General features: G+C 32.0%; 7 protein-coding genes across 8 annotated transcripts; 6 read left to right on the forward strand and 1 right to left on the reverse strand.

Moving 5' to 3' along the window:
- Positions 1-1478: 1478 nt before the first annotated feature.
- LOC133178236 (uncharacterized) lies at positions 1479-8211 on the forward strand. The gene is made up of 2 exons (XM_061312981.1): positions 1479-3168; positions 7958-8211. Exons 1-2 carry the CDS (start codon positions 1479-1481, stop codon positions 8209-8211), a joined length of 1944 nt encoding a protein of 647 aa, XP_061168965.1.
- A 3726-nt stretch (positions 8212-11937) lies between these two features.
- LOC133202476 (uncharacterized) lies at positions 11938-14353 on the forward strand. 2 transcript variants are annotated; one of them, XM_061338321.1, is made up of 3 exons: positions 11938-12037; positions 13790-13874; positions 14031-14353. In XM_061338321.1, exons 1-3 carry the CDS (start codon positions 11944-11946, stop codon positions 14311-14313), a joined length of 462 nt encoding a protein of 153 aa, XP_061194305.1. In that variant the 5' UTR covers positions 11938-11943; the 3' UTR covers positions 14314-14353. The 2 variants fall into 2 exon arrangements, with proteins under 2 accessions (XP_061194305.1, XP_061194313.1); XM_061338329.1 differs by lacking the exon at positions 11938-12037 and adding an exon at positions 13380-13479.
- A 5579-nt stretch (positions 14354-19932) lies between these two features.
- On the forward strand, positions 19933-23065 carry LOC133178237 (uncharacterized). The gene is made up of 3 exons (XM_061312982.1): positions 19933-20766; positions 21591-21813; positions 23043-23065. The coding sequence occupies exons 1-3, from the start codon at positions 20695-20697 to the stop codon at positions 23063-23065; spliced, it is 318 nt and encodes a 105-aa protein (XP_061168966.1). The 5' UTR covers positions 19933-20694.
- An 11609-nt stretch (positions 23066-34674) lies between these two features.
- LOC133178238 (E3 ubiquitin-protein ligase TRIM45-like) lies at positions 34675-35389 on the forward strand. The gene is made up of 2 exons (XM_061312983.1): positions 34675-35267; positions 35380-35389. Exons 1-2 carry the CDS (start codon positions 34675-34677, stop codon positions 35387-35389), a joined length of 603 nt encoding a protein of 200 aa, XP_061168967.1.
- Positions 35390-35409: 20 nt separating this feature from the next.
- Positions 35410-36526, forward strand: LOC133176763 (uncharacterized). Its single transcript, XM_061311837.1, has one exon. It carries the CDS (start codon positions 35440-35442, stop codon positions 36454-36456), a length of 1017 nt encoding a protein of 338 aa, XP_061167821.1. The 5' UTR covers positions 35410-35439; the 3' UTR covers positions 36457-36526.
- A 16056-nt stretch (positions 36527-52582) lies between these two features.
- On the forward strand, positions 52583-54265 carry LOC133178239 (E3 ubiquitin-protein ligase TRIM71-like). The gene has a single exon (XM_061312984.1). The coding sequence runs from the start codon at positions 52583-52585 to the stop codon at positions 54263-54265; it is 1683 nt and encodes a 560-aa protein (XP_061168968.1).
- Positions 54266-61515: 7250 nt separating this feature from the next.
- On the reverse strand, positions 61516-66334 carry LOC133178241 (uncharacterized). Its single transcript, XM_061312985.1, has 5 exons — positions 66329-66334; positions 65956-66134; positions 62270-62350; positions 62036-62176; positions 61516-61864 (listed from the first exon to the last, which is right to left on the reverse strand). Exons 1-5 carry the CDS (start codon positions 66332-66334, stop codon positions 61696-61698), a joined length of 576 nt encoding a protein of 191 aa, XP_061168969.1. The 3' UTR covers positions 61516-61695.
- Between the last annotated feature and the right edge of the window lie 5755 nt (positions 66335-72089).

A 72089-nucleotide genomic window follows, 5' to 3' on the forward strand; every position in this document is an offset into this window, starting at 1 on the left:
ATTACTAATAACGTCATGTATAAGTTATTTGTTCATAGTAAAACCATGTTATTCTATTAAAAAAAAAGCAGAAAACGAACAATCGACTGCTTTTCTAGCATCTTTTATGTAATTTATAAATCTTTATAGTGATATGAATTTAATATTAACGACTGATTAACAAAATTAGTGATTATTTGAAGCGTCAAAATTTAAATATGAAATCAAATTTCATATTGTCCACACGCACTAACAACAACGATAATAAGCATTAAGATTTGTATGGGCAATATATCTTTGCGTAAGGTAAGTATGAAAGTTGACCTTAATCTTTGCCACATCTAATTTTTGGGAAATCTGTTGAAAAAACACACGTGCCAAAAGGTAGATTGTTTAACAAAATAAGTAACATAAAGAAAAGAAGTATGCTGTCCTCTAACATTTAAAATATAGTATCCGTCTTGGATCAAAAATTTATTTCTTGTGTAAAAATTAGGATTTGTGGAGAACAAATTAGAAATATTTGCAGACGACACTAAATAAACGCTAGACAAACAAATATTGACAAATGCTGGACACACCTTTTGATTGGTAGAGGGTTCGTTGGTTTACTTTTGATCATTTCAAAAACTATGTTGTTTTTTACCCAATAAATGTACTTGTATTATCATGACATGGATATGTTTAAAAAATAATCCATATTTCAAAGGTAGCAATTATGTTAGGTATTTAAATCTTCTAATCAACTATAGGAATAGCTGTGTCACGTTCAGGGTGCACAGAGACAGACTTGGACGGTCGCCATTATTGAAGAAGTTAGGCCATAAATAAATAAAGAAGATTCCTGTAAAATTATCTTTAATCTGTATCTGCAAAACAATTTATTGAACTTTTCTATTGTGTAAATATATATATCGATCAAAACTACTAAACCCCCGGTCTAATTACACATACATTCTTTAGTGTAGTCTTGCATTCAAAAAATGTTTCAAACTTGAATCAATTCATACTGCACGAGCATTTATTACGCTGTTTATCAATATTATCGGCTGGTGATTTAGAATAGAACATTTTCATAATGAGTTAAGTAACATGTAATAATCTATAAATCATGAGTGCCTCATTGCATTCAGAAATTTAAAAATCTGACTGTTGTTAAGAGAGCTAAGTGCATCGCGTGATCACAGTGCTTAAAGATAGACTGCGCTTGGAGATAAATCGACAAGAGAGAAACAATTACTGAAGGTAGGCAATCAATATAATAGAAGTAATTTAAGCATTTCTACAAATTTGAGAACAGTTAAACAATTCTCAGTAGGCAAAAGTTAACAAAAGTAAGACATTCCTTAAATTTCTTTGATACAGAGATCCAGTGAATTCACGTATCTGACGTGTCTCTTAAATATACTAAACAATTAATTTATAAACTAAGTCTTTTCGTAAATATGCATGAGAAGAAATGTTAATGTTTTTACGCTTTAGAGTCGCACAACCAAACAATGGACCCACGTACCAGTGCCCAGGATGTGATTAGATGTGACCTGTGTAAGACTGTTGTGGTACAGATGCACTGTGATGCATGCCTTGTCAACCTGTGTATGGCTTGTGTAGGGATTCATATCTCAACAGATGAATCAAAAGACCACAAAGTTGTTAAATTTCAAGCCAGGAAATCAATTCTCCTTTATCCTACATGTAGGACTCATGACAAAGAACGATGTGAAATGTACTGTAAAAAATGTGACATTCCTATCTGCATCAGCTGCCTTGGATCTAATCAACATTTAGGTCATAGATTAATCAAAGTTTTGCAAGTTGTGGGTGAAAAAAAAGACAAGATTGCAATAGAAAGAAAAGAATTTAAAGATACAATATATCCGACCTTCCAGGAAATTGCCTCTGATGTACAAAACAGAATGAGTCAGTTAGAAATGGAATATGGAGATCTCTCAACAGCTATAACAAAACATGGAGAGGACTGGCACAGAGAAATTGATAAACTTGTCAAGAAACTTAAAGATGAAATTGATGAAACGAAAAACACACAGTTACAAACTCTACAGAAGCAGCTGGATGAAATAAACAAGAAAATGTCTGACATCAAGGATGAAATCATTTCATTTGAAATGGCTTTAGACACTAATGACTTGTCAAAACTGTTTAGTGTCAGATCCAATATGAAAATATACAAAACTCTTCCACAAACAATTCTGACATATGTCCCAACATTCTTACCCCAAGAACTCCCAGGAGAACTTAGTAAACTATTTGGATCGTTATCAGCAAGTTCTTTAACATATGAACATGGCTACAACATAAAGAAACCACAGAAATCACTAGAAGCTAGATCCTCTCCTCCAGTCAAACAGCTGCTTGATAAACCAGAGACTGTCACCACCATAGACACTGGATTTGAATACCTTTACAATGTGGCCTGTCTGAGTGATGAAGAAATCTGGACAAAGGGAGATAATGCCACCATGAAACTCTTCACCATTAGTCAGGGATCACTGCTCTCACCCAAGAAACTCTTTAATTTTAATATCATTCGGGGATCACGACTTAAATCAATCACAACGAAATCCGGGTACAAACCAACAGACATAGCAGTTACGAAAAGTGGAGATCTAGTTTATACGGATTACATTGATAGAACTGTAAGCATTGTAAAGAAAGAGAAGATAGAGGAGGTGATCAAACTACAGAACTGGAGACCTTACAGTGTCTGTAGTACCTACTCAACTGAGCTTCTTGTTCTCGTAGACAGTGATGATGACAAAGAAACAAAAGTTGTCCGTTACTCTGGCTCCACAGAGAAACAGACCATTCAGTTCGATGATAAAGGTAAACCTCTTTATTCATCTGGTGGTTATTACAGATACATTACTGAGAACAGGAACTTGGATGTCTGTGTGTCTGACAGTGTCGCCAGAGCAGTATTGGTGGTCAATCAGGCCGGGAAACTGAGATTCAGGTATACTGGACATCCTCTTATTCCAAAGAACAAACCATTCAGTCCACGAGGAATCACCACAGACAGTCAGAGTAACCTCCTTATAGCTGATTATAACAATAACTGTGTCCATGTCATAGACGAGGATGGACAGTTCCTCTTTTACATAGACTGTGAACTGAATGGACCCTGGGGATTATGCACAGATACGAATGACAATCTGTTTGTTGCCCAGTGTATGTACAGACAAGTAAAGGAAATAAAATATCTGCAGTAAAGCATATAAGTGTGGTAAATTATATATAATTAAACAGTACACTCTGCAATATTCCTGATAGATGAGTATGCTGTAGTATGGAAATTTGCAATATTTTAATTGTGTTATCTTTAAATTCATTGTTCCGTATATCTGAAAAGAATTGTAAACTCTCTATAGATATATGTTCAGGGTAAAATGCTGCATGTAGATTGATTGAAGGATTGTATGTTGTTTTACGTCCCGTTCGAGAATTTTTCACTCATATAAAACGTCACCATGTACTGGTGAAGGGCTTCAAATTTAGACCTTTACTCGGCGCTGAGGGCCATTGAGCAGTGAGGGATCTTGTTTTAATTATTAAGGCTTTTCGCTTCCAGGTTTTGTACTTATGGTTACGTCACTTTGAGGTTTTATAAGCAAAAGACTGAAATGTATACAGGAGCTGGATTCTTTTTTTTACTTGCAAATTAAACCAAACATAAAAGAAGGGGGATGAAATAATCAAAATAATGAAAAAGAAATAGGAGCGTAATTATGAAGAATATATAAGGTCTACACTGATTAGCAGAAAAAGGTACTAAAAGTTTCATATCAATCTGAACAGTACTTCCGGTTTTATGAATCTGAGAAAATTCGCCTATGGGAGTTTCTTTGTTAAATTGAAATCCCAATGTCACGTTTTCTCTAGAAGTAGACAAGATATTGTTGTAACCCGTCGGTAGAAATTCATACAAACAGATCTTGGGTTTTTGTAAATTATATTATGGATTAAACCTACAATATTCATACAACATACTTTACATTTATACTATACTTTACACGCAGGTCAATTACTTTAAATATCCGTTAATATAACAATATCAACTTTACGTATAAATAAATTGCTTAAATCAAATGTATAACTGAAAACTATGAAATTATCAATATAATGATAAATAGATAAAAAGCTTACCAGCCTACATGACCCTATATCATATACGATAGATGCGTCTACCTAGACGGCGTGCATGGATGGGTATGGCAGGTAATTTAAAAAAACAGGTTTTGGTTAGTATTATGAACACCACTCACTCTCTCTCTCTCATACACCCCTTTCTCTCTATTACCCTAAATCACGTGACGAACAAACAATGAAGAGACCAACGACAAGTAGGTGGATCCAATATCTAACACCTGGTTACATTGTCATGAAATTTAAAGTATAAAATGACTGTGACTTGTTCCGATTTCATAAGATTTTGAAAGTAAAATTTAGAAAAATAAGGATTTTCGAAGGGGCCAAAGCTGAAAACAGACTTTGACTGTAACTATTTCTATTTCTTAATGAATTTTTTAATAGTTTTCGATTCTGAATTCAATTTAAAGAGTACAATTTAAAAATCACTTTTTGACCCCTTAAAGAAGTTAACGAGGAATGAAATGTACTACTTTTCAATTTTGTCAGGAAAAATCACGCAAGAGTTGTCTCTCTTTGCACAGCTGTTCATAAGCATATATACGCTTGATGTATCAATCATTATATTTTTCTGAAAAGTACTTCCGGTTTTATGAGTTTTTGAATATTGTCTATGGAAGTTACCATGTTAAATCAAAATCACTTCTGTCGTGTTTCCTCTGAAAGTTAACAATATTCATGTAAAAAATTTTAGGTATGGAATGACTGTTATAATGTCCTAGCATGATGGGTTCTGAAAATGAAATTCTGAAAATTAAGAGATTTCAAGGGATCAGAGTTGAAAACAGACCTTTCCTTTTTTTTTTATTTCTCAACCAATATTTAAACGGTTTTCGGCTTTGAGTTAATCATGAAGAGTACAGTTTAGAAATTAAAGTCCTTTTGGTCACACTTTGACCCCTGATAGGAGTTTTTGAGGACTGAAGTACAATACATTTTATTTGTTTTTAAATTAATCCTGAAAGAGTTAATTACCCCTCCTTGGATTGTAGTTGACGGGCATTCATATTCCTTAGGTTTACATTTCAGTCGTGGTATCAAAAGATCTTGTGGTATCATAAGGGCACTGCAGTATAGAAGGTTTTCGATGTTCTTCCCGACAAAAGTATTATCGCATGAACTAGCACTTATACTGTAAGATCTGCCACTAGTATGACTATGTCAACATCATACATAAGTACGTAGGCACTTGGAGTGATATTTGTCAAATTCAAAATAATTGACAAAAAATATGTAGAACTTCTCATCAAATCGATTCAATCTATATAGTGCTATTTATTTATAGGTACCTTTTCGTCTTTAATTTTGCGCGCATTAAATTTACATGAAACAGTTGCCAATCAGAAGTGAACAAATTTCTACCTGTAGCAGAGAAAAATGAATATTCAGAAAACATGATACAGCTGTCAACGAAATAACTCTACAGTAGCCTTCCCTATAGGTAAATAATCAGCTATGTCTCCTAAGTTTGTTCCATTTTGCTTTTTTTTTGCATATAAAATTTTGTATGTCGCAGTTATACTCTATACTTGATACACTTATCGCACGGCACTGTAGAATGAGAAGATACCTGAAATTTGTGATATTTCATGTTTACATAGTCCATTCTTGTTATTTATAAAGTTTTAACTGTGTTTTGTTTAAACGAAAAGGGGAGGTCAGGTATTGAAACAGATAATGTCTGTACAGAAAATCAGGGATGCAATATATTTGTGAAATATTTTTAGCACACAGGTTAATTTATCCTTTCAAATACCTATGCAAAATTTTTTATCAAGTCAGTATAGAATTCCAATATGGCAAACGTTTCTTTTCAAAAGTGACTTATCTTTCTTTTACCTCAGCTTATCAGTTTTGCATGATGCAAGATATGCTGTAAAGAAACAAAAGTAATTATTCCTACATTTTCACACGAAATGACCAGCAGTTCTCTTATTTGATGTTAATATATATTTTCATTTGGAAAAAAGTCCTATGATTTCCTGCTAGAAAATTATTTGTAATAAACCGAAAATACAATCTTGTGTTTTGTCAGACCGGAAAAATTATCCCTTCAGTTTAACACTATTTTGAAATTTTCAAAAATATTTCATTATGGAACAAACTTTCTAAAAAAAACCCTTAGATATTGTGAATCAGGGGCCCGTTTTACAAAAGAACTTACGAGTAAGACCAAAAACTGCAATTTATTGTAAAATTTTACAAAATTAATTATTCCGTTTAAAATTGTTTTCGAAAAAGTATCTTTCTACATATCTTTAAAAAATATCAAAACCATCTTCTGTTTAATGTAAATTAGAAAGTTATTAGCAGATTTAAATTTTGGTCTTAGTCGTAAGTTCTTTTGTAAAATAGGGCCCAGAAATTCAAGCATCTTTTAAACATCATCTTTGGAGTACTTGTGTGTAAATTATATTATGTAGAGCAATTTATGAATTCTCAAATAAACTTTCAGGGAACGTGAACAAACGTACCAATTATGCATTTTTCAAATTGAAAATTGATCAACAAATGTTTTAGGTTGAAAATAAATGATATCCAGGCATATTGAAAAAGAATTGCATGTTTAATAACACCTATGAGGTATTTATGTTCTTCAAGCAACTTTCATTGGTTAATGCGAAGTATAAAAATAATTTGATATTATTGCAAGATATCATAATTCACTTCAATTTTAATTTCATGCTCATAAAATATCTAATGCAAGATTAATGGATATTTCATTTCTTTAAAAGAAATTTTTCTTGACACTTTTATGGGATGAAAATGTCTACTTTTTACAGGACTGTTCTAAGACTTTAAAGAACCTTGAATTGTATTAAGATTCATGAAACAAAAATTGTTGCTCGAGTAAGTTCTATTTCAAGCTTATTATTATCTTTTGATTTTTTTCATTTAGTTAAATAATATCTTAAAGAGTAATTGTTCCAGGATGAGGACCGGACTTTCTTTAAATGGATATTTCATATTCACTAATATTCTGTTGTTGCAATATACACTGGTATATAGGCCAATACAGTCCACTATATGCATAAAATCCCTTTTACATATAGTATATCTTCAATACATTCAAGTTTGACTTAAAACATTGAAACCAGTTTGACCTTTGGTTGGGTGGGTGTACTTTAAACTAATATCAAATTGATTATTTTCCCCTATAAGAGTATAAATAGGATCTAACATATGAATTAATTATTTGTACATGGAAACAGTGCTAGATATAATAAATTAAAAAAATCTTATTGATAGAAAACATGTTCATCAGGAATTTATTTTATCTGTCTGTAGTTGCTACATACTTTATAAGTAAGTATTAAACGACATTTATATTTTCGTTTGATTTCTCAAACTTTATTCTGTGATAATATTTTAATAAATTGAATAATAAAGTTAGTTTGCAATTTTAAAAAAAGCAAAAAAAAAAAAAAAAAAAAAAAAGAAAAAAAAAAAAGAAATTAAGTAAAAAACAAAAACGAAAAAACTATAACAGTAAGTTACCATTTCTCAAAATTCATTCTGTGATCATATTCTAATAATTAAAATATCAATGTTAGTTCGCAATTTTAAAAAAAAAAACAAACAAAACAACAACTATTACTTCGATGGTAAAAATGATCGAGCATTACTTTTTTATTGACGATGGGCCCAATATACGGTATATTTAAAAATAAAATTCAAATATTTTTTTTTAATTTTATATGTGCAGCTGCTTATAGATTATAATTATGTAAGAATTTTAAACTCTAGAAAATTTCTTGGGTTTTTGTCGGACAACATAACACGATTTATACTTTGATCTTATTTGTTTTAGTCACTTGTTGCGGATTTCAAACTCTATCAAGGAAAAGACGTCTAAGATATATAAATATATCAGATAGCAAAATATCTGAGGAGATAACGATAAATTCACCAGGATATCCATGGGCAAACTACGAGAGTGATACAACATACATATGGATAGTTACAGCACCTGACCTAGCAGAGGAGATAGATATCAGGATAGAACTAGATATTCACTATACTCCAGGATTCGACTGTACAGATTACTTAGAGGTTCAGTATTGAATGAAATATTTTAGAAGATATGTAATACAAACTATAAAACGAATATCTAGATATAAAATGTAAGTATACTTTACAGTGGCTTTTTCTCGATCGATTCTTCAACATATAAAAAATCCTAAATAATATAAAGAAATTGAAACAATCAATATTTAAGATCCCAAAAAGATCCTAAATGATATTTTAAAAATTGAATCAATCAATTTTAAAGATGTGGTAAACCATTACGAATTGAAATCAGATATATGTAGTAAATATTTTAAAAGGTCTGGTAATAAGGATACATAACAATCAAAAGTTTGATGCATGGATTATATATACATGTATATATTTTGACAGAATTTGAATAGATATGACATTAATAATAAATCCCTAAAGTATAAAGAAATCGTAAATCGTCTTTGGTGCTTAGATGTTCTAATTTGCTGTATACAAAATGTTGCACACATTTTCTTAACTTTGTGACAAAATCTTACAAAATTCTCCCGCTTTGCCTGGTAAACATTATTCAGACTACCTATTTAAGTATAAATCTATGAAAAACAATGTTAATTTCTGAAAAAAGTATGTATTATTTATCAAGATTAATTATTAGCTTTAAAGCAAAAAAAAAAAATATGTTTGTTGATTTGTTTTGTTTTGTTTTTTTTTTCTTTATTGGTGTATATTTTAAATAACATCTATAAACGAATTTTACTAGATACAGGAAATCACAAACAATAACTTCACGCTCTTTAAACGATGTGACAAAGTAACAACAAATAGAATAGCAAGAGGAAACAAACTTCTCATCACTCTCTATTCGAATTATGACGTACTTACCGCTAAAGGTTTTCGACTAATTCTTAAAGGTAAGTATTTTAATCACTGATGTCAATTTATATTTAATAAGAATGTGTCTAAATCTATAATCCTGTAGAAATTATTGCAATATGACTTTTTTAGCATCAAAATCACCAACAATCTATACCGCATTAAACATATGACCCCATGTCCTATTAAAAATTAAACTGAAGCCTTTGAAAGAGACGTATTATTCAATTAAAATTAGAAAAATTAATTTAGAAAACAAAATGAAGTGATATAATGACACTGATCTTCTTTTGAAAAATGAAATTTTCATTTCATACAAAAAAGTTAAAGGAATCAGTTAGACAATTTTTTTTAAAAAAATCTTATACAAATTATTTTTTGGGATCCTGAACATTTGGATGCCGAGACATATTGCACTATTTTTACAAATAATCAATTTTTTCGAGCAACAGAAATCCGTTTAACATGGAAGAACGGAGTAGTATTATACCTCATTATAAATATTCTGCACAATGTGTTATCTCATGGGTTCTAGATAGTCACGTGACCAGGAAATAAACTCCATATTTCCCTCTCATGAAATTTGTCTTTGTCATATTTACCGCCCTTTGGAAGCTTAATTTTTTTTCCGCATTATACAATTTATTGCATGAATCCCCGGGAAATATGAAAGTTTGTTTAGCCAAGAAAAACATATATGATTTTTACTGGCTGAATAAATCTTCACATTTCCTTGGCTGAATAAATCTGCATATTTCCCTCACGATCAACTTAATGAGATCTTCTTTCGCTACTCAAAGCTTGCTTTCAACACATTTTAATAATTTTATATTCCAAAGAAGCCGATAAATATAACAATGACTTATTTATCCTAAAAGACAGGATATTTGCAATAAGATTGAAATACAGGGATCACTGGTTCTTCTGCCAAGACAATTTGTGAGTTGTTCATTAAACAGACTATTCAGCGAATACAATCCTAGCAATGTTAAAATTATGATAGACTTACATCCTAAGAATGGGTGATTTAAATTTTAGACAAACGTGCTTTTAATCTACATTTTATCACTATATGACGCCTTTACAATTCTGCATTATTTTATGTACCCATTGCTTTCATTTATCCGGTATATATCACGGAGAAAAATGTCCTGAATTTTTATTTAATTACAGTATCGAAGATTTCAACAAGATCAACAATAATGACAACTTTAGCAACAAAATCCTTACCATTATCAAAGATATCTTTGAAACCGACGACAAAATCGACAACGACAACATCAACAAAAAAATCTTTTCCTCAGAAATCCAAAACTAAAATTAAAACAACAATTCCAGAAATAATTTCAACGAAAACACCTTCAACAACAGAAGTTACATCAACAAAAAGAATAAAAACAACTCTCCCCAATAGGACAGCTACTCAACCAACAACATCAAAGGAGATTATGAGTGAAATTTTGAGTTCTGCGCCAGCAACTTTGTACAATTCCTCGCCAACACTGCCCACAACAGCAGAGATTGTCGAAACCTCGAAAACGATACATGTTGTTATAACTACTGGTAAGAAAGAGACAGAAAGGGCACAAAATTAAAAAAAAACAAAAAAACTAATTTCATTATCTGAGTCTGATCAAATCCATTAAATAATATGTACATGTACTGTGTATCTTTTTAAAATATTAAAATTTACTTAATTTACGAAAATTGCCGAGGTATAGAGTAATAGAGATTGAAAATGAAATAGAAATACATATTCATGGAATAAATTTCTGATAAAACGACATTCTAAGAGGTATGTTAGCAAAAAAGATAAAGAATGTAAAATTTATCGACATTAAACATATGTTTAACAAAATACCAAAATTATTGAACGTGTTATGTTTAAGCTTATTAAAATTTATTTAAATATGTTTATATTATGATATTTAAGGATAAAACATAAACAATGACTTTTTAATTGGAAGAACAAAGATATGAGCTGCTTATTTTTATAAAATTCAATTTATAAATGTAAAAGTTAAAGACAAAAATTAAAAAAACGAACAGTCATCATGCTCAAAAGCCCATTTAAAGAATACAAATCAAGAGCAGAGTTTACAGGGGCCTCTCAAAGCGTCAGATAACGAAAAGCGAAAGATCAATTTCATAAATCCAGTGATAAACAAGTTGTAAACAGGTCAAAAAAATGGATCGCTAGAGACACCAGAGATGAGATCAGGTGCCCAAAAGGACTAAGCATCGGCTGTTGACTAATCATACCCGCTGTGAGCTTTATGTGTTAATCAGGTAGACAGACTACTCTGTAGTCAAAAGTATAAAAGGTGTGAAAGCAATGACTTAACAAATGGTATGAAAAACGTCAGACAAAATACAGCCTAAAAATAGGGTGTATTTACAAACAAGGCCATAATAACTACCGTAGAATTTGCAAAAAAAAATTGACTTTAAACGAGATTGTTGACAGCCATTTAACATCAATTGTATGTCAGTAGCTAACAGTTCAACGGGATATATATAAATAAATAAGTTCGAGTAAAATAATTAATAAACAACTGGCATAAGTAAAAAATACACTGAGTTCCTTAATGCTATCATTACCTCATACCTCAAGTACCACAGATGGATAAACGTCTACTTAACCTCTGTGGTTATCCTCGTGGAAAGTTGAAAAAACAAGAGCGATGAATTGACCTGAGAGCGATAAATTGACTAGATATTTTTAGGTATTGCTTAATACTACATTATTTTATGAACTTCTTATTGAAAAACATTATTTTATTTTTAGAGAAGCAGAATACTCGATATTTCTATTTGGAAGTTTTGAAACATTTTATAGCTAGTTATAGTTAAAATATCGGAAAGATTTAGATAAACAAGGGATATCAACAGTTCTTGGCTTTGCTTGTAGACTTACAACATATGATAAATTCAGAAATACCAAATTCATCAAGCACAACGCTGGATGCTGAAACGTCAACGGAAACCACACCGTTTGTTCTCAGTCGAGAAATGGGTTTGAAAATTAAAATCCCTAACTATAAACCATATCTTTAGAATGCTAAAATGCCTACCCTAATCCTTTTTCTTCTGCTTTGTATTTCATTTATAAATATGAAGTTTGCGATGTTTAATTTTATGTCAATTAGTTAGAAAAATTCTTATAATAACCCTGATTACTTAATGAAAAAAAACAAACAAACAATTTCATTATTTATTATTGGTAGCCTTTTAAAATTATTCAAATACATTATTTTGTTTGATTTTGTTGTAAATCTTTGTAAGAATCATTATATTTCTCGGATTTTTGAAGTATTTCATAGTATAAATATCGGAAAGATTCCTTATCAAGATAAACAAAGACTTTCAACCGTTTTGGCTTTGCTTGCAGACTTACAACATTTGACAAATTCAGAAATACCAAATTCATCAAGCACAACGCTGGATGCTGAAACGTCAACGGAAATCACACCGTTTGTTCTCAGTCAAGAAATGGGTTTGAAAATTAAAATCCCTAACTATAAACCATATCTTTAGAATGCTAAAATGCCTACCCTAATCCTTTTTCTTCTGCTTTGTATTTCATTTATAAATATGAAGTTTGCGATGTTTAATTTTATGTCAATTAGTTAGAAAAATTCTTATAATAACCCTGATTACTTAATGAAAAAAAAACAAACAAACAATTTCATTATTTATTATTGGTACCCTTTTAAAATTATTCAAATACATTATTTTGTTTGATTTTGTTGTAAATCTTTGTAAGAATCATTATATTTCTCGGATTTTTGAAGTATTTCATAGTATAAATATCGGAAAGATTCCTTATCAAGATAAACAAAGACTTTCAACCGTTTTGGCTTTGCTTGCAGATTTACAACATTTGACAAATTCAGAAATACCAAATTCATCAAGCACAACGCTGGATGCTGAAACGTCAACGGAAATCACACCGTTTGTTCTCAGTCAAGAAATGGGTTTGAAAATTAAAATCCCTAACTATAAACCATATCTTTAGAATGCTAAAATGCCTACCCTAATCCTTTTTCTTCTGCTTTGTATTTCATTTATAAATATGAAGTTTGCGATGTTTAATTTTATGTCAATTAGTTAGAAAAATTCTTATAATAACCCTGATTACTTAATGAAAAAAAAACAAACAAACAATTTCATTATTTATTATTGGTACCCTTTTAAAATTATTCAAATACATTATTTTGTTTGATTTTGTTGTAAATCTTTGTAAGAATCATTATATTTCTCGGATTTTTGAAGTATTTCATAGTATAAATATCGGAAAGATTCCTTATCAAGATAAACAAAGACTTTCAACCGTTTTGGCTTTGCTTGCAGATTTACAACATTTGACAAATTCAGAAATACCAAATTCATCAAGCACAACGCTGGATGCTGAAACGTCAACGGAAATCACACCGTTTGTTCTCAGTCAAGAAATGGGTTTGAACATAAAAATCCTTGGCTATGAACCATGTTTTTAGAATGCTAAAAGGCCTACCCTTACACTTTTTCTTCTGCTTTGTGTTTCATTTATAAAAATAAAGTTTTGCTTTTTTTCTTTATTTTATGTCAATAAATTGATTTTATTAGATATCTAGTAATAACCCGAATCACACAATGGAAAAGGCCAATTCATTATTTATTATTAGAAGCCTTTTCAAATTATTCAAATACAGGATTTTGTTTACAATGTAAAATGTTTAAATAAATCTATGTCAGAATCGTTTTATTTCTTGCATTGTTCATTCAGTGATTCTGATGGTGGGAATCGGAGTGGTAGAAATGACGATAATAATTATGGGTATTCTAGCAGTCAAGCGATATAGACAGCAAAGGTAAGAAAACCCTTAAAATCAATCCTATTTCTTTCGTATTGTTGATTATTTGTTGTCAATGTAGGAATGAAAGAAATACCGGTATATAGAGTTCGAAAATAGAACTGGTGAATGTTAATTTCTATTTCTGCAAAAAAATTCTGCTGCGTTCTATAGAAACAACACAACAAGACAAATCAAAGCAAATGACGGTCGACCTGTCTCTAGAAAAACAGTCTGCAGTGTTGATAACATATATGCCACAATTCCAGAGGAGGATTACGATGAAAATCCATATAAAGATCTCTCTGACGGGTTTTATGATACAACTTCAAAACGACGATCTCATGTCTATTGTAGCAGGAATGAATATTCCAGAGGAAGTTTTTATTCTCGTTTGTTTCGTAGTTCAAAAATAAACGGAAGAGGGCCAATAGAAGAAGCACACCCGATGTCTTGAACATTCAGAGATTCGAAAAAGAAAATAAGAAACTTAGTTTCATCGTGGACAACTTTGTTTTGGGAGGACATAATAAAAAGATAAGGGTTTATTAAAATAAAGCGAGAATTTCAATCACCAACATAGATATAGTTTTTAAATTTGAACTATTTTAAATTACGAGGGGTTATCAAAAAGTTCATGGACTGATGCGATAAAATTAATACTATGTAGTGTGTGCTTACAAAATTTACAAGGAACATTAAACAACAAAAGTTCAAGAAATGTTGAAAATTTTAGTTTGATACGTTGATAAAAGACATTTTATGATCACCCGGCGCTGTCGCCGTTTAGTTCCATGACGTCCGACGTCATTGCTTCTCATTGTCCGTTTCCTCTACCTCATACACTTATTTTGATAAGATTCCTTGGAGTTAACTTACGATTTAAACCCGTCTTGTTAATCTGACTTTACAATGTCATGAACAGCTGCTTTCAATGTATATAATATTGTAAATGGATCTATACATAGGGAAAGATTTTCACGTTAGTATGACAGTATATTGTGTTTGTCGGAGTTCAATTTCTAGAACACATGATCAACGTCACTTTTCGACGTGATTGACTTTTGACACCCTGTCTACAAATGGACATTAACTGTTCATCTCTCATCTCTCTAAATTTTTTTCGGCATTTAAAAACAAGTACTCTTGATGCATTTTATTTCTCTGTAGCCCATTTAAACATTTCTTAGGTCTAAACCAGATTTTCTAGGGGCTAAACTTTGTAGAATATTGGAAAGAGAAACCCCTACCCCCATTTTGACGACATCATTTTCAAGCCCCTTATTGTTTGAACACTCCATCTAAAATTTACGATAAAATTTCATTGAACTTACAGAATGAGGTAAAAATTGCAAATTTTACGGAACAATTATGTAATACCACTTGCCTGAATTAACGGGATTTTTGGATGACAAATACTCATGTCAAAAGAAATTTTCTGAGTTACACTCATGATCAGGTAGATAAAAATTGCCATGTTCAAGGTTGCGCCGCGTGTACATACCATTGCTTACAAACCCTTACCATTGCTAACTAAATGTTTTAAAATTCATTGATGTACCTAAAGCGGTTTTAAATTTATGTCGCTAGTCCACGAACTTTATGATAACCCCTCGTATGTTAAAAAGATTTCAAGACAAAATCTGTTGTTTTATTTGTCAAATACAACTAAATTGTAAACAAACCTAATAATGATATGTATTTCTTAATATCATTATATTTGTTTTCGAAGAATTAATTCTAACAAACTATTTTAAATGAATACAGTGTATACGATGAATTCTAATTGTTATTTTTTCAAATCTCTTTTAACCAGAATCAATATCCTTCACATTTTGTTCGTACAGCCCAGCAATGATTCAGTGAGAAATATATTCAAAAGATTGAACTAATTGACTTTTTTATTCTTTTAATCTTATTTTTTATCCTGGTAGGCAGGTACGCTGAATTATGCACATTAATATAAATAAACATACCTGTAATAAGATATTGCTAGGTATATCACTGATGTATGCTGTTTTTCGGAAGAGGGATTTGAAGGAAGGAAATATTTCATAATAATGAGAATTTTTCCTCAGTTAAATCTGAATAAATGTACAATATTTGTATACACTGTCATATGAGGTAAATTATAACTTATAACTAATCAATATTTTTTTTCAATTTTTTATTACTTGAATATTTTTTTTTTTTTTTTGCAATTTTATAAATATTTTATCTAAATGTAAAATTGATGTTTAGTATATATATTGTACACTGTATGTAATAATTTAGATAAGAAACTTAAGGTAGTTCGTTCAACAGGTCCGAAATCAGTAGTTTAAAAAAGTGGTCTGAAAATTGTCAATGATTTCACAAAATACTTCATATGTATACACTAATGTTATTTCTTAAAAGTTCCTCATTATAATGAATCATATTATATAGGGAAATAATCCGATCTGAAATATATATTTACAGGAAACAAAAATAAAAGCAGATATTCTGCATTTTCTAATTCAAAATTGTTTGAGAATATTTTACTATAAAAAAAAGTTACTATATAAGTATCCAGGATTTTGAAAATAAATGTATCTTTTTAAATGATAAACTTTATGAATGTGGTATTTTAGTTCTTTTATTAACTCCAATCATTATTATTATGAAAAATAATACATAGGGTAAAAATCATGGGATTTAAACAATACATCACAGATAACTTCCATTTCTTTTCATGCTGAGACGCATTGGTTTCTATGTCAAGATTTTAGATATTTGTATTGTTATGGGGTGAAAACATTTCAGAGTATCTTGAATCATATGAAGATGCATGAAATGAAAGTTGCTGCACCAAAAAATCAATTTTAACCTTTTTTAAGGATATTCACTTGAATAATAATTCTATGAATAATTCTTCCTAGCTAAGGAGTGAACATACTTAAAGCAAAAACATGTTCAACTTTTTTTCTAGAGGAAATGTTTAAGGTTTGATTTAATTTCTGACGTGTTTGTTAAAGAAGTTTGTCTAATTGCACGGTGAGTTTTGGCGGATACAAATGAACCTTTGAAGGCTTTTCACTATACATGTAAACGTTCTAAGTTTGTTTTCGTATTTTTAAAGTTCCACTTCCTTAAATAAATCAGCCGCCAGCGAAACATATTCGTCTAAGATTCCAGATATGACAGATATTCCTAGCCTCTCGAACTGAATAACATCTCTACTCAACTGCTACAAGACTGGAAACTTGGCTTAAAGCCTATATATACAAGTTTCAAAGTTATTCAAGCAGAAGATGAAAAAAGAGAAAACAAAAACTATTGTATGAAAGGATCCTTTAGTTTAAGCGTAAACATTATAAAATGAATGATTCACTTTTTGTAAGTGTGATAGAGTTCAGCCATTAACATAATTAATGGTGAGCATTTACTTTTTGAAATGATAGAAAAGGTGAAATATCTTTATTTAACACAGAAAAGGGAAATAAAAGATTGGGATGATCTTATTTCTATTGGAAAGAGTTTGAAACTATATGCAAACAATAACTTCTGTTCTTTAAGCTTTAATCAGCTTTATCTTAATGTAAAGTACACTTAGATAATGTTAATATAATAAGAATTATCATTATTCGGATTCAAATCTATTAAGGATATACGCAACATAGTTTGAACTTTATTGTCTTTTTCTCTAGAGTTGAAGAGTTCCTATACTTAAAGGAACTAAGTGCTGCATTTTAATGTCTATATATGCTGTTGTACACATCTTCTAAAACAAGTTTGGATACACAAAACATCTAGAATATATGTTTAGTATTTTTTGTATATTTTTCTTTGAATTATACAAGAATTTTCATCAATTGATATCTTTTCAAAACCCCTGGTAATGCATGCTGATCTTTTGTCTACGAACATCTCATGGCACTATTATCTTAAATTAAGAATGTCTTGAAAAATTATCAGTAGGTAAGGTACGTTGCGTATGTCCTTAAAAAAGTAAATAACTGCATTGATTTTACAACCCAGCAAAATCACAAAAGTCATGTAAATTGAGAGGAAAATTCTTAACCAACACCTGCTGAATTATAGCACATGTATGGAACATTTCAATTATAGGAAACTAACACGTTCACGTGTTAGGTGTAGCATCTGATCCCTTTATATGCAAGGAAGTATATACCATATACACGTGGTGTTACTAATAAAGATATACCATATACACGTGGTGTTACTAATAAAAATGTCCTTCGTGGAAGGGGGAAATGCAAGTGCATGTTCCAAATGCATACATCTATTTAATTAAAAAAATGTTTTGCTTCATTTGAATCTTGAAACAGTTATATAAATAATAAAATAAATGTAGGATCATTATGAGTGAAAATGTTATAAAAATAAAGTCTTTAGAAAATCTCAATTGAAATAGTGACACCAAATACTGCAAAAACTAGAATAGGTTCTGCCCTTGTATGGTTCTGTCTTCAAAATGTTGTCTATTTGTATTTCTTTATATGTTTATAATAATTCTGATTGCAACACGACAATTGATTAGAAAGAAAAATTAATTTATATTGTTTAGCCTGCGTTGCCAACGTCACAATGACTTATGTCTAAACGTATCAATCCGGTTAACGTTAATTTTAAAGTAAGATTTATTAAAAGGTATTTTTGAAGGAAAAATTATCTTATTTTCTACACTCATTGATGGAAAATAAATTATAAGGAATAAATTTGATAGCTGTTATATTCGTATAACCTGGGTTGGAACAATTTACGCTTTGATATAAATCGCTTCGCGGTAAATTGTCTCATCCAAAGTTATACAGTATAACTTGGGTAGCTATGAAATTCATTTCTTAAATAATTCAAAATGCTAGCTTATCCTCCGCAAATCTAGTTTTTTTGCATCATTTTTAATTAGTTTGAAAAAATAGTGTTGTTCTTGTAATAAAATAAAAAATAATTTTTTTTAAAATACTTTTCTACATACAGTTTCAGTCCGATTTTATTAAAACTTTTATGAACAATTTGACCCTAAAACTTTGTTAGATTGGCTAGTAATTTAAATGAACGGTATGTAATGCACACTAAAAAGGCCATTTCTCATATTCTATTCAAATTAGAAAGAATTGAAATGCTGTTATACTAAATCATTTTTACTTTAAAGTTTCGATAAAAAAAAAAATTTGCAGTGATTGATAAAAATCGAATAATTAGTGAAAATCTTAAAATGTTTACATATTCTTAATCTTTTTTTATGCCAATAAAACCCGAGGCAAAAGCATGTTCAAATAAGACGCATTAACATTGGTAAAATAACTGGGAAGAAAACAGCATGATACATTTGTTTAAAACTAAAAATTGCTTCATCAGAAGAAGACCTTCAAATACTTATGCATGACATGAAAAAAAAAAAACAAACACTTTCTGTGGTCTTCAACTCGACATAAAGATATATCAATGACTTATTATCAATTAACAATAGTTATTTCCATTCATACGTCTACTCGATATATCCCAGTGAGCTTGAAATAAGATACTCAAAAGTCTGACGCATCTGTTTCATATTTTGATATTTTACTTGAAAGTAAAATAACAATAAAGCTTTCTGATAAACGTGATAGCTTCAACATTTAAATTGTCAAATTCCTTACTTACATGTATGTAGCAATATGGCCTTATCACCTGCATATGGGGTTCAGACCTCACAGGTGATTCGATATGAAAGTGCATAATCTACGTACGTTCAATTTCTTTCACTACGCAACCTATTGACAAACAAGTTGAAACAGGTATATAAAAAGTCTCGTTGATAGTCATCGTTTTGTAAGTTCGATATTTGCATATTTGATATTTGATGTTTGATATGTGCAGTTTGATATTTGAACTTTGACATTTGAACTTTGAACTTTGTTTGATGTGTGCTGACCCTCCGCGGTAAACCCATGATGGTTAGTGTGTACACATGTTGCTATGATTTGATGGGATTGCCCTATTGAAATGGCATCCCATATTGTTTGTGATTTATTATGCCACGACCAATACTCGCCATAACACTAAATATAAAAAATTAACAGTTGGTGTTGTATTCTTATCTCTGTATAAATAAAATTTTATGTTTCATAAAATGTTTTATATGCAAGCTTTTTACATTGTTAATGTCAAGTCAATTAAATTTTGTAGTTATCATTAGTATGCTGTATTAAGGTCGGGTTCAATTTTAATCGGGATCGAGTTCCCAATATTTAAATCCGGTGGAAACATGAGGTTATGGTAATTTTAATCTGAGCTACAATGTGAAGAATTGTTTCATATAATTATCAAAGAATTGGTTGTATTGACATATCAGTGATATCATTTAACTGCGTAAACAAAATTAGACATTTTGATAGTGAGTCGGGTGGAGAAGTGACCCTAAGACCCGCGATCTGGCAAACTCCAGTTTCGTGATATTCACAATGAGGATGGCTTCTGTCTTCTGCTTGTAATGATTTATCAGACTCACAGGCAACTCGAAGCGACGAATCATGGGACTGACACAGTTTTTAAGTTTAAATAATAACCTTTCTAATGTAATAACTGGACATTTGTTACGGAGACATCCCTCCGAGAATACCAAAGTGATTGATACCAATAAACTGCTCCATGACCAGTGTCACCACCGGGAATTCTGTGGCTCAGATAGGAAGTATTTGGTCTGTGTTGGAGTTTGCTTTAAAGATAGCAATCATATGCATGACCACCGGTTCTTGGGCAAATGTCTACAAACATGTCCATGCCTCTCAATTTGACAGGACAGGCAAAGAATCGGGACTAGATAAGTATCAATACTAGTGCATTACACACACAGTGTTTAGTAAGTCTCAGTATGGAGATTTACCCATATTTAATGGATTGTTATGCTATTGGTAATGCTGGTTTTGTGCTGATATTAATTCATGTAAGACAGTGCTGGTGATTATATTTAATCATATTTATTACTAGGTGCTCTGCACATTATGTCAGCTGTCTTCATAGTAAGCTGTCGGGTCATTTTGTATTGATTTCTATAGATGTATTCCAAGGCAACAAGTTTGTTTTTTTTTTTTATTCTTCCTGACAACTGCAGGAGTTGGAAAGATTTGTTTATTCATTTAAAATATGTGGTTGCCTATAATGATGAGCAATAGCTGTGCACAGCTAAGTTTGTTTTTTTTTAAGTTCATTTCTAAGTTAAACAGAAATGAGAATTTTTTCAACTTTTATTTATTATGAGCTGCAACTAATATGAATGTGGACCATGATGACTGGCCTGTCAGTGTCAGTTTTGGTCAATTTGTGTGGGATCACCTATGGATCCCTATGATTTATGTGAAGGCAACAAGTATGTTATTTTGTACTCTTACTGACAACTGCAGAAGTTGGGAGGATCTTTTCATTTATTTATAAAATTGGTTGCCCATAATTGTCATGACAAAGTTGCAGCTAAGTTTGTTTATTTTAGCTCATTTCTAAGTTAAACTGAAATGAGAATATGCTTTTTCAACTTTTATCTATTATGAGCTGCAGCTAATATTAATTATACCTGACCTGTTCATGCTAATTCTTAAAATGATACTGATATCTAGACAACTTTCATTGTACCAAGAGTTAACCCCACCTTTAACATGATGAAGATGTGAGCATGTTGTCTCATTATTCTGTGCATATAAATGGGTGGGGTACAACTAGTATCATATTACATTCTCATGTGTGAAAATTACAACATGCTTGGACTCATTGTAGAATATGATGCCACCAAAGATTAAGGAAAGGAAACCTGTTGCAGATCCACAACCACCAGGAAGTACAAGTTACACACTCAAAATGCTCAAGCTCCTCCTGTGGATTTTACTGCACATATCTGTGTTGGATGACAAATTATCATTGTCTCCAGTAAGCTGCTCTGACACCAGTGGTGACTTAGATAACTCTAATTTTGTCAACACACTTCAACATTTGTTTTATGGTGAGTCAGTGGCAGATACAGTCAATTTATTGACCTTAAATGCTTATAACCTAATTCCAAAATAAATATTTCAACTCAAAAAAAAAAAAAACAACAACAAAAAAAAAAAACAACAAAAAAACAATGCAATCTAGTAAATCTCACAGTCAACAAAACAATCATATCATGGTACCAGTGGACATCAGCCTCTCTGATATTTGTGTCCATATACACAGAAAATTATCCCCAAGAGTATGCCAATCTTCTTAAAAATTGCTGTACTGTTAGGGAAATTGGGAGTTCCAATGGGGATTGCCCATAGAGATATTATGATGAGAATGCTAGTAGCTCGTCAGTTAATTGAGAGGTCCCTTGGCACCCTCCGATTACCAAATACATGGTCAAAACTTGCATCCTCACTCGTTCTTTTAGCTTCTTACAATACACCGCAAACTGCTCAAATATAACTGCCAAATATATCAAGTATATACAGTAAACAACAACCCAAAATAAAAATGGAGCAAATCGACTGAAGCAAATCTAACAGCAAATAAAACACTTTCAACAACAATAGAGCATTTAAGTGCTTCTTCAAGAGTTACAGGGTTATGACAAGGTCTTACTTGACTTTCAAGTTTACAGTTTTAAATATGGTTTTAAACTTGGTTACATTGAGTTTCTTTGGACCTCTGTTAGGAACAATCATCCATCTGTTAAAAAAAAAAAAAAAAAAAAAAAAAAAAAAAGAGTCTGATGATAGCCCACAAAATGTTGGATAAGGAACTTGGACTCAATCATATTTCAGGTCTACATACATTTAAACCTTTTGATAATCTTATTTGTTCACCATCAGGGCTTGTGCCTAAGAAGCTACTTGTAGATTTCAGAATTATTCGTTACCTATTCTTTCCAGATGGTAATTTAGTAATTTAACACATTTCGTGATAAATACTGCTGTGCATCATCATTTTATAGAAAATGTATATAGCTAATCAAGACGTTTGGGACGGGACACATTTGGTCAAGTTAGACATAATGGAAAGGTTTCAAAATGTCCCATTCCACCCTTCAGACTGTCATTTTTAGGCTTTATGTAGGATGATCAAAATTTTTACGATAAATGTTTACATTTGGGGCCAGGTCATCAGGTCAGTTGTTTGAGAGGTTAAGCACAGTCTTACAGTGGATTATGTTAAATAAATATCGGGCCACTGGTTTCTCTCATCTCGTTGATGATTTTTTCTTCTTAGGACCAGAATTACCACAAAAATGACTCTCTGATGTTCAGAATTTGGAACACCTGTGTCAGAGATTAAAATGTCAAACTGTCTTGCCAACAACTTGTTTGGCTGTGGAATAGAGGTAGATTCGTGTTTTGGGGATGTCAGTACCTGTGAACAAACTTATCAATATGATACAATTGCTGGCAAAGACAGCACATAGAAAGAAAAGACAGTTGAAAGAACTGCAGTCTTTGTTAGGTTTGCTTAATTTTGCTTGTAAAGTGGTAGCACCTGCTCATGAATTTTGATAGTTACTCTTAATAGATTAAAGTTGTCATGTTCCTAAAAAAAAAAAAAAAAAAAAAAAAAAAAAAAAAAAATCAGTACTTAAAATTAGTGTGCTGACATTTAAGCATGGCATCTCTTTATTGATCATTTTGATGGCAAATATATTTTTTATCGGGATGAATGGATTTCTCACAGAACTTTTGTATGTATGTATACCTATGCATCTGGTAGTTGGGCTTTGCATCTGTATATGGGTCATTATGGTTTGTGCAATCTTGGCTAGGCATTCAAACAGTCTATCACATTTTTATAAAGAGCTTTTCCATATTGTCTGCCGGATGGAAATTTGGCTTCCTTATTTGAGTAATCAAAAATTTTGGCTGATATTATAGCTGTTGTTGGAGTTGTCAATAAATTGTCAAGCAGGGACAAAACATGAATTAGTTGTTGCTGCATTTGACTTCAATCATATCTAAAGGAAAGTTATCAAAGGTCCCCAAACAGTTAGTGACAACTGCTGACACTAAATTTTCAATCACAACATTATTCTTATCATATTTTTATCTGCTTTATATCACAGGGTTCAAAAAGCAGACATGATTTTTTTTTTTTTTTGTTGGCACTCTACCTCCTTGCCTTTCATGCTTTCATGCACTTAGGTGAACAATGTAAATTGAGCACAGATCACACTCAGGTACTCCAAAATCAAATGATAGGCACTCGATAACAATTACCTTAACAGACAATAACCTGAATTGTCAGTTTGTCCATTCAAGTTTTGAAACTGCATATTGCTCAATATCACCTCACATCTGGCCCTTTATTCACCTTCAAATCTGGTGAACAGTTCCTCAGAGTTTTATGGCATATCCCTTGTAACATGTTATAAATTTTAAAGGCTTGATTCCTCCTTTAATTCAGATATTGTTTTGCATTTGTGATGCCACAGAGGTGGCACAGAACGAATTGTCTGAAAATGTCATTCACCAACTTGATTGTTGGCACTATAATGCAAGTATGCATTACATTAGGATAAATACTTTCAAATTCAAATTTCCCAAACTTGGTCTGAAGGATTGCAAAGTTAATTATTTCCTCTTATACATGTACTGCCACCGAACATCATAAATAGAGAAGTCAGCATCTGGCATCTCTATGTTGGTAAGTAAGATTAGGCAATGTATTAGCTTCTGATGTAACATAATTCATTGCTCTATCATTAATTTTGTAAATTTGGTCATGAGACCAGCATATGGCTGCTCAAATAGTTGTACATCCTCTTTAGTCATCAACTCTGTATAATTCAGTTTAAATTGATAAGAGGTCAGCACATGGCTGCGTATATAATCTGTATTTTAGAAAGTGAGCTCAGCATTGATGTACTTACAATGTTTTACATAGACTGCTTATTAATGTCAATGAGTTCAGCATATGGCGGCTCATATAAACTGTAATCTAGTCAGTGAGGTCAGCATAGCTTTGCTCAAAATGTGTTACTTAAAGTATGTACCATGTTCGTAAGGTCAGCATATGGCTGCTCATGTAAATTGTATGTTAATCATGAGCTCCACATATTGTGATCTTAAATTTTATCTGTAAAGACTGTGAGCTAAGGCACAAGAGTTTAGCATATGGCTGCCCATATAATCTGTATTCTGTCAGTTAGGTCTGCATGTACCAATGTTCATGAGGTCAGCATATGGTTGCTCATGTAAACTGTACATTAAAATTTGCCTGCATAGAATGTGAGCTAAGATACATGAGGTCAGCATATGGCTGCTCATGTAAAATGTTTGTTAAAATCTGCCTGCATTGACTTGACCTAAGATACATGAGGTCAGCATATGGCTGCTCATGTAAATTGTATTTAAAAATGTGCCTGCATTGACTGTGATTTATGATACATGAGGTCAGCATATGGTTGCTCATGTAAATTTTATGTTAAAATCTGCCTGCTTAGACAGTGAGTCATGGTACACGAGATCAGCATATGGCTGCTCATGTAAATTGTTTGTTAAAATCTGCCTGCATTGACTTGACCTAAAATACATGAGGTCAGCATATTGCAGCTCATGTAAATTGTATTTAGAAATGTGCCTGCATTGACTGTGATCTATAATACATGAGGTCAGCATATGGCTGTTCATGTAAACTGTATGTTAAAATCTGCCTGCATAGACACTGAGTTAAGCTACACAAGGTCAGCATATGGCTGCTCATGTAAAATGTTTGTTAAAATCTGCCTGCATTGACTTGAGTTAAGATACATGAGGTCAGCATATGGCTGCTCATGTAAATTGTATGTTAAAATCTGCCTGCATAGACAGTGAGTAAAGGTACTTGAGGTCAGCATATGGCTGCTCATATAATCTGTACTCTAGTCATGAGCTCAACATAAATTTGTTTATAAATAGTGTGCATGAGGTCAGAATATAACTGCTCATATAAACTGTATTTAGTCCATGCATGTTTATGTTTAGCCATTGAGGTATACATACATGTTTGGTTCAGGTTTATGCACCAATTTGTATACATTATATTAATAAAACATTGTTTTTATACACTCTGAAATTTTATACAGTTAATTGTAAAATTGATTATTTTGGTGTTACCATAGTCAATTAAATACTTTTCACAAAAACTCCTTTTTGGCAACTTTTAGTTCAATGTAATTCAAATGAAAATGCCTTTTCCTTGGGTGGCGCTGCATGCGTCATGCAAGCATTTAGCATGCTTTGTGGCCTCTTTTTGTACGCCACCTTCTTGTTGCACAAACTTTGTAATCAGTTTATATAACAATAGCTGGGATAAGCACTAAGTTGCAATGTAACATATCTAAATTGAAATTATTCATCATTTGACCTTATCCCAGCTTTTAATGTACATTATTGTAATTGTATATTATACATGCTTTTGTTTCACTTCTCGTCATTTATCTTGGCAATAAATGACATATTCACTCAGCTTAAGTTTTTCTGTTTTCCTTAAGTGGTTTAAGCAACAAGAACAAGCTTCAGAAAAGGCATTGAACTTTGCTAAAGTGTGTTATTTGTTTAATGAAAAAGTTGTGAATATAAATAAAATTTTATGTTTCATAAAATGTTTTATATGCAAGCTTTTTACATTGTTAATGTCAAGTCAATTAAATTTTGTAGTTATCATTAGTATGCTGTATTAAGGTCGGGTTCAATTTTAATCGGGATCGAGTTCCCAATATTTAAATCCGGTGGAAACATGAGGTTATGGTAATTTTAACCACCACCTCCCTTCCTCCTCCCATGTATAATTATGTTAGTGGGAAATGTTTGTAATTGAGAAACTTTTGTTTTAACTATCCTTACCATATAGGTTTAATGCACTTATTCTTCATGTAAACTGTGTTTTCTCTCTGGGATTTACAATATATTTGAACTTGTTTTTGAATTATTCCTGTTAGTAACATACAAGTGGCGCCTCTTTTTGTACGCCACCTTCTTGTTGCACAAACTTTGTAATCAGTTTATATAACAATAGCTGGGATAAGCACTAAGTTGCAATGTAACATATCTAAATTGAAATTATTCATCATTTGACCTTATCCCAGCTTTTAATGTACATTATTGTAATTGTATATTATACATGCTTTTGTTTCACTTCTCGTCATTTATCTTGGCAATAAATGACATATTCACTCAGCTTAAGTTTTTCTGTTTTCCTTAAGTGGTTTAAGCAACAAGAACAAGCTTCAGAAAAGGCATTGAACTTTGCTAAAGTGTGTTATTTGTTTAATGAAAAAGTTGTGAATATAAATAATATGTTGTACACAGTCAAAAGGTTTTGAGAAATCTATAAAAAGGCAATACATTCTACCCTTGCTTTTACAAATATATTTATATTTACTTGCTTTAAGAGCAAAGCAATTATCAATAGTAGAACTAGTCTGTCTAAAACCAATGTTGTTCAGACAACACTTCTCCATATTCTGCACAAAATGTCAATCTACTATTCAAAATTTTGGTAAAAATTTTGCTAATAACATTCAGTAAAGATATTCCTCTATAATGTTCTGTTATATTCCTATCTTTACTCATATACATAGGGCATATAATAACCTTACCCCATTCGCTTGGAAAAACACCTGTTTCTAAAATAATGTTAAATAATTTTACAAGGTATTGATTTAAAGAATTTTTATAAATTTCTATCACTAAACCATCAATTCCTGGAGCTTTATTATTCTTCATTTTACTAAGTGCATCATTTGCTTCCCACAGTTCAATAGGTTTATCCAATTTAATTACTTCAATTTTTACTTTACCCTCTTAAAGTTCTGTTAAAATACTGTTCGCCTCTGATTCAAAGACACTATCTATGTCAAACTTAGCAGAGTCTAATAGGCTTTTAAAATAATCTATCCATTTGAAATATTAGTTTCGAAGGTACCTCTAGTCAATTTCTTTATAGCTTGCCACATGTTTCCTGTATCATGTTCACTTAAACACCCTTCAATCTGTAACTGGTTAAACTGAGATTCTTTAAAATTATATAAATCTTTAAATCTTTGTCATTGTAATTTATAAATGTTCAGATCCTCTTCTGAATTTGTTTTCCTATATGTATTTAATGCACGACTCTTTTTTCTCTTAGCTTTTTCACAGTCTTTATCCCACCATTTAGGCTGCTCTAGTTGCATAGGTTTCTTTTCCCATTTCATTTCTAAAGCACAATATTGGAATATATCTGTCATTTACTGTACAGCATTGTTCACATTACTATTTCTTAAGTTTGTATCTACGGAGGATAAGCATGCTTTTACATAATCTGAGTAAAATTTTTCAATAAAATCTTATCTCTTTTCTTCTTTCCATCGAAACCTTACAAGACCCCCTCCACTTGGTTCCTTATTTGTGTTCACTTGGTTTGGCACTTTAAAATTGCAAATTACTGGAAAAAATCCAAGATGATGATTAGAACAACATCCTGATTGAATAAAAAAGTAATATTTGAAAAATGATTTTCTTTGTTTTGTTTTATTTTATCGACCAATATCTTATTTCTGACCTATCTAATATTTTACTCAATTTTTAAAGTTGAATGTTAACTTGTCAAATTCTTTAAATAATATGTACATTTTTAATGTACATTGTTGAGCTGATATTTTCAATTTTTATGTGACAATTATTTCTAAATAATTAACAAAATGAAAGTTTATATACAGAGAAGAATAATTAAAGGAAAAAGAATTTTACACCAAATAATTATATTAAGTATATTAATTTGATTGGAAATTTTATTATTTAAATGTGTTTTATTGATATAAGCCCATAGCTTTTTTCGGCGAAATAATGCATTTCTTGCATGTATCTGTTTTTCCTCAAACGTACCTAAAAATAAGTAGAAATAATACATAATTTTATATATTTTTTAACCATCTTTATTTTTGAATGAATAATTTATTTATCTTAGTTATTAATCTGTTTAGCACATTCTCCCATAATCCTGCCTTTAAAAAATGATAGACTGTGAGCACTCTGCCTATACGGATATTAGAAGTATGCTGATTGACGTTCTTCATACTAATTATTAGTTAGGATTTTATTTACACACTGAATTATCTACGGACTTTTCCATTTTTCCCAATCAAGACAAGGAGCACACAGAGGGTGTGACCGGTTGGCAGGGAATCCTAAATCCACTATGGCACCTGATCCCAATCCGAACACAAAATCAAATATTTGCAGTTCTTGAGTATCTGTATAATTCGTCCGCAGAAGAAAACGGACGCAGCAATGACGGTTTATTTTTCGCCTTATTCCTGTTTTGCGCACATTTGAAATTCAGTACAGAAATATGTGCAGAACGGGAATTTGTCCAGGTTAGTAAATTACGTAGGGACAGATGATACAAACTTTTATCAAAATTTTTGAAATTAACAACTTAAGTCATGTTCAGTGGAGTACAATGGATAACTAACCGCATAGAATTTCATTTTTCATTCAAAGTTTCACAATAATGGAATTTAAAGTGACGAAAAGGTAGAATTTGAACATCACAGGAAGTTTTTTTTGTATCATCTGTCCTTAATTGCCTTGTCATAGTTGGTAAATAAAGAAAGGTGAACCTAGGAAATAAAAGTGCAACTAATATCCAGACATTTTACATTTTATTTGTCTTCGATTTATTTATTTTAAAAAAAGTAATAATAATAATTTGTTATGTTTTCTATCTATTATACGAAAAACAGGCTAAATTGAGACATAAATATTAATTTTTTTTCCATTTTTTTTTTTAAAAATTACATAGTAATATAATCGTAAATCCAAGTAAAATGCAGACTACGATTGTTTAAAAAAACCCACAATTTTGCCTTATATTGTTCTGTTTCTAATTATCAAATAAATGCACAACAGAAATGCGTCTATGTTTCAAGTAGTACGCCAGTGTGATGATATAGCTTTAATATCCAGGAATTTAAAAAAATATCATAGGCATAGTATCTTTAAGAGGATTAAATGTTCATAACCTTACAAATATACTGACGGTGATATATTTTATATCTATAATTTTAGATATTTGGAAAAAACGGCCAAAAAGTTACACTTGATGCACGCGATGCAAACAAATCTCCAACGGAAGCTTATCTTTGCTTTTGGATTATTACATTTTGCGTTATTATATTCTGCGTTGATCTCGACACAAGATATAATAATGCAAAATATAATAATACCGATTTATTACATTCTGCCTTGGTATTATATTTCGCGTGAATACCTTTCGTAGTGTTGAAAAGAAGTATCATATCCATATTTTTTTTATAACAATTTTGTTTCAAAATAAATAGTTGCAAAATAACGTTCTAATAATGTACAACATGAAGAAAAATAAGTGATTTATATTTTTGAAGTATTTATGATGCAAATGGGAGACAAGTGGGCTGAATATATATTTCTATACTTTTTAAATTGATATAATTTTTTTTTTTTTTTTGCATAAATGAATTGAAAAAAACTAAAATAGTTTTCCCCTTTTTTCACACCGCCTACCTCTATCAGTCTGGGACAAACCTAGATTAAAATTCTAATATTACATATCAAGTTTTTTTTTTTTTTTTTTTTTTTTTTTTTTTTTGTTTTTTTTTTTTTGTTTGTTTGTTTGTTTGTTTTTGTAATATGTCTTAATCAGCATGAAGTATTAAAGCAATGCCCACTTCACTTCTTAAATGAACAAAACATAGGTAAATTTTTATGAAGTTTTTTTTTTTCAAAAATGAGTAGATATATATTTCTGAACACTTGTTCATTGTTTCAATCAGTGGATATAGATGGACCGCTGGTAATATTTTTTTTATAGTAATAAGGTATATAAATGTTTCAAACATCATACGTTAAAAGTAAAACAAGCTGTGTACTCTATCTGTTTCAATAACTGTTAGAATAATTTTTGGTCGGTTTTTCTTCGATTAAAAGGCAATCATTTAACAATTCCATAAACAAAGTTATAGGTATTTAAATAGGGAGGTTTTTTTTTTTATTTTGAAGAAATGCTATACTTGATTTATACTTATACCCTAAGATTACTTGCGCTGAACACATATGATAAATGGAGACTATATTGATTTTTTTCATTTTTATTTCAGAAGATTTCCTATTGGGTGGCCAAAACTTGAATGGAATGGCCTTCTCAACTAAAGACAAAGATAACGACAAGTTCATCAAGCGACATTGTGCAAAAGTGGAATATGGTGCTTGGTTGTCACAATCAATGTTCCTACTCCGATCTGAATGGAAGATACACTCCTAAACAACTAAATTAAAAAGCAGCTAAATATTTGTTCTGGGGAACGTCGAGAAAGAACATGAAAACATCCAAGATGATTAGAACGAAATCTTAAAAAAAATAATTAAAAACGCAGTGGTTATTAGGAAAATTTTTTTTTTGGTTTATCTTCATCTTCCAATATACTTTTGTAATATTCTTCATTTATTACTCAATGTATGGGAGTTGACGGTTAACTTTTTTAAATTTCCAAAGTCTGTTACGGAGCTTAAATTTATATATCCATTATTTCTGGAGGGGAGTATGAATCTTGGATTACTACTTATTACAATACTCCAGTCGAGGGTGCAAAACTTTCCCGAGATCAAATGTGACAAGGTTATATCGAAAAATTCATTTTTTATCTATTTTTTCAACATTCACTGCCCTCCACATTTTTTGCAGAAATTTGACGAAATTTTAATTAACACTTTTAAAACATGGTACATGGGAAAAATGTTATTGAGTGTTAATTAATTTTACTAAATTTTAAAGAAAGTCCACTTCAGAGCAACAAATACTAATAAATTACTTTAATTATCCCTTTATTGTTTCCAACTTAAAAGAACACTAAGATGCGTGTTTCGAAATGCATATGGTTATCCATCTTATGGAAAAACTAAGATATCATTACGATAAACAAATAGACAGATTGCACAATTGTCTGATTGACAGCTCATTCATGGCATTTTTGGAGTCGGATTATACATGCTTATTGTGATAAAGCCCGATGTTTGGATACTCCAACAAAAAATGGACGAAAACAGATAGCAATAGTGTAACCGCAGGTGACCTTATACACATGTATTATAAAACCGTCGCATGTTCGAGCCTTTATAAGTTGATAAGTGCTTACCAGTTGGTCGTAAAGGAAGAGTTAGAACTATGTTGTCTTTTAACATTTAAAATATAGTGTCCGTCTTAGATCAAAAATTCATTTTTGTGAAAAAAACATAGGGCAAAGTATTATGATCTGTGGCGTAAACATTCCCCTCGCACAAGGATGATAAGCAGAAATTGTTGTGCACAGGTTCTGGAGAATAAATTGAAAATATTTGCAGATGACACTAAATAAACTAGAGGTACTATGAGCACTGAGCTCACTAAATGATACCCCCGCCTCCAATATTATTATAATGGCAAAGTCCATGTTTTGCTCTGGGAGACCCGAAATAAGTGTCAGATCAAAAAGTAAAATAGAAGGTTACAATGGCATTAGGCAATAAAGAAATTTTGAAAGTATCATTTAATTTTATTCAGTGGTATAGAAGGAGATGCGGATAAGGGATGGATACCCTTCAATATTATAGAAAGGATGGCAGTGTCTATGTTTTGCTATGGGAAACCCAAAATATGTGTTGGATCAAAAAGTAAAATAGGAGGTGCACAATGGCATTCTGTGAAATTCTCATTAAATTTCACTCAGTGGTATAAGAGGAGTTGTGGATAAGAGATGGGTACCCCAAAGCGTAACAGACGGACGGACGGACAGACGGATACCCCGATCACTACATACACTCCCACTTTTCAAGCCGGGGGTATAACAAGTGCTAGAAAAAAATTGTGATTGTAAGTTTAGCCTTGATATTTTGTCGGTAAAAATCGTAGCTTTTTCAGCCAAGAAATGTACTTGTATTACCATGACATGGATATATTTAAACTGTTAAAGAATAGTTTATAATTTAACAGATAACAATTACGTTGGATATTTAAATACCCTATTCAACTAATGGAACAGATGTGTCATTATCTGATTGCACAGAGACAGACTTGTGGATCGATAAGACGGTCCCCATTATTTAAGAAGTCAGGTTATGAATAAATGAAGAACATTTCTGTAAATTTATTTTTAATCTATACCTGCAAAACAATCCATTGAAATTTTTTTATTGTGTAAATATATCAATCAAAACCTCTAAACCAACAGTCTTATGGACACATATATGTACTAGTGTAGTCTTGCATTCTGCGATGTTATTCAAGAAATGTTTCAAAACTACTCTTAATATATTTTCATTTTATTATATCATGGTTTCTTTTATCATTAACATGATTTATTGTTATTTGTTGAAATGCTGATTAGAGTCTTATAACATATGACCACAAATAAGAGTTTGGTAGATTTTTGTTTTAGCGAAATCAAAATTCTTTGTGTTAAAAAATTATTTCAACTAATAGAGACCTTGAATGTAAACTTTGGTATGGTACTGCCGAATTTGACAGATGCTCTTGAAAAAAATTGAGTGGTGGATTAGAAGTTTTGATAAGTACTTCTATTCATAACACTTCGCGGTTTATAAAGCGTAAGCTGCCTCAACCCAGGATATGCACTATAACTTATGGGTAGCTATTAAATTCCTTCTTTACATGAAAATGCTGAATACTGTCCAACTAATGGGAAGACGACTCATGGGAAGAGAAAAAACGTCAATTGAGTGACTCGACTAACCTAATAAGCCTAAAAGAGACGAAAAATTCTAAATAAAGTGAAAAAATGTTTTGTTTTTATCTTATTTTTTAATTGGTAAAAATAAAGCTTTTTTGTATTCTTATCATTTTTATTGCACGTATGTGGGACGTACATGGAACAGTTTCATTTTCTTATTTTAACTGTTAAAATCACAAGCAAATAGACCGTAAATTTAGGGGTCAAGATTAAAGATTTGTGATGTTTCACAACATACAAGGTTATTAAATTCGCTCTTTTCTTTTTATGAAATATGCATTACATAAAATCAAAATTAACGTGTAACCAGTCCCTGCAGATGATGGGGATGATTATCATTGCACTTATGAGGAATTCCGGATTTTAAAAAAGTGTCCAAACTCCAAGAAATTTAAATATATAGTTTTTTTTGGTCCGAACTAGATAATGATAACAAAAAAGTAATGTATACATATTTAATGTACAAAAATATAACTATTATTAAAAAAAAGCTAAACCAAATCGCTCTAAATATACAACCTTTCTTTATGCCTAACACTAAACCTGCAGACTGGGTTGTCTAACTAAAACATTAAAACACAGTCTATAGTCTAATCAAACTTGAATCAATCCATAGTGCACTAGCATTTCTTACGCTACATATCAATATTATCATCTGGTGCTTTACAATAAAAGATTTTATAATGAGTAAAGTCACATGCAGTTATTTATAAAAATGCTTCATTGCAATTAGACATTTAAAAATCTGACGGTTAGTTAAGACAGTTATGTGTGTCGTCTGATTAGAGCGCTCAAAGATAGACTGCGCTTGGAGATTGATCGACAAGACGGAAACAATTACTGAAGTGAGGTAAAGAATAAAATAGATGTAATTTAAGCATTTCTGCAAATCTAACAACGGTTTAAAAATTGTTGAATACTCAGTAGGAATAACCATAGTTAACAAAAGTAATACATTCTTTAAATTTCTTTGATACAAAGATCCAGTGAATTTAACACAAAAGTGGTGTGTCTTTTAAATCTACTTAGCAATTCATCAACTAAGTATTTTCGTAAATATGCACGAGAAATGTTAATGGGTTTTGTTTGTTTTTTTTTTTTTTTTTTGCTTCAGAGTCACAAAATCTATCAATGGACCCCCGTACCAGTGCCCAGGACGTGATGCGCTGTGACCTGTGTGAGACCGCTGTGGTTCAGATGCACTGTGATACATGTCTTGTCAACCTGTGTATGGCTTGTGTAGGGATACATATCTCAAACGATGAAACCAAAAACCACAAAGTTGTTAAATTTCAAGCCAGGAAATCAACTCTCCTTTATCCTACATGTAGGACTCATGACAAAGAACGATGTGAAATGTTCTGTAAAAATTGTGATATTCCTGTCTGCATCAGCTGCCTTGGATCTAATCAACATTTAGGTCATGAATTAATCAAAGTTTTGCAAGTTGTGGGTGAAAAGAAAGATAAGATTGTAAAAGAAAGTAATGAATTCAAAGATACAATATATCCGACCTTCCAGGAAATTGCCTTTGATGTACAAAACAAAATGAGTCAATTAAAAAAGGATTATGGAGATCTCTCAACAGCCATAACAAAACATGGAGAGGACTGGCACAGAGAAATTGACAAACTTCTCAAGAAACTTAAAGCTGAAGTTGATGAGACGAAAAACACACAATTACAAACTCTACAGAAGCAGCTTGACGAAATAAACAAGAAAATGTCTGATATCAAGGATGAAATCAATTCAATTGAAATGGCTTTAGACACTAATGACTTATCAAAACTGTTTAGTGTCACATCCAATATAAAAATATACAATACTCTTCCAAAGAAAATTCTAACATATTTACCTACATTCATTCCGCACAAACTCCCAGGAGAACTTACTAAAATGTTTGGAGTCTTATCTGCAAGTTCCGTAACATATGAACATGGTTACTGCATGAAGACATCACAGAAATCACCAGAAGCGGGATCCTCTCTTCCAGTCAAACAGCTGCTTGATCAACCAGAGACTGTCACCACCATAGACACTGGGTATACGTACCTTTACAATGTAGCCTGTCTGAGTGATGAAGAAATTTGGACAAAGGGAGATAACAACACCATGAAACTCTACAACATCAATCAAGGATCACTACTCTCACTCAGGAATCTCTTTAATTTTAATATTATTCGGGGATCACGACTTAAATCCATCACAACGAAATCCGGGTACAAACCAACAGATATAGCAGTGACAAAAAGTGGAGATCTAGTTTATACGGATTACACTGATAGAACTGTAAGCATTTTAAGGAAAGAGAAGATAGAGGAGGTGATCAGACTACAGAACTGGAGACCTTACAGTGTCTGTAGTACCTACTCAACTGAGTTACTGGTTCTCATAGACAGTGATGATTACAGCGAATCAAAAGTTGTCCGTTATTCTGGCTCCACAGAGAAACAAACCATTCAGTTCGATGATCAGGGTAAAACTCTCTATTCATCTGGCGGTTATTACAGATACATTACTGAGAACAAGAACCTGGATATCTGTGTGACTGACTATAGAGCTGAAGCAGTAGTGGTGGTCAACCAGACCGGGAAACTGAGATTCAGGTACACTGGACATACTCCTGCTCCAAAGAACAAACCATTCAGTCCACGAGGAATCACCACAGACAGTCAGAGTCACATCCTTACAGCTGATTATAACAATGAATGTGTCCACATCATAGACCAGGATGGACAGTTCCTCCGTTACATAGACTGTGAACTGAATGGACCCTGGGGAATATGCACAGATACAAATGACAATCTGTTTGTTGCCCAGTGTATGTACAGACAAGTAAAGAAAATAAAATATCTGCATGAAATATATGAGTGTGTTAAATTAAATATAAGTAAACAGTACACTGTGCAATAATACTGATATATTAGTATGCTGTAGTATGGACATTTGCAATATTTCAATTGTGTTATCTTTAAATTCATTGTTCTCGAAGGGAATTGTAAACTCTCTATAGATATATATTCAGAGTAAAATGCTGCTTATAGAGTGATTGATGGATTGTATGTTGTTTTACGTCCCGTTCGAGAATTTTTCACTCATATAAAGAGGTCACCATATACTGGTGAAGGGCTTCAAATTAAGACCTTTACTCGGCGCTTAGGGCCATTGAGCAGTGAGGAAACTTTTTTTTATTATTATTAAGGCATTTCGCTTCCAGGTTTTGTAATTTAGGTAACGTCACTTTCGGTTTTTATAAGCAAAAAAACTGAAATTTATACAGGAGCAAGATTCTTTCTTTTTTTACTTGCAAATAAAACCAAACATGAAATAATCAAAATAACGGAAAAGAAATAGGAGCGTAATTCTGAAGAATATATAAGGTCTACACTGATTAGCAGAAAAGGTATTGAAAGTTTCATATCAATCTGAACAGTACTTCCGGTTTGAGGAGTCCTTGAAAATTCGACTATGGGAGTTTTGTTAAAATGAAATCCCACATGTCACCTTTTCTCTAGAAGTAAAGAAGATATTTCCAAGACATTCAAAGTATAAAATGACTGTGACGTTGTTCCGATTTCATAAGGTTTTGAAAGTAAAATTTAGAAAAGAAGGAATTTCGAAGGGCCAAAGCTAAAAACAGACTTTGACGGTAACTTTTTAATTTCTTAATAAATTTTTGAATGGTTTTCGATTCTTAGTTTAACTTAAAGAGTACAATCAAAAATTTATGGTCCGTGGGGTCACTTTTCGACCTCTTAAAGAAGTTAACGAGGATTGAAATCGACTACTTTTCAATTTTGTCAGGAATAATCACGCAAGTGTTGTCTCTCTTTGCACAAATGTTCATAAGCTTGGTGTATCAATTAATAAATTTTTCTGAAAAGTACCTCCGGTTTTATGTGTTTTTCAATATTGTCTATGGAAGTTACCATGTTTAATTAAAATCATTCCTATCATGTTTTTTCTAAAAGTTAACAATATTCATGTAAAATTTTAGGTATAGAATGTCTGTTATATTGTCCCAGCATGAAGGGTTCTGAAAATGAAATTCTGAAAATTAAGAGATTTTAAGGGGCCATAGTTGATAACAGATTTTTCCTTTTTTATTTTCTCAACCAATATTAAAATGGTTTTCGGCTTTGAGTTAATCATGAAGAGTACAGGTTACAAATTAAAGTCCTTGTGGTCACTTTTTGACCTCTAATAGGAGTTTTTGAGGCCTGAAGTACAGTACACTTTATTTGCTTTTAAAATAATCCTTAAAGAGTTATCCTTCTTTGAATTGCAGTTGACAGACGTTCATATTCCTTAGGTTTACATTTCATTAGTGATCTTAAAAGACCTTGTGGTATCATAAGGGCACTGCAGTATAGAAGGTTTTCGATGTTCTTCCCTACAAAAGTAAATTCGCATGCACGAGTACTTATACTGTAAGATCTGCCACTAGTATGACTATGTGCGCTTAATCTGATAAACATCATACATAAATACGTATGTAGGCGATTGAAGTGATATTTGTCAAATTCAAAATAATTGACCAAAAATGTATAGAACTTCTCATTAAATCGATTCAATCTATATAGTGCTATTTATTTATTGATGCTTTTTCGTCCTTGATTTTGCGTGCATTAGATTTATATAAAACAGGTTCAAGTCAGAAGTGAACAAATTTCTACTAGTAGCAGAGACAAATGAGTATTTTCCCATGAAACAGCTGTCAACAATATATCTCTACAGTAGCCTTCACTAGAAGTTTATAATCAGCTGTCTCTTAAGTTTGTACCAATTTGCTTTTTTCCTACTGTTTTCATCTAGTCGCCCGCGTGGCGCAGTGGTTAGAGCGTCTGCTCTAGAGTCGCTAAGTAAGGAGTTGATCCTTACGTCGGGGGTTCGAATCCCACTGTGGGACGTGGAGACCGGTCCTTCGGATGAGACCCTATAAACCGAGGTCCAGTGTCGCAGTAGGTGCTGGCACGAAAAAGATCCCTCACTGCTCAATGGCCGTAAGTGCCGAGTATAGGACAAAATTTGCAGCTCTCCACCGGCAAATGGTGGCGTCTCCATATGAGTGAAAAATTCTCGAGAGGGACGTTAAACAACATACAATCAATCAATCAACTGTTTCCATCTATCACCATTATCTGTTGCCAAACTGGTGTACAGAATCTCTAAAACTTTCTTCTTTTTTTTTCTTTCAGCTTTTGGAATTAAACATTTGCTGTCTGATAGCTGGCACTGATCTGTGATTGTCCAAGACGGGTGAGGTCAGTAAGGTTCTCAGCATTTCATATGGGATGTTTGGTCCTACTGACTATTCCATTCTTGTGGCATCTTGGACATCATTGTTCTTAGGTGGCATATCAGAGAAAATCATTTTTTTTTTTTTTTTTTTTTTTTTTTTTTTTTTTTTTTGACAAGAAAAAGTGTTTCCAAGAACTTAAATGTACATTGTGCAAAAATAGTGTTCCACCTGGCAGGAAGAATTTATGTGCATTTAAATATATATTCAACTTTTTCTTAACCCCCCTCCCCCCCCAACACACACACACACACAAACACCTTTTTTGTTCTTAGTAGTCAACTTCAAATTAACTCCAGGAGTTATTATATATGGGAGACAGACATGCTATGTATTTCATTGAACGTGTATGAAATGCTTTTTAATTATATCTTGTTATTTTCTACATGTCTATTGCCGAGCTGCCTCCCCTTGTTCCACAGCAAATAGAAGAATGTATGTAGGTAAAACGCATGTTTAAATTCCTTTCTTGTAAATTCAGAGTTAAAGGAACCAAAATTCTCTCAAATTTATGGTAGCTAAACACAGTTTCGTATAAAGTCAAGGGGGTTTTCCTCAGAGAAAAGCATGATGGGTAGGGATTTCCCTGCTATTTTTATGCAGTGTACATGAAAATTGCAGCTTTTTTATTTTTATTTGCATAAAGTAGAGTCTTATCATAAGATTAAATGAAAAAAGTATACAAATATTTTTTTTAGAATTATTTTTTAGTAGGAGATAACTCTAAAATCACCCATTTTTCACATGTGCAGAATTGCATGATTTGAGTAGCAGGTAAAGTAGCTCTTTAAAAAGCTGGAAAATGTACCCTAAAAGTACAACAAAAAGAAACCTAAGGACTTGCTCTGTTAAATGCACAGCACGTCCCTCATTTAGTAACGTCATGATAACGTCATACATAAAACTGTGTTTTGCACTCTATGGTATTTATTTTCTAATCATGCTTAATATTACATGAAATACCCAGAGCCCATACCCGAGGTCTAAATTCGATCAGGGATAATCCAATTTGAGCAGTAAGTACCACATGTTAACAGATTGATTGATTGTCTATTGTTTAACTCCTAGTCGGTTATATTTCAGTCATATATCGACTGCTGATAGAGGCTGAATCGACCAGGTTGGATTGATTGATTGATAAATTGTTTATTGTTTAATGCCGAATCGGCATTATTTCAGCCATATATCGGCAGTACCGGGTTGGATAATCTGCTAATAACATAGAGATTAATTTCTTTTCAGACACTTTTTTGATAATTTATTATAGTTTATATATTGCAGAATTTTTTAATATTATTTTTACAGAAATTAGAATTTGCTAAATATTTTTATTTTAAAAATTTTCAAGAAATTTTTGCTTTTTTGAAGTATTTTCTTTAAAAAAAAATGTTTGAAATATTTATTTATATAATAGGTAAAATTTGTAAACTCTTATTTATCTGGTATAACAAAATATGTTAAGGAAAGAGAATAAGTGTATCATATGTGAGTTCTGAGCATTTCAAATCTGTAAAGTGTGTGTCTGATGCTTTTTTTCGTCCTCTGATTTCCGGTGTTCCAGCACATCATTTTAAAGGGCCATAACTATGCTTTGGAATCATCAGTTTCAATTAAACTTTATCAGGGACTTTGTATAAAGAGAAGGTACCGGCATATAAAATTTCAGCAAAATCAGACAAGATTTGTGCCCTTATTACATCAGGTCAAAGGTCAAAATTCAAGTTAATCAAGGTATTGGCAAATTTTGGATGATTAAGAACTAATTATGAAAATTGATGACATATTTAATCGAAAAAAAAATATATTTTGGGGTAGTAAAATTGATTTTAAAAATTGAAAAGAGGAAGAGGCACCTGCTCGTGTAGTCAAAGTGTATGACGTAATGTGTGTAATTAATGTGTGTCAAGTATTTATGCATTATGAATTTTGATTCTATATTTAATGTTGTAGCTGACATAGAACCCATTCCTCACCTATCCTCTGTTAAACAGAAGATAGAAAATCTAGAAAAGAGACTAAAGCTATATACGTATATATTGTAAAAAATATTTTGGAATTTTAGCAGGGGATACGTTCCTCTATGGCATCTGATCCTACCTTTGATATTTTTAAGTATCTTTTGTATCTTAAGTACCACCAATGTGAATTGCTTCAATTGACTTTATAGCTTGATTTCTGTTTGTTATCTTCATGTTACATTATATTGAAAAGAGTTAAAATTATAGACATACATTCAATAACTTTTAATATTTTTAAAAGCTTTATCAAGCTTTATGCTGATGTTAATTGCACATAGAAAATGGTGGTATAGTCAGGATATTTTGGAATTGAAGTAGTTAAATTAGAAAATAAAAAACAGGAATTCATTATCAATTCTCTATATATCAAATAACACATTTACAGGATTATATTGCAATAAGTCCACGAGTAACAATAAGAATTAGAAGTGGTAAAACTAAGTTGATAAACACTTGGCTTGCAGCAATTGATCTAAGAAAATCGACTTACAACATTTTTTTTTAAAATATTTATAATGACCGATTTTTTTAATCATATTTCATTTTCACTTTTTTTATCTCTGTATAAAAATAGAAAGATTTTAAAAGCAGCACAAAAACGATAAAGCTGGAATGATATCAGTGTAATCTTCTCCTATTAAGTGAAAATCTCAATAATGAAAACTAACAAATGACTAAAAATACAATTACATATTTCATATTTTTTTTTACACAACAATTAATTTGCCGGGCTGAAAAAAATACATGTAATAGTTAAACGACACAGTGACTGATTTAATGAAACATACAATTAAAGAAACGCTGACTTGTCACATGACATAAATATGACTAATTATATAACAAAAGTAGCCCAAAACACTTTAGTCTCATAGAAAGTCTACCCCTTTTTATATTTTCGTACTCTTTTAAGCGTTTTAAAAACCAAGAACGTCTATCAAAGGGATTCATTCTCCTTTAATGTTTTTGACTTTTGATTCCAATGCCTGTCTTCGAAATTCAACACAGTAACAAGAGACGTCGGAATCGAGTCTAAAATTCTTATACGACGCCTGCTGATTTATAGCACATGTATGGAATATTTAAATAATAAGGAAATTTACACTTTCACGTGTTGAGTGTAACACCTGTTGTTTCTATATTAATCAAACCTTCTAACCTGCCAGGCTAATGGACACAAACATGTACCAGGGTAATCTTGCATTCTGCGATGTTACGAGCATTCAGATTAAAAACTTGTTTAAAAGCTTCTCGTATGAATGGACAAAGTTCAGTAAATTTCTGAAAAATTGAAACTGCTTAATTTTAGTTCACAATGCATTAAATATCATTTAGATTCTTATGACTGCGTATCTGTCAATAATGACGTAATTTTCTGGCAAGTCAATGCATAATGACATCAGACAGTGCATAATTTTACCTATATTCTATAAATTTATACAAAACGGCCAATTCTTTAGCCTATTTTTCAATATATCGTTAAGAACACAACCTCTGATCTTAAATGTGCAATTATATAATGAAAGAACTGTTTCTGAAGATTACAAAACATGTTTTACTTTTCAGATCGAGAAGTGCGCTCATATCTTGAGTCTTCCCTAAATGTATTCATATAAAACTATTTCTTTAAAATTCGGAACATTGCAATTTCAGAAAGCCCTTTTTCTAATACCTGGACTCTCAGAGAAAACTTCAATTTACGAAATGATGAAAGCTCTAAGTCTCTACTTTATTTTGATGTTTGGAATGGGACATAGAGTGTTAGTCAATAAATTGGTATATCTACAGGGTCATTTTATGCATAAAGTGAACCTAACTCTATTCATTTTATCAATATAATTTGTTTCATTGTAAAAATCATTCATTAAAATTTGTTGAAAATCTCATGAAATTAATGAAACAGATTTTTCGGCATATGACCACAAATAAGTGATTGACACCTGAAAATCTAGGTTTCTTGTATGCAAAATCAATATGCAACGATATTCTTGAGCAGCCTTAACCAATTGATTTTCAATTGATTTACACAAGTCAGCATTACTTCCGGTCACCCGAAATGTCCGGTACAACAAATGGACATCAATGCAACCTGGGATTTTTTTTTTCAATTTGTTTGTCTGAATTAATGCAAGAATATGGAAACAAAAATGAAAAATTCCCATGATAATATTTATATCCATAAAACAGATAATATTGAAGAAACTTGCCTTTTTCATGCTGCAACTACCTTACATTATAACAATGTCTGTCCGCGAGCATGCGCTGCATTTTATCGATATGTTTAATGTTTTTCGGTAAAAGAATTGCTCAAAGAAACAAAAACAAAAATCAAAGAAACAGAATAGTTTTTTTACAAGCATGATTTTTCCAGTCAAAAATCGTCACGGTTTAGTAGATTTTTCAGCGATAATTAAGTTTAACAAATAGAAACCTAGTGTAAAATTTGGTATGGTACTATGACGGAAGCTATTGAAGAATATCGACTGGCACGTCACAAGTTTTGATTAGTATATATATTAGGGAGGGCAAAAGGGAAGACATTTATCAACATCTATAAACTGGACGTTATCAATAAAAATATTCTAAGTGGATGGGGGAGATGAATGTGTGAAAAAATAACCGTATTGCATGTACATACACTAAAACATACACCTTTCTGTGGGTTGTTAACTCTTTTGGTATGATTGGTTTTGTTTTTAACAGTTGTTAATTATACTGAGTGAAGGACCTATAAAATTACGAAACCATTAAAAGTTATCAAGTGAAATAGTGAAACTAAACTAGAATAGCTACTGCGATAGTAAGGTTTCCGTCTTCCGTGCTCTGGCCATATATATATGTCTGTCTATATTTGAACAATTTAAAAATCTATTTCTAAAATTCAGTTTTGTGCATAGTTTTTAATTATTTCGAGAAAAAAAAATGGCGTTGCCATGGTAAAAAAAATTAAAAACTAATCTCGAACTCTTTCAAATCGCTAATTTGCTTACAGGTTCAGGCCGATTTAAATAGAACTTGATAAACAAATTGACTGTACCTAATTCTGTAGATCAGCTTTTAATTTTGATGAACAGTGTGTAATGGTAACTTAAAAGGCAATAATTTCTGATATTCTAGTCAAATCGGGAAAATTTGAAGCACAGGTATACTGTATCATCTTCTACCTTAAAATTTCGATAAACAATTTTGCACTGGTTGATAAAAAAGAGCAACTTGTGAATATCTTACTAACTTTGCAGATTTTATCCTACATTTTTTTTCAATTAAAACCTGGAGCATAATTATGCTCAAATAAGGCACATAAAATTAGTGATAGAGGTTTCAAGAAAACAGCATGATCCATCTGTTTGTTTAATATACAAAAAGGCACTTCTGGTTACGATAGGTTAAATTAGACATTGCCAAGTATCTCCTTAGTCTTAATTGGATTTTATCTTCCTCTAGACCTTCTATATAATTTTTTTTTCAAAATAAAGTCTTATCACAGTACGTGTGGTGAAGATATTTTAGAACTGATCGATGAACTTCCTTCCTCTTTTTTATAGGTTATTCATACATTTTTGTTTATGATTTTTTTTTTTATAAGATATAATTTCAAGTCTTAGAATTTGCACACACAAAAATAATTTACGAATTTTCTGTAAATGTATTTAATTTACAGGTAATCATATTTTATTTTGAGCTTCTTTTGACCTTTTATTCTAATACATAATTAAAACAGATTTATATAAATCTTGTTTTGTTCCCAAATGTCCTTGTTTATGATAACGCTGATCAGTTTACAGCTGTACACAATGTAGAAATCAATTATGATATCAATTTAATGCAATCAGTATGGAAATATTCACAAGGTTCACATGTTAATTGTACCTCCATCGCCGTCATGGTAACTCAGTCAGTAGAGCGCTCGCTCCGTGATCGGAAGGTCGTGTGTTCGAATAACGGCAGCGACTGACCTAAGTCGATAAAAAAAAAATAGGTAGGAACTGTTCGCCAAGTGCTGAGCACTTTGAAGAGAAAGTTGCGAGTCCTTCGGATGAGACGTTAAAAACCGAGGCCCCGTGTCACGGTGGGCGTTGGCGCGATAAAGAACCCTCACTGCTCAATGGCCCTGAGTGCCGAGTTACGGTCTAAATTTGAAGCCCTTCACCGGTATTTGGTGACGTCTCTATTGAAAGTGCTTCAAAAATGCTTGCTTTTTAACATTTCATTATGATTTCATATGCTTATTACAATTCAATTAACAAACTATAGTCCGATATAACAGTAATAGTACACACAAATTTCTAACATTACAGAATTATCTTCGAAAGAATGTAGATTTTCTCAACAATGAACTCCTATGACGCCCAAGACTTGATGCGATATGATTTGTATGAGGCCGTTGTGGTACAGATGCACAGTGATCCATCAGGCTTTGTAGGGCCTGTGTGGGAGAACATTGTTCTGCCAATCTTTCAAGATCTCATTAAATTATTGCTTTCAAAACAAAAAAATCCACTCTGTATTACCCTTACTTCTTATCACATGAAAAACGAATGATGCTAATCTCTTGATAATGTATTGTAATCAATACTGCTCTCCAATCTGTATCGCTTGCATCGCCTTTGTCAAACAGTTTAAGCCTAGCGTCTTCAGATTGTCAGAACTGTATTATTAAATATTTGATATAGACAATTGTTATGCTTAATTTAGAACAAAGAAATTTATTTATTTATCATCATTGGCTAAAAATCATTCGACACAGGTTCCGTATACCTTTAATCAATTTTCAGGAAAAGCTTGAATTTAGATTTGGTAAGAAAACACATTGACTCCATTTCAATGTCTGTTATTTAAGGTAATTATTAAATGAATTATTTCCCCCTTTAAGAATATAAATCGTGTTTGAACATACATTCATTGATATTTCAATTTGTATTTTGTTAAAATCCTTTGGAAGAAAAAAAAGTTTACTATGAATTTGTTTTATTTGTCTGTAATTTCTACATATTGGTTCAGTAAGTATTACAAGACTTTTATATGTTTTCCTGCGATTTTTTTTTAAATTTCATTTTGTGTGTTCATATTTGAAAAAGCTAGAAATAAAAGTTTGCATTTCAATGCAAAATACGAGGGTTGACCCAAAAGTTCGTGGAATTTCTCAATATTTTATTTATTTATTAGTGGGAGTGATTGAAAATTACATATGAAAATATATACACTTGTTGAATTTTTCGAATAAAAGAAATAATAGTAACATAGAAAGAGATGTTTGAAAGTGCGGGGGAGACATTTACTCGTTCATTATCATTTCAATTCTTAATCATAAAAGTGAAGGGAAAACGCGCCAAGTGGCATATAAAACAGAATTATGTCATTATTACGATTGCTTGACCTCTTATAAACCTTTGTGTGAGAGTTTTATTGGTTTTACTGTATATTTGGTTCATCTATTGATGATGTGTTGTTCATTATGACATCGTTGGACAACGTCGAAATTCGGTCAAGTACTAAGTTTTGCGAAAATCTCGGGAACACTTGGACTTAAAAGCATATACTACTGATACAGGCAGGACAAAAATGCAATGAGCAACTGGTTTTCCAGTGGTTTGAGATTGTAATATAGAATGTGACGTTACATACATAACTTGACGTTACGTCAAAGTCTCCCCCGGACTGTCTATGTTAAGAATGCTCTTGTGACCTTAATGGTAATTGGAACGTAGTTAATTTTTCCAGTATTGTTGCATAATTGCTCTATTTTATAATTATGTCTATTGTTTACTTTCATCAAATCACGATAAAATTTTAGAAAGAAATTCCACTAACTTTTGGATCAAACCTCAAATATTCCTAACACTTCGGATCTACAAAATATTAATGATCAAACCTTGACTGAACACTCGAATATTACACTGACTTTTTTTTTTTTAAAAAAAAAAAGGTTAGTTAGCAATTCATTTCGTACGTACCCTTAACTTGAGATGTCCAAACTGGAAATATTCTCCACAAAAATTCTATGTAAAAGTTTGTTTTTTTTTTAAATACAATATCAAAGTATAATTTGATCATTTTATGTTTTAGACGCATGTTCCGGAATTCAAACTAGATCAAAGAAAATAAATCTCCCAATATCTGAGGAGATAACGATAAAGTCACCAGGATATCCAACAGAAAACTACGAGAGAGACACAATTTATACATGGATGGTGACAGCACCTGACGTAACAGAGGAGATAGATATCTGGATAGAATTAGATATTCACTATACAAAAGGATATCCATGTTATGATTACTTGAAGGTTATGTATTGAAAATAATGTTTTACAAGGTCTAATTCATATATTCTTTGAAACGATTTCCAACATTCTCGTTTTAAATTTACTTTACAGAGACTTTATTGGACTAGTATACCTTTGTTCTTCAACAACTAAAAAGATTCGAATACTTTTAATTTACGAAAATAAACTATCACTTTTTGAGGCGTAAATAAAAAGTAATAAATGAAATTATTCATGAGAGATTCATATAATAAATATTCAAAAATCGATTTCGTCTGGTTATAAAGCTCCAAATTAGCATATTTGAAGGATAAACACCAAACACAGGATATATTAGCAATTTAAGCAAAGGGAAACAGTGCTTTGTGTTGTAGGTTTCTTTAACTGTTTCTCTGTGTAATTTTCTTTTTGTTATGTCGATTGTGCACATTAAACTTTGAATATATTAACAAGTCTTGATTCATAATACTAGATACAAGACATCAAGTACGACTTCACACTTTTTAAACAATGTGGGAAACTAACAGCCAATAGAATAGCGAGAGGAAACAAACTAATGGTCACCCTCTACTCGAATTATGACAGTCTTACAGCTAAAGGTTTCCAGTTACGTCTAAAAGGTAAATATCAATGTTATTAATTTCTATCAATATATTTTTTATTGTTCATCTTAATAGAAAAATACCGACATCTTACGAACGAACGTAACCAGAAAAGGGGATCGTTCATTGTATTCACAGTCGCTTTATTGAATTCTTAGATGTTATTGAGATTTCAATAGATAAAATCCCCGCAAGATACCTCAAAACTATTTTCTTGGCGTAGTCGCTACCGTGACGCTACAATACATTTCAATGGACATTTAAACGAGACAAGGGGTTCCAAAAAGAGAAATGAAATAAAAATGAAAAATGTCTTATTTTGAAGCATGAAGTCAAAGAGGGAGAGGTAAAAAATAAACATAAAACAATTATGGTCTTTCTGTTCATGATACTGGGTAAACTTTGTACATGTAATTATAGAATTAACAGTTAAGTTCGGTTATTATTAATTAGACTTTTTAACTGATTATATAGGGTAGAAACTCTGAGTGATGTAACTTCAACCAACTGGGACCGTTCACGGTAGCTCAGTCGGTAGAGCGCTCGCTCCGTGATCGGGAGGTCGTGAGTTTGAATCTCGGCCGCGACTGACCTAAGTCGATAAACAAAATGGGTAGCAACTGTTCCTTCGCCATGCGCTCGGCACTTTGAAGTGAAAGTTGCGGGTCCTTCGGATGAGATCTTAAAAATCGAGACCCCGTGTCATGACACAATAAAGATCCCTCACTGCTCAATGGCCCTGAGTGCCCAGTAAAGGTCAAAATTTGAAGCCCTTCACCGATATATGGTGACGTCTCTATATGAGTGAAAAATTCTCGAATGGGACATAAAACAACATACAATCAATCATCCAACTGGGCAAGAGCTATGTTCACTTTATGCATAAAATGGCCCTGTCCTTATATCAATTAATTGACTATCACCCTCTGTCCCATTTCACATATCAAAATAAAGTAGAGACTTAGTGCTTTCATTTCCTATAACAAATCTTTTTTTTAAGAATCCAGGTATTGGAAAACAGGCTTTGAGAAAATGCAATGCTCTTGAATTTTGCAGAAAACATGCGTATTTGACTACCATTAGCAAAGAATTAAAATATGAGCACAGCCCACGATCCAAAAATTAAAACATGTTTTGTGATCTTCAGAAACAGATCTTTCATTATTTAATTGCATATTTTGGATCAGAGGTTGTGCTCTATATGAAATATTGAAAAAATACCTCATCTTTTGGCCATTTTTAAGGGAATTTAGAGGAAATGGGGAAAATGACGTATTTTATGACGTCATAATGCATTGACTAGAAAGAAAATTACGTCATGTTCAATAGATACATGGTCACCAAGGGTCCAAGTTAAAAATACTGCATTTTCAACCAAAACTTAGCAGTTTCGATTTTTCAGAAATTCTCAGGGCCAAAAAAGGCCCTAAGTGGCTCTTGCTCTTTCGATCGATCGAGAGTACCAGATAAATATTTTAACTTTAATTGTGTATGTACATGCACGTACATCTTTTTTTCTGCAGGAAAAATTCAGTTCATAGTGAAATGTGTTTTTGACAATAATTTTAGTTCTATCAGCGTAAGTTGCTCATTGGCATATGGAGATATCTAAGAAGAAGCTTGATCAACCGAAAAATTACGAACGCCCCCTCCCCTGAATTCATGATGTGGCTATAATACATGAATATTGAAGCCGGGTTTACCGGTAATTTTTCGCAGAATATGGTGTTTCGAACGAGTATTTCATAGCCATTACGAGGAATTATCACCTCTGACAATATCGAATAGAAAATTAATCAATAGCCATTCATGACGTGACATATACGAGAATGTTTTTAAAACTAATGAAAACATTTAATTCAAAATATTTAGTTTTTACAAATTAAAATGCAATGCAAATCAGCTGAAAAAATGTAACCCCCACACCCTCCCGGACATGAAATAGGATTTTCGAGTTTAAACAATTCCTCCCCTCTTCCCGTTGTTTTCATTGTAAGAGTTTTCTTTTTTAGGTAAGTTGAATTTTCTTCTCTGGCTCCCCCACCCCCTCCTACTTTTGAAAACGAAAAGTATATGTTTCTGATTCGACTAATGAAAAATAACGCAATAAATCTGCAGCAATACGACGTTTTACCAGAAAGACTGTATTAAAAAATGAAAAAGTGTCAGTAGAAACTAGTAGAAACTAGTTTTACATCAGTGAAAACTCGTCTGTTCGGTTTATTTGCCTGTGTATGCAGGCACATTTGAAGCATGCCTTGACAACTCAGTGAATCAGCGTCGTGCACTCGATGTCTTCAAATTATTCACATTTTAAAAACTTTTTGTCAGTATACTTTAATCACTCGGTTTTTTTTTTATTGTTTTACAACAGGATATTAATATGATTCTTTTTCCTTACAGATGACGCATTATAATAAATTCGATTTATTTTTTTTTTATTTATTTTATTTTATTTTATTTTATTTTATTTTTTTTTTTTTTTTTTGTATATTGGAACTTCGGTCGAAATTTACTCTGTGTGCAGTCAAGGTTACCCTTCACGTATACAGTGTATCTTGTAATTTTATATTGTGACAAATAATGCATGATAAAGAAAACAATTACGTAATGGAACACAACTTGAGTACAAAGAAAATTAAAAAATAAAAAACCACCCTACCCAAACACATAATTTGCAGCTTTTTATAATCCACTAATCTATATAGATATTACATACCGGTACATAATGAAAAACAGCCGAAAGATAAATTAAGTGAAGATAGCCATTTAAGGGGATGAAGGACACATGGTCACATGACTCTGTTTTACTACGTCATAGTCTCCATTTATTTAAGTGCAAAACATGTAAACCATCAGGTCTTTTATACAATTTTGACAATTTGTTTTACATTAATCACCATCTTATATAAAAATAATATAAAAAATTAACATTCTTGTAAACTTGAACAAATTACGGAATATGTTGTTCCACTCCTCTGTTCGGTGACGTCATACACGATCTGTTAGTACAGCAAGATCATACTCGGTGAATACACTGGCAATATTATTATGTAAAAACAGGTCATAATCAGTATATGATGAAATGTTTTGATAAACGGGGAACACAAAATTTTTTTTTGCATGGCTGCTGACGGAAATCTTATGTAGGTATATCTTATTTCGCTTACGCGTGACGTCATAGTTGGTTTTTCCCGTACTCGAGAAATGTAAACATGACACGTTTTTGTCATGCTTATGTCTTGTTTAACGATGTCCTGTGCAATATTGAGGTCAGCTTCACCATTCGATATTTTTATAGTTAATCGATAAAATGTTTGTCATTATGCCATTTTTTTTAAACAACCCTAATTATAATATGATTTTTTTTAATTATATTTTTTTAAAGAAATGTTCTCTAATTATTTTTTAATTGCTATTTTTTTTCTCGAAAATCTCTCTAAACCAGAATGCAATATTCATGGTTGATTATTACAGTCTGTTGGCCCAGAAATCTGCTGTAGCGAAAAATATATTTGAAATATAATGTAAGTCAGATTGATGTAACTGAAGATAAAGGTTTTTTTTTTCTATTTTCCTTGTATTTTTTTCCTGGTAAGGAAGTATATACACGCTGAATCATGTACATTCATGAATAATATTGATATGCATATAAAATTTTGTTAAGTACATTGCTGGTATACGCTCATAAGAAAGTTTTGAAACTAGGAAATATATGAAAATAAGAACATCGTCAATAAAAACTTTAATGATAATTACACATATTTTGTGTACACCATCATACTGAGATAAGAAATCCATTGCTTTGCTACGTAGTCAAAGCGATGTCATAATGAATGTCACACAATGTAAACGTATTTAATGAAATATTGGTCATTTGGTACTTGATTTATTTATTCAACGTATAACTTCGTTTGTGTATGCGAGAGTAAATACAAAAGACAAAACTTAAAATTTGATCCTCGAATGTTGACTGTCTTTTATACAAATTGTTAGGCCATAATTTTTACACAGAACTGTCTACGGATTTTTCCGATTACCCGATCATGACAAGAACAAAGCACACGGCGATCGACAGGGGATGCTTACACCTTTAGGGCGACTGATCGCACATCTGTTTTCAGAAGTCTGTGTTCTGCTCATAATTTGCGTTGTTTAAATAGAATTTTGAGAATAATCACTGTTCTTTATTTTCACCTTTCAATTTCACATTTTTTACGGTATGATAAAAGTTAATGGATTCTACTAAAATAAGTAAACTTCCCCCTTCTGGGCAATCCACTAAAGCTTAATCCCTGTGTTTTCGTAGCGTCCAGATGACGTGTTATTTCCTTAAATCCTTCCCACAGATTTTTTGCATGCAAGATAAACTTGGTATATATTTTTCGACTTTTATGGCAGATATCTTTCAGATCATAAGGATTCTAACAAACGCTTAGTGTTTAAAAATAACATATTATTACTAAATATAATTTTTTACGACAAGACCTTATGTTTATCAGACAAGTCGTAATTCTCCAGATGAAGATACATCCGGCCACAGAATATAAAAAGGAACTAGCTGGAGGAACAGCGATAAACATATGTTCTTCTCGGTCTCAAAAATGAAATGTCGCCGTTTCAATAAACCATAAGATATGAGGATTTTCTGCAGTAATGTATGATTCAGGATAGTTGTTTCACTTGTTCAATCGCTGCTCTTTCTTCTGAACACAAGGAAGGTCTGCTATTCATTTCATTGTGAGTGATATGTTTGTACCAATTTAATTAACAATGTATAGCCTGATAATAATCATAAGAGTGCAAACAAATTTCTAAAATTACAGAATAGACTTCTGAAGAATGTGAATTTTCTCAACAATGAACCCCCGTAGCAGTACCCAAGACTTGATCCGATGTGAGTTGTGTGAGATCGCTGTGGTAGAGATGCACTGTGATGCGTGCCTCATCAAGCTGTGTAAGGCCTGTGTTGGTGAACATTGTTCCGCCAATCTTTCAAAATCTCATAAAATTGTTGCCACCAACGTCAAAAATTCAACTCTTAACAACCTTTACTGCCAATTTCATGAAAATGAACTATGCGAAATGTATTGTAATCAATGTACCACTCCAATATGCACTGCTTGCATTTCCTCTGGAATACACATTCAGCATAATATTTCCCAAATACGACGAATTCTCGATGACAAAAGAAGACATCTTAAAAAAGAAAATGAATATATAAAGCAAAACATTTATCCAACCTACCTGGGAATTTTGTCTGAGGTAAAGCACAAAATGAGCCAGTTAGAAAAGAAATATGGATATCTCTCAACAGCTATAACAAAACATGGAGAAACATGGCACAAAAAAATTGACATTCTTGTAAACAAGCTAAAATCTAAGGCCAATGAAATGAAAAAAATACATTTCGATGCTTTCAAAAAACATCAGCAACATATTGAAGAAAAAATGATTTGTTTTGACCGTACACTTTCTTCACAGGAGAAAATATTAGATTCTAATGAAATATCTCTCCTCCTCGGATACAAAAGTCATATTCCAAAACTGCAAAAACTTCCTGCGAAAATAAGTGATCGAATGCCACATTTCACACCATGGAATTGTGAAGAGGGACAGTTCATTAAGGTTTTTGGAAAACTTACCACTCTGTTTATTACTTCAGATGAACATGGATACAAAATGAAAACACCTCAACAATCACCAGAAATTGATTCCTCTCCTCTATTCAAATATCTACTTGATAAACCAGAGACTGCCAACCTTATAAAGACCGAATATGGTTATCTGTACAATGTAGTTTGTCGGAATGATGAAAAAATCTGGACAAGTGGAAATGATAGGGAGATGAAACTCTTTGGTGTCAATAAGGGATCCCTCCTCCAGTCAATCACAACCACATCTGGAAAAGATCCTTATGATATAACACTGACAAAAGGTGGGGATCTGGTTTTTACTGATTCTAGGGATAAAACTGTGAACATCGTGAGGAATGGGAAGATAGACAAGTTGATCACACTACAGAACTGGAGACCTCTCTGTGTGTGTAGGACCTTTCATGGCGACCTCCTAGTTACGATGGACAATGTTGACAACAAACATTCAAAAGTCGTCCGTTATTCAGATTCCACTGAAATACAAGCCATTCAGTTTGACGATGAAGGTAACCCTCTTTATTTTCCAAATGATAAATACGTCAGTGAAAACAAGAATCTGGATATCTGTGTAGCTGTTAATGGAGCGGAAACGGTAGTTGTGGTCGACCATTCTGGAAAACTGAGGTTCCGGTACATTGGACATGAACTTGCTCCAAAGGACAAACCATTCAGTCCACGAGGAATCACTACAGACAGTCAGAGTCACATCCTTACAGCTGATGATAAAAATGACTGTGTCCACATTATAGACAAGGATGGACAGTTCCTCTGTTACATAGACTGTGGACTGAGTGATCCCCGGGGACTCTGTACAGATGCAAATGACAATCTATTTATTGCTCAGGGCAGAAGCAAGGAAGTGAAAATAATAAAATATCAATACTAAAATACATACATTACTTGCATAACTTCAGAACATTTCTATTTTATTTTGATGGTTTAGATGGGGTGTCTAGTGATCATTGCGAAAGTAGGTTTTTCATGATAGCTGATAAATGAAAATGCTTGTAGGGCTCTATTTGGTCAATTCAAACTGTGGATAAGCAATCTACTAACTTAGCTCAAAACTTAAATTAAGTATATGTACGCAATTTATATTAAGACATTTCTTGAATAAAATGTTGAAATAATGTACAATGCTTTAAACCACCTATTTTTACGTATGAAACATTGTGCTGCATGGCATTCTACCCTGAGTCCGGATTACAATGGTTACAGCAGAATCTGCGCTGCTATTGAAATAATTAGACAATCCTGCTGTGAAAACTTAGAGGTCTAAGCTTCTGTAGATATCCATGCTATAGTAATAATTTTAATGTTATATCAGTTTTGTGTATTAATTCTATCGTGTTTCATGTAAAGTCCATAATATTGTGCAAAATTTAAAGTATACCTACACGCTATTATAGAAGGTATTAAGTCAAGACGATTGTAAAAATTATGGACTTTCATACTATTGCAAAAATATAAAGTCTTCGCGATAGTTAGCAAAGGTTATTGGAAACTCTGAAGTCCACACCTTTGTGGAAATCACAGGTCCACGCTTACCCTTAATATCTTTAGATCTAGGATATTTTACGAAATTTATGAGAACCAGACTTATGTGAAAATGTATCAAAATTTTAATTTTTGTTGTTTCTGGTCAGATTTCAGAACGTATAAAAATTTTGCAAAATTTGGATGACAAGAAAATGTACTAGAGGGGCATTTCTTCTTTACCAAGAAACAAAATTAATTAATAAAGATATCATATAAAGTGTGTCATTTTGGTATATCTGAACATCAAGAACTTTGTTCACCAATCTTTCATGCTGTAAGTTTATTTGTAATTTCACTGTAATTTCTACGGATTTTTCATCCGGTCATGAAAAGGAGCACACGGCGGGTGTGACCAGTGTGACCGGTCGATAAGTGGTGCTTACTCCTCCATGGCAATTGCTCCGACCTCTGATGTTTTTGGAGGTCTGCGTGTTTGCTCTGCTCCTGATTTTTATTATTTAAATGGACTTTGAGCATGAATACTGTTCGTTATCTCTACATTTCAATGTACTTCCACTGTGGTTTTGATCTTTATTTGCTGATCACCCCTTGAGGGATCATAGCATGGTGAAAATGGAGTTCATTGTGTTATGCTGTTCACAGAGTTAATATATGTGCCTCCTGAGGTATTTCCTTTAAAATATGCATTTTATCATTTTATATTTCAAATTATTGAATAAATATCAAAAGCATTTTTCCTTAAAGATATAAAGAAAATCTCCTTTTTTTCTTATTATAAATAGTGTTTCCGTATTAACAAACACCACATGTTTGTTATTATATATATATATATATATATATATATATATATATATATATATATATATATATATATATATATATATATATATATATATATATATATATGCTTTGACTTGGGAACTTTAGCTGGAATTTCTATTCGTAATGGCTTATTTATTTTGTAAACAAAGCAATTTTAAGAGTGATTTTTGACCTGAAAAATATTAGATTATTCTGCCAAGTAAACTGCGAAAAATAGAACCAAAAAAAACTACCCTTTCCAATTGAGACTACTACATGTGGATGGTGAAATATTCCATTGCATGAAGCTTAGTTTTTTTTTTTTTTTTTGAAATTTATAATCGAGTTCCGGTGAATGAGATAGCTCCAAAATATCAAAAGCTTTATGTAAACTTTTTGGTATTGTTTTGTGCAAAAATTTAAATTGGGTAGCAGTATTCATTTTACAATGTCAAAGAAAAATAGCATAAAATATTATGTAACAAACATTGCAGCAGTGTTTTCTTATCAATTAAAGTAGCTGTATTTCGATATTTTTATTTGAAAGGGCGTAGCAAACATTTTAAATATACCTGTCGATCTCAGCAACTTAAATGTTAATGATTGTTCCGAGAAAAATGAAATGTAAAGACGATCACTAATCATGTTAAAAAGTTCATCTTAACATTATAAAATGAGAGCAGAGCAAGCAGACAACAGAGGTGGGATTAGGTGCCATAGAAGATAGACTACCCTACAAAAAATACTTTAGTAAACTATAGTTTACTATAGTTTCAAAGTTACCACTATAGTAACATAATGATGACTATAGTGTCCAAGTTATCACTAGTGATCACTTTAGTGTCATAGTGATCACTATAGTAATATAGTCATAACTGTAGTAAATCAAAGTGTCAAAGTTTTTGCTATAGTAAATCAAAGTTTTCAAAGTGATCAAAGCGGTAGTTGTGGTGGTAGTTATGGCGGTAGTTGTTGTGGTAGCTGTGGCGGTAGTTGCGATGGTAGCTTTGGCGGTAACTGTGTAATTTTACAATACAGTGCTAGGTGGTACAACACTTATTCTTACTCTGAATGGACAAACATGAAGGTTGACTCTTCATTCCCGTTAAGTAGATAATGACACATGTCACAATATGTGTTATAAAACAAAGGTATCCAAAGAACCAGACATATCCTAAAATTATTAGAACCCGACACTATTCTGTAAGCAAAACAGTTTCTTGCAAAATAGGATCAATTTCTAGTTTTTTATATTCTCTGTTTTCCAGAGAAATTCTAAAATCTTTCAAATATTCTTTAGTACAACTTGATCACTTGCATTCCTTAGATGTCTAGCATATTTAATTATTTAATAGTTCATTAGGCCCTTAAAAACTGACAGGCTGTGAGCACTTTGCCTGTACAGGTATTGGAAGCTGTTACTAATTTAAGTCTGATATATGAGCGAATGTCTAATCACTGGCTATCTGAGTACCTTGATCGAAATAAATTGAGCAAAAATATTAGCTTTTAGATTTTTTTTTAATCCTGTGTTCAAGCTTTTCAGAAAAAAAAATATTTAAAGGTCAACTAAAATGAAGAGAAATAATACGTTTAATGTATTCTAAATAATTTTATTTGTTACGAAAGTAACACATTTCCGTGCAATATGCAATTCCGTGTAGATCCTGCCTTTCTCCTCCAGTCAATTAATTTGATGCACGAAAATATATTTTTTGTTTAAATTTTTCAATAAGTGAAGTAATCTGAAACTTACCTATTGTTGTAAGTAGGTTGAGTTAAAAAACGATTAAAAATCATTAGAATCATCTATGGATCATGCAAATGTAAATTTCTCTACTGAGTACATGCAAACATATATTTGCTTTGTTTTTGTATTTTTATTGACTATTGGCGAATCAAATGGGGGCGCTTTTTTGAAATAGCCATATACTGTATCATCTTGTAGATCACTTAAGAACATGATTAATGTAGCTTCTAAAGCTATGTTTAACATTTTGAAGCCTTTTTAAATCATTTGATAGCTTTTATTACTATTTTGTAGAACACGTTTTTTATAGTTCTCTTTCAGAGTGAAACATCGCGTACAAATAATTAAATGTACAGATAGCTTGTAAATCATTAAAAATACTTCATGTAAAACTAGAAGAGTTATATCATATCAGCTGCCTTTTATTTGAGAAGCCATAGCCTACACTGATCTATAAAAATGATCCCAAAGAAAACTAGCATATTCCCTCTTCTGTTTTGAAACATGAGAGACTGTCATCAATCATTTGGAATATGGTAGGTGGTGTCCTGTAGAGTTGCAATAAAGTTCTAAAATTTTAGATATCACCCAAGGCGTAAAACGGGTGCCAAAAAATGACGTTTTTCTTCAAAAACCTGGTTCCCAGAACACCTCTTACATTTTATGCAGTAGCGTAATCATCTTTTGGAAGATGATTGGTGGTGTCCTGTAGATATGCAATAAAGTTTCGAAATTTTCATTTTCATCCTAGGGGTCAAACGGAGGTCGAAAAGTGTCGTTTTTAAACAAAAATACCCTGGTTCCCAGACTACTCTACTTTTTACGCACTAGCCTAATCATCTTTTGGAAGATGATTAATGGTGTCCTTTAGATGTGCAACAAGATTTCTTAATTTTCATTTTCACCCTCTCGGTCAAATGGGGGTCGAAAAATAACATTTTAATACAAAAAGACCTTTGTTTCCAGAACTTCTCTTATATTTTATGCAATAGCCTAATTATCTTTTGAAAGATGATTGATATTTTCATGTTGGATTGCAATAAGGTTTCGGAATTTTTATATTCACCCTGATGGTTAAATATGGGTCGAAAAATGAAAGTTGTTTTTGCACTTTTAATCTAGCTAGTTTTAGTGACCATGGCAACATCATTCATGGAAATCAAAAACTGATAAACATTGAATTATGTATATTATTACAGGTTGATTGTGCAAAAAGTCATTGAAATCAAACCAAAACTATAGGAGGAGTGGTGGTTTAAATGAAATTCACAGAAAATATCTTCTTTTTTTTTACTTACCATGGCAACAGTGTTCAAGGAAATCAAAAACCGATAAACATAATTATGTGTCTTAGTATAGTCTGCGTGTGCTCCGAGTATTAATGAAATTCAGGGTCAAAGCTGTAGGAAGAATAAATTTGATTCTACACTATGTTATGAATTTACACATAATTTTATTTTTTTTTTCTTGCTCAGTGGTTCTTGAGAAGATTTTTGAACATTTTTTTCCTGTACATTCCCATGTAAGAATTTGATTCCCTATTGTGGTCTTACCCTACCCATAGAGGTCATAATTTGGACAAACTTTAATTAACACTACGTGATGAAGTTTCACATATAAAGTTAAAACTTTTAGTAGATGCTCATGTATGATAATCATACCCTTAGAGGTATGTTTACCTGTCTCCACAAATCAGTTGAGGGTTCAGTTAGTTGTTTTCAAATTATTAAACGCAATTCTATTCATTTTTGCATACTCTGAAGACAGTCATGTATTTTCTAAGGGATTAAAGTGAAGAACGTACATGTTTTTGAGTAAAAAGAGTTCCATGTGACATTTGTAACAAATCATTCTTCTAGCTGTGTCCTTTTACATCAAAGACATGATTGTTAGTATACTTTTTTTTTACATATCTGGGAGGGATATCATACTAGCTGTAGTATGAATTACACAGTATAAAATCTCAAAATGTTGATCAATTAAAAAAAACTTATATTATTCCATTTTAATTTTTGGCCCGAGTAGATGTCAGAAAGAGAGAAAGAAAAGGGGAGTGAGAAAATACCCCAGGTTTATAGCCTTATGCAAACCTAAAAACTTATGATTGCAAGTGCTCGGAAAGAGCTGTTTGAAAAGCAATTTTTTTTTCATGCACTGTTTCAGAATAGTTCAAAGCTGACAATTTATACCATGTCAACATAGTAAGACTTTTATTCATGTTGAAAAAAACTGCATATTTTAGAAAACAGTATGATTATAAATAGCTGATCAAGGTGTTTTGAATAGCAAAATCAAGCTATACATGTATAGCTAATTCAACCACAGATCTCAATCAAGTTTAGTTGCAAGATGCAAGTCTTGTTCAACTCTTAATCATTCTAATAATATGTATATGCATGTATCATCATTCTAGATTCAATGGAGAACTGGGAATATGACAAAAATTCTATATCTATTGACTAATAAACGTGTACGTGTATGTTTTGAGAAGAGTAAATAATGATGACGAGTCAGAAGTGGGGTTAATATTCACAAATTTTATTAGTTTTCAACAATTAAGAACCCTCTCTACACTGCACACTAAAGAGTTCTGATTCTATGGTATTTTTCTGCAGTTAGAGTGATCTGCCCTTAGATCTAAATTCCAATAAATAGAAATTTACAGCATATTACTCAATTTGTAATCAATTCAAGTATTCTTAACATTTTAAAAGGCCAAGATAAATTAATTGAACACATTATTTTACATGTATGTTCTCCATGGAAATAAACAACAGTGATTTCTGTTCACTGATACTGTACTGTATTTGAACATTTTTCCTGGGGGTAAATGCCACGCACCATATATTGAAAATTAAACAGATAAGCTCAATATTTACACCTTTATTCAATGTAATTTTCTCAATGTCCAAAAAACATTCTGCACTGGTGTAGAGAGGGTCCTTAAAACATGCAAAGTTAACTCCTTCCCCTTTCCCTCCTTCTCAGCCCCACCGTTTGTTCATGTATGCAAACCAATACTTTGTTTTGTCATAGAAAAAAATGTGAATATATACAAAAATGTGCACAAAATTTAAGAGTGCGTCTCTCTGAATGATTTTCATTCCTAATTCTAGGAGGGTGGGTTGACCCAAAATCATGAATTGAATGTCAAGCTATCTTATCATTGATGCACTTCTGAATTTGAAGCAAGGCATATTGTTGATATTTCCAGTTCAAAGGGGTGGGGATGACCTCCAGGCGTTTATAACCTTTATACCATTAGATACATAATGACACAAGAAACAAAATTATGGTCAAGGGGAAAAGTTTCAAACCATTTTTGAGTTACATGATCATTTGTCGTTTCAGGGACAGGGGGTGGCCAGGGAGACCGAAGGGGAGGGGGGGGGGGTTCATGACCCCTTATACCATTTAATCTGTCATAATACAAAGACAGCTTTGGGGTTTTATTTAAAGCTGTTTGATTGTTTCTATATCCAGGTAATGGGAATGACCACCCCACCCCCCAACCCACCCCAGGGACTTGCTTCAATGTAAAACTTGCATGTGGAATCCGATGATCTTCGACAATTTTTAAACTATAACCTTACCATTTGCATTTCAGGTTATTTTACCCCACTCTGTATCCAAAGTTGTACTTACCGCCTGTCATAGGTACTGTCAACTTCATTGATTATAATTCAGTTAAAACACACGATTAATGGATTAATTCCTACTGATATGATAATGTGTACACCATGTGCAATCCAATAGTGATAAAGTTTAAACCAGTACTCGTGGGGTGACGTAATTCTAATGTGGGCGGATCTAGAAATTTTCAAAAAGGTGTACACATGGTACATGTACAAGTTCTATATTATAATTACATACGATGTTTGTACATAACTTTGTGCTATCTATTTCCAGAAACAGGCAAATTGTGGGGAGGGTGGGGTGGTTTTGACAAAATTGATCGTTGTGGATGCCGACCTAAACAAAAGTTTCGATCTTTTTATTTAAAGACAGTAGTTTGAAAACGAAATGATTCATCTTTGAATATGCTGAATTTTGTGGGATGTCGAAAATATTAATAAAAGCTGTCGAACAAAAAGCTGATTCTTTTATTGACAAATATACAGCATAAGAAACTGTGTAGCATATTAAAGGATCTGCTTTCTCAGAAGATCATGATGTTCTTCCTTTTTTCCATAGTCAGTGATACCAAGCTTGTATTTCATCATATGCTGTTGTCAACTTTTGTGACTTAAATTCCTCATCCGATGTTAACTATCATCTTCGCAATCCCAGTATTCTCTGCAGGTACAGCACTGTGGTAACTCCAGGGTCTCCAATTCAAATCGGTAATTGTCTGGACAGAAAACCCAGACATTAAAAATACGGTGTCGATCGGGCAAACATGCACTTTTCATCGAGGCATTCTTCGAGCAACCCCTGTAAGGATTTTGTTCTTAATGCTGGTAAAAGTTGCATACGATTACTACGTTTATGGAAAATATAAGACTTTTTGTTCACAAACAAGAAGATTAAAAGTTGTACACCAAAATGATTGGAAATTGAAAATACATGAAGATAATTGAATTGATTATTTTTTATATTACTTACTCCTTCTTTTTACACTTTGCGTATGTAACACACTGCTTATGCGGATGTACGACGTAGCATCTTTTTTTGTTTTTGTATATCGTTGTTACGTACTCGAATTCGTGTGGGCAAATGTTTTTCAGTCCAATATTTGACACTTTCCTGAAATATATTTCTCACTATTTATTTACAATTATATTGTAAAGTAGTATTATGTAATTATGGTAGCGCATAAATTAAGTAAATAACCTTTACCTTGGTTCGCAGTCACATGAGTTTTGGTCAATTAACTTCTTTATTCCCGATCTGCACTTTAAAGCACGAAGAATCCTTCTTCTAAAAAAGAATTAATATTAAGATTTTAAAACATTTCAATTCTTATTTTGAGTTGATTGTCTAAATTGATATGAGTTGTATGCACAGGATGTTCCTTAATTATGTGCCTTTAAACGGTCATTCATGGGTTGTTTTTTTTTTTTAGCTGTCTTTAGATTTACTTCAGTGCTTAAAGATAAGCTTAAAGTAACTTAAAGGTTGTTTAAAGTTTAACTATAAGTGCTTAAGGATAAATAACACAAATTCTTTTCTTTAAAAAATAAAATATTTTTGCATAATTGGTGCCTCTCTTACTAAATAGGTATGTCTGTTTACTTAAACAGCTTTATTTTTTTTAGCAAGTCACATAATTTGGTGAAAAGCAAGAAAATTTAAATTTTAAGTTCAAAATAATTTTTGAAAAGATTTAGAAATGTGTAAAGTTTTGTTAATGTAAAGTTTCTTGAAACATTTTCAAGAGTTTGTTTTACATTTTAAAGACTAAAAATTTCTGCATTAGATTTCCATTGATTGATTGATTGATTTATTGATCATATGGTTTTTTTTCCTATTCGACAATTTTTCACTCATATAGAGACGTCACTATATATCGGTGAAGGGCTTCAAATTTAGACCTATTCTCGGCACTCAGGGCCATTGAACAGTGAGGGTTCTTTATCGTGCCAACGCCTTCTGAGACACGGACCTCGTTTTTTAAGATCTCATCCGAAAGACCCGTGACTTTCACTTCTAGTGCCGAGCGCTTGGCGAAGGAACAGTCATTACTTATTTTTATGTCTTAGATATGACGCCGTGCGAAGAACGAGAATAGATCCCGGGCCTCCCGATAACGGTGAACGGCCCACCACCAAGATACTGTGACCGGTGATTTCAATTGAAAAAAAATATTGAAAACTGTTACAGTAAAACTTGTTTAGTACGAACACGGATATTGCGAATTCACGGATATAACGAAGTTTTCTTGGATCCCCAGCTATATAAATTTAATGAATTCCTTATACGGATATAACGAATTACTGATATAGCGAAGTCCCCAGGACTTCGCTATAACCGAGTTTTACTGTACTCTTCTTTGTGGGAAATAAAAAAAATGCTTGTGGTATGAATCTTTAAAAGAGACTAAATAGGGCATAAATCACCGTTTAATCAAACAAGGTATACGAGTCTTTAATGTCCAACCCTCTTTCATCCGCAGAAATGAAAAGATAAAGTTATGCCAACATTATTTCTTAACTATAAACGTTTACCCTTTGTTCCGTGGGCACATACTGCTATCTTACCCGTCTGCTGCCAGACATATACTGATTTCCATCTTGAGGAGTTATTGGTCAACTTTTGTGGTTGACGGAAAATGTAACTGCATTTATAGTTTTAAATCTAATCAGAAAACAATTCAATTTCATTACTCAAAGAATATACAACTGTATCTAAAATGATTTAAAGAATCTAGTTTGGTGATGAAAATGAATTTAATCTAGCATTTCTGATTCCTATTGAATTTCCGCTTGAATTCAGTACATTTTAAACTACATACAACATATAACAAACGCACTTTCCTAATTTTCATTACATCTGTTTTACCTACATTCGGTGTTTATGTTTCCAAGTTGATTACATAACGCAAGAGGGGATGACAACTGCCAAATATGTTGATGGTACAGACGTATTAACATTTTATACGCATGTGAGTTAAGACTAGGTAAAGGCGTTTCCTTACAAATGAGCTAATAAAAACGCATAAAGGATAAATATATTATACACAAAAGTTTAATTATTGTCTTATACATACAAAGTACCCAGGACATGTTATAGCTCGTCAAATTATGACACGTCAACAGCCTCGGAACAAGGACATATCCTATATATTTTCACATAAATCATGTATAATGCTATGAAAAATATTCGAAAGATTAATAAAATTGCTGCACAAATCTTATGCACTTTCTCATTTGACCAGAATTTGAGGAAACTTCCACCTGGCTGTGCATTTTTACCCATTTCAACTGAAAACTTTACAAATAGTAACAAATCAAATGAACTGTCGATATGTGTGCAGTAATACCATCAATCCTTGGAATTTTTCTACTTCTTATTATACCTTGTTACCGTTCACGGTAGCTCAGTCGGTAGAGCGCTCGCTCCGTGATCGGGAGGTCGTGAGTTCGAATCTCGGCCGCGACAGACCTAAGTCGATAAAAAATAGGTAGCAACTGTTCCTTCGCCATGCGCTCGGCACTTTGGAGTGAAAGTTGCGGGTCTTTCGGATGAGACCTTAAAAACCGAGGCCCCGTGTCACGGCAGGCGTTGGCACGATAAAGATCCCTCACTGCTCAATGGCCCTGAGTGCCGAGTAAAGGTCAAAATTTGAAGCCCTTCACCGGTATATGGTGACGTCTCTATATGAGTGAAAAATTCTCGAATGGGACGTAAAACAATATACAATCAATCAATCAATATACCTTGTTTGTGTAAAATTAAATAGGATATGCCCTTGCTCCGAAGCTGTTTTATTGATATGTTTTATAACCTCGAACAGCAAAGAATAATGACGTCATAATTTGTATACCGTATATGGCATGTCATGGGTACTAAGTATACATCAGACAGTAAGTTTGTACCTTCTCTGTATAAGAAGTATAGCCTGATTGCGTTTTAATTAGTTCATCTGCATAGAAACGCCTTAACCTAGTCTTAACACACATGCGTAAAGTAACTTTTCTGCAAATGTGTCCATGATTTTTTTTCAAGTCACTGATTTGTCGACTGATATTTCTCATAACTTTGTCAAACAAAATGTTTAGAGAATGCTTTCTCCTCAATGTTACCTATCCCACATCTTTTCGTTATTTTCCCTTTTTTTATTGAATTATTAAAATAGTGTTTATTGCATTGAAAAAATCAATAATTTTTCAATCAGAAAAATAAAATTCTCAAAAATTAGTCATATGCATAAAATCCCGAAATTTAGGAAATAGTAACTTTGGAAGCCTTGAAAAAAATGTAATTAGTGGAAATGTTAGTTATATTCTAGTAACGTTTGTTATACTTTCTGTTAGAAATGATTACCTTCGGGTATTTTTTTTTATGCTCGCTGATGCTAACTAATTATTTTAAATGACGATTTTTCTTATGCCGATGCTGATTTATGTTCAGAAATGTCTACATTCTGTAATGATTACCTAATTGTAGATTAATGGTGCTAAAAAGTTTGTTCTAATTGTTATCAAGGAAGGTAAAGATACCTGAAGTCGTCTAATAGAGAACTGGAAATAAAGCATTTATAAGCAGCAATCTACAGCTGGCTTAAAAGAAGCAAGAGATCGTTTTCGTCATCACATAAAATACAAAATGTACATACAAAAATGTATAAAGTTAGGGTACTTAACACATAAAGCCCGGATTTCTCTAGATCTGTTTCAGCAAAATCAAAATGTCATCTATGGAAACATTACATAATTATACGCAAAAAGAGGTATTTTCTTAATAAATTTTAAAAAATTATTAAAACAACTGGTGATTTATTTTCAATGCTATTTTTATCAAACTTGTTAATAATATATTATTAAAGGTACTTAATGAATAAGATGAATTGTGGAAATTCTTACCTGATTTCCAACGATTGGTAGCCAGAGCTGACCTTCAATTTTGGTATTGTAGGCTTTGTCTCCCAGCATTTATCCTTTATGTCATACTTCCCGTTACCAAATTTTATTGTACCTTTCTTCTCTGAAGCATCGGTAATACTTGTACCAAGTAGGAATGTTAAGAATAAGAACCAAACACACTGAAATTAAAGTTCACACAAATATTATACTGATGAGTTTTGAAAAGAAAAAAAGGGACAATTGTTACATGAAAGGAATCTGTTTCATTGAAAATTTCAATATATGAATACATGTAATTATTAACTTTTAGAGGATGGTTTAAATGTTCTTAAAAAGTAGCACTATAAGAAAAGGACATGTAATGACTTTTTACCTGCATGATGGCAGACCTTCAAATTTCCTGAAAGCCTCTAAAGTTTAGTGTTCATACGTACGCTTTATATATTTTTCACTGATATAATTCTGAATTTTAAATTTAAAAGAAAGTCATTAAAGCATTTTTTCTACTTTGAAAGCTTAGTATATATCTAGATTTAGATTTTGTTTTTATGAGAGGCACACATTACAGATACCTTTACGAATGAGTGACATTGACGTGTACGTAAATTTCATTAGATCATTATTTCAAATTCCACGACAAGCTACACTAAACGCTAAACTTAACAAAAAAGATCCTCTGTTTACTTTAATTTTCGAACAGAAATAATTCATTGTTGTACTATTTATTAAAAATTACTTAAAGAAATAGCTGAAATTTCTATTCCAGATAGTATTGTTATTTACAGAAATATGGTAAAACATTCATATCATTAGTAAAATCTGATAACTTTTAATTTTGGCCAGAGAAGATCATCATATTACCCTTTACGTCATTCTCGGTACTGTTTAGTAGAAAAAAAATATTTACTTTCTTAATATAACAGTCATTTAAAATTTCAATTGTTACACTGTAGTTTTCTCTCATCGTAACAAAAGTCATTCCAGTACTGTTAAGAAGAGAAGAAATATGTAAATAAATAGTAAACAAAACCTGTAAGTAGTCACTTATGTAGTTATTTCATTTGCAAAACAAAAATATGTGTTGAATTTAGATTTTTTTTAAGGACATTCAATGACTAATCGCTTTCTAAAGAAGTTCATAAATGATATCAAGCTTCGCGATATTTTACTTTGAATTTGAAATGAAATATGTCTGAAGGTCGAGTTGATCGAAGGTCATAGCAAGAGATTTATTCTTCTCATATGGAAGTTTTTTTTTTAATTCTTCTTCATGAAATATATGAAGATAACGAACAGTATTCAGGCTCAAAAAGTCCATAAAACAATACAAATTTTGAAGCAGAGCAAACACGGACCTCTAAAACATCAGGTGGGATCAGGTGCCATGGAGGAGTGAGCATCCCCTGCCGACCTGTCACACCCGCCGTGTGCTCCTTGTCATGATCGAGAAATAATGGAAAAATCTGTCGACAATTCAGTGTGTAAATAATGGCCTAACAGTTAGTATGAATGGGCATTTGATTCGATGATAAATTATATTTGCTGACAAGATCATCGTATCGAACATAGAACATACTAAATGACGACTTTAAAGGAGACTGGTGATATTCTTGAATCATCAACTTTTTTGTCAATAACTTACCTCGTTTTAGAAATTGTTCATACGTAGAGAATGCTCTTTTGTATTGAATCAACTGGGAAATATAAACCCCGTAAGCAGGTTATGAAGGTATATTGCTGCATAAGTATGGGAAGTTGACGATTGAAAATTTGAAGTCATCACGTTTATCAAAAAGCTTGGATGTTAGATTATCATCAATCTATTGGAATTCTCATGGGTACTTATTGCGCTCCGTTATTAGCAGACCTATTATTCATATGAAGCAAATTTATTTTAAAAAAATACATGAAAAGAAGAAGTTATTTGCTGTGGGATTCAATTTGACATTTACATATATCGACAACGTTTTATCAATAAACAATATTCATTTTCATTCATATGTTGATTCATTATATCCCTTTAAACTCTAAATAAAAGACTTCACAGAGTCTGACACATCTGTTTCAAATTTGGATATTTTACTTGAGAAAAACATTAATGGCAAATAAAAAGCAAAACTTTATGATAAAACGTGATAAGGTAAACTTTTCTAAGTACTAATAATTTCTAAAAGGAGGCAAGCTATTGATAAATCAGTTGATGATACAGTCTCGTTTTATGCCAACGTTTAGCAAATTCTATGGTCGATACAATGCCCTTGTTGGCAAATACAATCTATCGAATGTTGACTGGCGTTTTCATACAAATTGTTATTATTTTCCCCCTGAATTGTCTTCGGATTTTTCCCTTTGCCCGATCATGACAAGGAACACACGGTGGGCGTGACCGGTCGGCAGGAGATGTTACTCCTCCAAGGCACATGGTCCCATCTCTGATGTTTTGAGAGGTCCGCGTTTGCCCTTCTCTTAAATTGTATTGTTTCAGTGGACTTTGAGCTTGATTACTATTCGTTTTCTTCATATTTCAGTAATACTATATAAAGCGTTTTTAATATATAATCAACTAAGCCCCATCATGGAGCTGTATCCCTGAAACCAGGTGCAATGAATTTCACAAGATCTGAACAGGGCTATATGCTGATCATTTCTGTGTAAATCGTTTCACTGTTTGATTACTAAGACTAGAGAAGATCAAGATTGCATTAATCTGAGTGGATTTGGCCATCCCCCATCCCCCACCCTCCCTCGGGCCCAAGGGAGGAAGACAGTAAAAAACACAGTATTTGTTAACCTTTAGCTATAGATGCTTTATACCGAAATTGGCTGAAATTGATGGAGCCGTTCCAAAGAAGAAGCTGAATTTTTTTTTCAAAAGCTTTGGACTAAAGGATAACGCATGCCACAATACGGTCGACGCAAGAGATGACATAAACAGACAGCAGTAGATCACATGAGTGATGCTAGTGACTTGTAAACGTATATATTGAGAAAGTTGATATGTTTAAACTGGAACAACATCCCAAAATTAACACATACCTGTATTTCAACAATTAAATAATATTTTCATTGTATATTCACAAATTCACAAATGATACATGCAGTCAGTTAAAGCATGGAATCATATACCCATGTTTCTTTTTTTTCATTTTTTTTTTTTAAATTTTGATATTGAGTATTGTTTAATACCAAGACATCCCTTACTAACTAATAAAAATACATAGAAAAATTTTAAAAAAAATTCAAGTGTCTCAACTTTCTCATTTAAAACCTTAATGAAAACATGCTTCATACTCTCCAGATTCAAGTTACCTATAGGTTTGTAAATGTGAGACGTAGTTATTCGACATAATTGAATCTTAACACTGATCTGATTAGAACAGGACACATGCAACAGTAATCACTGAAATAGATAAGTTAAAAATAAAACTTCTTTTGAATGTATTAAAACAAGATGAAATAAAATAACCATTCACCATGATAAACAAAAAATCATAAATTTCCTTTGTACACGTGAATTGAATATTTTATTCTGTATTATGTATGTAAGAGCAGATCAAATCAATGAAAAAATATTAAACCCAATACTTTTAAACTCTAGGACAAGTTTTACGCATGTTTCTTAACACATGTACGAATGGAATTAGGATAAGGGCTTGGGATGTAACTTCCATTGTTTAATTGCTTTTTACCAAAATTGGCTGAAATTGATGGAGCAGTTCCAAAGAAGAAGCTGAAAATTTTCAAAAGCTTCGGACTAAAGGACAACGCATGACACACAAAAAAATTAATAAACACAATGAAAACGAAGAAAAATTGTCTCATCATGATCTTTTATATACATGAACGATTTATAATGTAGTATAGAACTATAAAATAAAGCATGTTTTAGTTGCATTATACTTTAGTCAAAAATGTTAAAAATTTGCATTTGAAGGAAAAAAAAGTTTTGTATCGTTGGTTGTAGATAATTATATAATAAAAATCGTGCTGCTACAATGGCGCATTTGAATATTTCTCATTTACTAGTCAAATCATGTTTTGGTATGTTATCACATTCAATAAATGTTTTGATAAATGTCTCTTTGCATTAATAGCAATTGATTATTTAGCTGAAAAAAATATTTGGGCTGCCTATCGATGGTGAAATCGAATAATGCACTTTGTATCACAACATCGATGATGAAGATCCTATTTATTTAAGTGTTTAAGGTCAACTTAAAGTAGGCTCTTCATAATGGCGTCTTAAGACGTTGAGGATTCAACTCTTTTCCTCTATGGATCTTCTCTAAAAAAGAAATGAATAAACTTTCGTTGAACGAAAAGTATTCCTCAAATGTCAGCATGTAAAAATTCTTCCTATGGCTTAAATCCTGTGTTGCTATATCATATTTTTGTTTTCCCTTTGCAAACATGTGAAGTTTCCTTTTTTACAACGCACTTTAAAAAAATTTAAGGTGCGTTAAATTTTGGACCCAGTTAACGCACCTTGAAAACCTATATTTCTTGTCAAAGTGCGTTAATATCGACCATATTAACACACTTTGATAAAAATGTGCACGGCTTGGTCCATATTCTTGCAAATTTTTGGCATGATAAATAATTAATTGAACCTGGTTGGATAACTTTTCGGTGATGACGGATCATTTCAGGATCTGAGATACAGATGTTTTAAAGACTTTTAGGGGTTTAAGGGCTTTAAAATTTTGACCTTTACTCGGCACTCAGGGTCATTTAGCAGTGAGGGTCTTTATCGTACCAACGCCTGCCGTGACACGGGACCTCAGGTTTTAAGGTCTCATCCGAAGGACCCGAAACTTTCACTTCAAAGTGCCTGCCGAGCGCTCGGCAAAGATTTTTATGGAGTTTTGAAATCCAGTATAGGTATGGTAATTCAAATAGTTTACCTTTGAATTGTATTTGATTTTGTAACGGTACTTTGGCAAAAGTATAGTAATTTGGCTATTGTTGCATAGATCAGCGATATGGCCCCTGAGCCTCTCTTCTTTAATGTAATAGAGTGCGTTATTTTTTTTTTAGGACAGCTTATCTCAATTTTTTCATCTACTTTACGTTAACTCAAATTTATTGAAAGAAAGTATATCAATGTCATACTAGTCATGTAAATACATACATTTGGATAGGAAAGATAAAGAGTTGGACTGAGGGACCTTCTACCTGTCTTCAACTAGTTCTCGATGATGGTAGATCATTTCATCAGTTCTTCGAAAGAAATATAACAAAATAATGTTGTCTATTACTAAAATCTAAGTACAGAATTTTTGTTTTATACATATTCTTTCGAAGTGCGTTAAGTGTCTCCATTATTAAAAATGTTGATGTACACTCTTAACGCACTTTCAAAAAAAAATCAAAGTGCGTTGATTTTGTCCCAGTTTTAACGCACTTAGAAAAAAATCAAAATGCGTATTTTTTTCAAAGTGCGTTGTCATATACTTCCGAACATTTCACATCAGATATGTCATTATATACTGAACAGGTTTTCCTTGCACCGATTGTAAATATGTAAATGAGGGAATAGTCTGCTAGAGATGTAATCTAGTAGAGTACTTTCTTCTCCCATTCCATTGGTGAGAAAATCACAGATTTTGCCATTAAAAATTCATCAAACCTTCAACAAAGTTCGTTAGCTGATTTGGTGTCGTTTCTTCACTTATGGTCAGATACATTTTCCTGACCTGCTCCTTGTAAATCGCCACTTTGGTTATCCACAGAAATGCCCCCATAGTGTGTTACTATATTATTATATTATATGTATGATGTATATACAAAGAGGGGAAAATGTCGCAAAGATTGGTTGAGAGTGTTGGATTCTAATAAATTTCACGGACGAGTCTGGCTGAATGTTGATGTCCTTTTTCCACACCTTTTTGGCATATTCAACAAGAAAGTGTCATACAATGTATTTTTATCTCACGTTTTATCATCCAAGTAATATTCATTTAATTTCATACACACAAACATATGACATAATACAACTAGCAGTTCATTTTTCAGTGGTGTAAAATCATGCAAGTGGTCTACCTTTATTAACATATAACTCAAAAAATCACGTATTTTACAGTCACTTATACTTACTTCTAAAGCATTTCCATCAAATATACATATCAAAGAGA

The sequence above is a fragment of the Saccostrea echinata genome, unplaced genomic scaffold (assembly GCF_033153115.1).
Source record: "Saccostrea echinata isolate AGI-Se365-2 ecotype Australia unplaced genomic scaffold, CSIRO_AGI_Sech_v1 ptg000002l, whole genome shotgun sequence".
Taxonomy (NCBI): Eukaryota; Metazoa; Mollusca; class Bivalvia; order Ostreida; family Ostreidae; genus Saccostrea; species Saccostrea echinata.

Excerpts from the sequence above, each read along its gene's own strand:
- LOC133176763 (XM_061311837.1), top strand. The coding sequence starts at position 35,440 with ATGTTTGGAGTCTTATCTGCAAGTTCCGTAACATATGAACATGGTTAC.
- LOC133202476 (XM_061338321.1), top strand. The coding sequence starts at position 11,944 with ATGATAAATTCAGAAATACCAAATTCATCAAGCACAACGCTGGATGCT. Across the intron at positions 12,038-13,789 it reads TGTTCTCAGTCGAGAAATGG|TGATTCTGATGGTGGGAATC; the intron begins GTTTGAAAATTA and ends TTGTTCATTCAG. Across the intron at positions 13,875-14,030 it reads AAGCGATATAGACAGCAAAG|AAACAACACAACAAGACAAA; the intron begins GTAAGAAAACCC and ends TGCGTTCTATAG.
- LOC133178237 (XM_061312982.1), top strand. The coding sequence starts at position 20,695 with ATGGAGATTTACCCATATTTAATGGATTGTTATGCTATTGGTAATGCT. Across the intron at positions 20,767-21,590 it reads TTGTGCTGATATTAATTCAT|AATATGATGCCACCAAAGAT; the intron begins GTAAGACAGTGC and ends GACTCATTGTAG. Across the intron at positions 21,814-23,042 it reads ACTTCAACATTTGTTTTATG|GACCAGAATTACCACAAAAA; the intron begins GTGAGTCAGTGG and ends TTTTCTTCTTAG.
- LOC133178238 (XM_061312983.1), top strand. The coding sequence starts at position 34,675 with ATGGACCCCCGTACCAGTGCCCAGGACGTGATGCGCTGTGACCTGTGT.
- LOC133178236 (XM_061312981.1), top strand. The coding sequence starts at position 1,479 with ATGGACCCACGTACCAGTGCCCAGGATGTGATTAGATGTGACCTGTGT. Across the intron at positions 3,169-7,957 it reads CAATCTGTTTGTTGCCCAGT|TCACTTGTTGCGGATTTCAA; the intron begins GTATGTACAGAC and ends TATTTGTTTTAG.
- LOC133178241 (XM_061312985.1), bottom strand. Across the intron at positions 62,351-65,955 it reads TACCAATCGTTGGAAATCAG|AAGAAGGATTCTTCGTGCTT; the intron begins GTAAGAATTTCC and ends ATTCTTTTTTAG. Across the intron at positions 62,177-62,269 it reads TCATGTGACTGCGAACCAAG|GAAAGTGTCAAATATTGGAC; the intron begins GTAAAGGTTATT and ends AATATATTTCAG.
- LOC133178239 (XM_061312984.1), top strand. The coding sequence starts at position 52,583 with ATGAACCCCCGTAGCAGTACCCAAGACTTGATCCGATGTGAGTTGTGT.